This window comes from Gossypium hirsutum, chromosome D01 (assembly GCF_007990345.1).
Source record: "Gossypium hirsutum isolate 1008001.06 chromosome D01, Gossypium_hirsutum_v2.1, whole genome shotgun sequence".
In the NCBI taxonomy this organism is placed as follows: Eukaryota; Viridiplantae; Streptophyta; class Magnoliopsida; order Malvales; family Malvaceae; genus Gossypium; species Gossypium hirsutum.
In genome coordinates, this window is record NC_053437.1 from 46,071,196 (window position 1) to 46,143,284 (window position 72,089).

The window sequence follows — 72,089 nt, forward strand, 5'->3', positions numbered from 1 at the left end:
TTGGGGACGACATTTCTTTAAAGAGAGGTCAATTGTAACACCATAAAATTTGGGGTTAGAAGTTTTGAGATTGGTAGGTAGGGTCAGTGGCTAGATCAAACAATTGGGTTTGTTGTTGTGTTTTATGTTAGGATGGGTCTACTGGTCTGGTGGTTGGTTGTTTGTTAGCGTACCTTTGGGTACTGGGTTCGAGTTCTCAGGTGTGTTTTGAGGGACTATTTTTTATTTTTTTTATTTGGTTTGTAAAATCTAAATATTTAGTTATTCTTTTATTTTTATTTATGTCAATTATTTTATTTTGAAAGAGGCCAAAATTTTCTCTCGTTTTTCTCTTCCATTTTCTTTTGTCAATTTCTTCTCCCCCTCTTCCTCATGTGAGATTTTTCCATTTTTTTAGTTCCAATTTTTTTTGGGAGATTTTACTATTTCCTTCAATACGGCCTCGAAACGGTGGGTAATTGAGTTCCAGATCGAGGGTGTAGTGCTTTAATCATGAAATAAAGTATGGGTTCGAAACTTTTCAACTTTATTTGTGAATTGCTTAATTTGGTGCCAAAATATGGTGGGATTTGGCAAATTTGTGTGTGTTTCAGTAATGGTGCAGTCGTACATTGTTTTGATGTTAGAATGCATCAAATTCGATTTATTACAGTATGTTTCTGAATTATTGGAGGTTATGGAGTGTTTGGGGATGAAATTCATGATTTGCAGGCTATTTCGAGGTGGTTTCATGACCACACGGGTGGCAACACGGGCGTGTACCGCACACGGGTGGTCCACACGGTCGTGTGTATTTGGGAATTAGGGTGTTTGGGAAAATTTTTGTGCCACACGGCCTGGCGACACGACCATGTAGCTAATTTGGGGATTTTAGTCGATTTTCACATGGGCGTGTGTTTTGGACACACGGTCGTGTCTCATGGGCACACGGGCATATGAGACTTTCACACGGCTATGTCTGCCCTACACCTTATTTAAGCACAAGTGGATGGAGAGTTACACGAGCTGTCCACACGGCTATGTGTGCCTCCTTTCACACGAGCATGTGCCTCCTTCATATGTGCGTGTTGACCCCACACGACCTAGGCACTTCCACACAACCGTTTGACTATGTTACCTAGTAGCTAGGTGTCGTGATCTCTGATTCTGAATTTGGTCATTTGACTCTGTGCATTTCTTATTCTGTCTTAATTAAGTATAGATGATTGCAAGTTGTGTGTATTGTTTCTATAAGTCAGTTAATAATCTGTTTGCATACAGGCATTCACATAAAATTTCTGATTCTGTATTCTGTTTCTGTATGTCTTTCTTCAAATGGTGTACATTTTTGCATTTGCATTAAAATTTTGGGTTTGGTTGCGAAGAGAAGGAAGTCTGATCCATTTTGTTTTGGCAGTTTAACTGCAACTCATCAATATTACGGTTTACCACACTGTACTACACATATGTCAGCTCTGCTGCATATTATCATCTGAGTGGCCTAGTCCACATACGTAGTGTGTCGGGTTGGATAGGCCTTTCGAAGTCCTATGTGGTGTGCATGGTTGGTTAAGCTTCTTATAGCTCATTTGTGGTGTGGACGGGGGACGGAGAGGCATTTGGTTGGATGGGTGGGATTATTTTCTGACTTGTTACATACCATTTGCATCTATTTACATGTTGTTTGTCTGAACATTGAGGTGCATGTATTGGTACGTATCCACTAAAGTACTTAGTCTTGTGTGATTAAGTATTGGGTGTGATTGGAATTTTGTATCCATATTTTGTATTTCTGATCGGTTGTTTGGATAATGTTTTGAGAACATTCTAGTTTGTTTCTTCATCTTTTGCTTCTTACATTTTCTCTTAGTTTTCCCTTAGTTTTCTCTTTCAGGTACTCTCATAATCTGAAGCTTGACTCGGTATACCGGAGGTTTCGAAGTGACATGTTTTAAAATGAGCTAAATGGTTCTTTTCTCAACTCTTATTTTGTTAAGCCATTTTTTATTGTAAACAATTATAAAAACTGTGGTATGAGTTTTGTTTTGGGTTTTTGAAAATTTTATTTTGGACTAAATTTCAGAGATTGCGGATTTGTGTTCTCGAATATTTTAAACATAACCTAAATTATTCGTTTGAATTTTTAAATGATTGAACATTTTATTCGAATTTGCCACAGTGTGTTTGGTAAAGTTTTTCTACGACTGGTTTGATGATCAATGTGACCTCCGAGATCTGGTCTAAACTTTTAGGCTGAGTTTTGGGGCGTTAAAATACAATTACTAATCAACACTTATAAAAAAATTCGAAACCCATAACTATTGAAATAATCCTTTATATAAGATATTCTAAAGTTCACACATTTTTTGGGCTATATTCAAATAAAAAAACCCCTAAAACAACATCGTTTTTGGTACAAAATTTTCTTATAGTGCCTTTGCCTCCCATCCCATGTGCAAAAGAATCAATAAACCAATTAAAAATCTCACACAAAATAACCCTTCTCCTTCTACCTTTTACGAATTCCAAGCGTGATCTTAAGAAGAAAACTTACTACTATTTAATATTACACAAGGTTATTTGTATAGTTTACTTTTCTAAGTATAATTATTTCTAAAGTTTATTTACAGTTTATTAAAATAAAAAAATATCTATTTAAATTTTGCAAACTCAAATTATAAATATATTTTTTGGGTAATACTAACAAATCTCAAAGAAAAAAAAAGGGAATAGTCTAAATATAGACCAAAATCCTACATAATTTAACGAATTTACATTGAAATAACGAGTCACATTTAAATCTAAACCATCTTAGAAACATTATGGCACTCTTTCTTCGGTTCCTATGTCAATTTTAAACCTTCCAAGTATTAATATAAATTTAAACAAAAAAAGGTCCATAAACATCAATTAGTGGAAAGCCAAGCAACATTGTACTTTACTCGAAAAGCCGCCAAAGGTTAAACTTTTTTGTAACACCCATATCTGTCACTGGAATAGGGTTACGGAGCATTACTAGAGTTTACAAATCAAATGAACAGAAATTTCAAACATTTCATAACATATGAATAAACATATTGAAACCAAGTCAAAACATACATATTGTCCCTTATACGAGCCCTCCAAGCCTTAAAAACACATTAGAAACAAGTTAGGACTAAATCGAAAACTTAAAGAATTTTTCAGGAAACAAGAAAAATTTCCAACACTACAGAGGTTACACAACCAAGAGACACGCCCGTGTCTTCAAATGGACACACGGCCATGTCCCAGCCCGTGTCTTTGCCCATGTAACTCACTGACTTGGTCACACGGCCAAGCCACATGCTCGTGTGCTAGGCTGTGTACCCTCCGAAATAACCTCACGCGCCCGTGTGCCAGGTCGTGTGCTAGGTCATGTAACAGCCTAAATTGCAACGCTTTGAAAGCTATAAGGAACACACGGCAGTTCACCTGGCCGTGTGTTACGCACGGCTGAGACACATGCTCGTGTCTCTGTCTGTGTGGACGAAAATATGCCATTTTTCTCACCCAATTTGGCATGTACCTACAACTACAAATGTACATATACACAAGCCATAAATAAGGCACAAAAACCATGCATATTCTAGCCTTATAAAAAATGGTATGATCACATACAACCAATATGCCCTTAGGCACCTCAAATGACAATAAATAAACATGTATAATCATGTACTCAATTTGACTAAAATACTCAACTAGCTTATAAGCACATTTGCCTCAATACATGCCATATAGTTCACTTACCAAAACTTCTCACTTGGTACCAAATATGCCATTCTAGACTAGTACCAAATATGCCATATAAGTCATACATACAAAAGTACCAATTCACCACAAAATTCATCAAACCACAAAACACATTTAACCATCCTTTTACCTTCCATTAATCAAACACAAAATAAGTCACATATCAACCATTACAAGGCAACTTATATACATATCAAAATATACCAAAACGTAAGTCAACTCAATTGACCATATTCACAACAAAACATATAGGCCAACATTAGTCATAATACCTATACATGCCATTATAACCAAAATTAAACAACTACATGTACCAAAAGAGCCGATGGATAGTGTGATATAGCTCCGACAAGCTTCCAACCCGAATGAGCTTCCGATTCACTATAAAACACGAAAAATAACGCAAAGTAAGCATTTAAGCTTAGTAAGTCCATGTAACGTATAATTTAACTTACCATTTAGTCATATAATAGGTAAGTAAACAAAGCATATCCCAACACAATTTAGCCAAAAGCCTAAACACATATGCACCAACCATGTTAGCCATGTAAATACATATATAAACCAATAATCATGGATGAGCTCAGCAATTAATCAAGTTTCATGTACATGTATCACCCATTCCATATAACTATATATCATGTACTATCATTTTCGTGTATTTCGTGTGTATACCTGTAAAAGTTCTTATTGAACTCACATCATTTCATATCAGAACATTACCCGTTAAACCATTTAAAATATCGTTGGATACTAGGATAGCTCACACATAGTGTGCTAGCTCATATAACTGTAATATGTCAATTCATATACCTGTATGCTCATACGAGCTGTGAATCGGTATGCTTACTCAAGCTATAGATCAATATGCTCTCACGAGCTATAAATCGGTATGCTCTTACGAGCTGTGGGTAGAACATAGCTACATGATGCTTCTCACACAAGCTGTGGAGTATTCGCAACACATGCAGGACCTCAACCGTCGATAGAACGTTCAGGACCAGAATCCAAATCATGTAAACCCTAATGACATATCATTTGTATCCTACGGATTCCTAAGGTTCAAACGGGGCTCGGTAATCGTTGTACGTTGTTGGATATGCAATCAGAAATTATGTATAACAATTCATAGCACATATATATTTCAATTAAAAACATATAAACACGATTTAATTACACGAACTTACCTCGATAAATATTTGTAGATACGGATGCTACTAATCCAAGACTTTCTCTTTGCCCTGATCTAAAGGCATACAAGGTCTATCTTGATCTATACAGATAAATTTAACTCAATTTAATATATATTTCATTCAATCTAGTCCAAAACATATTTTTGGAAAATTATCATTTTGCCCCTATACTTTTAATTTCTTGCAATTTAGTCCTTAGGCTCGAAAATTAAAATTCATACAATTTTACCCCTCCCCAAGCCTAGCTGAATATCTTATAGACTTATAGCAACCCACATATTTCATTAATTCACAATTTATACCATGAATTTATCATATTTTTCAATTTAACTCCTAATTGATAATTTTATCAAAAATTCCTTTACAAAAGTCGTTTATCTAATAACAACCATCTATTTTCTATCATCAAACTTCAAAACTCATGTATATTCATCAATGGTAAAACCCAAATAGTTTAACAGTTTCACAAATTAGTCCCCGGGCTAGCTAGACCGAAAACATAGAAATCATCAAAAACGGGACAAAAATGCATACCTAATTGGGCAATCAAAGTGGCCGAATGTAGCTTCAACAAAAATGGTTTTCTTTTCTCTTCACAATCAGTTGAAGAAAGTAAAAGATGATACTTTTTATTTTATTATATTTAATTTTAACAAAATTTCGACTTCAATTTTTATGCGGTACTACTTTCATGCTGTAGACAATAAAATAATAATAAAATAAATTGTTCGAATTCAGATTTGTGGTCCCAAAACTACTATTCTGATTTGACTGAAAACGAGCTGTTACACTTTCAGTGGTCGATCGTGACCTCGCTTAACACCAAGAGGTGGAGGGATAGTGGTCTTCGTATGCCTTTTAGTGCCATGAAGGTTTTGGGCCTAGAGGGTACAAAAGGATCCTTGGGCAAACAACCAAACCTTGGGCTTAGGTGGACGCCCACGTCCACGCTTGGGTGGAGCATTGGGATCAACTCTCAAGTAATTATTCTTTAACATCCCAATTTGATCGTTTTGTTTTATCTTGTTGAGGTGGTGGGAAAGGAGAGTGGTGTGAGCCGCTAGAGATCAAGGTGAGTTGCCTCGATGTGCTTCCCGATTTCTTACTTATTTGACCCTAGTTTTTCGTTCAGTGCATTTATTGCTTCCAAAATCATCAACAAAGCCAAATCAAAACCAAGAATAAGCTTACAAGAAATGACCGAACAAAACTTTAGGGTAAAAATCTCAAGTTCTTGAGGGTAGTAGTAGTCTAGAATATAAGATCGTGGAGCATGAGGACGGCCTTGTGTATCATTAGTAACTTCATTCGCCATTAAAATTTTAAGCACTTTTCTTTTCTTTACTTCTTCTTGAGTGGAAAAGAGAGAATTGTTGTTGTGAAAGGGGGCCAGGTTTTAAAAGGAGAGCCTTCGGGGTGGAAGGAAAAGAAAATGGGAGGAACAAGTGTAGGAGCTATGATCCAACGGCTAGGGATGGCTACATCTAACGAATTTAATTTATTTCATATGAGATCACGAGGTTCAGCGACATAGAAGGAAGCTGAACCAAGATGGAAGGTTGGTAAACACTGGAATTTCGGATTTCTTTTAGAATACATCCAATGATTGTTATTTATTACATATGAGAATATCAAGATTGATGACGTGGAAGGAAGTTGAAGGATTACATATGAATTTCTATTCAAACTCACGGTTTTTTTAAGAAAAAGGTTTTTTTAGTATATATTTCGTGTGTTTATTAAAACGAGAGAGAAAAGGATACATAGCCGGGATCTCAAAGAAATACGTTACTTGGAAGAGGAAATATAGAAATGACAGTACACAATCATAGACCCCCCAATTGTCTCGTACTCTCTCGTCCTTACATTTTATGTCTAATTGTTTTCATGGATTAGAGTAGAGATCATATTCCTTTGAATGCCTTTAACATACTGAGTTTAGTTTTGTTTGATGGAATTTTTGTTTTTTGAATTTTTGGTTTGATTTGTTATTTTTATATTAATTTTTAGTTTTAGTTTTAATTTTAATAAAATTGATTTTGTTTTATGACTTTTGGACATAATTTAATAAAGTTTCAATAAATATTTTTAAAAAAAATTTAAATATTCAAATAAAAAAATCAATAACTCTTATATTGTTGTAAATCCATTGATAAATGGATGTCCATAACCCTCCCAAATTTATCCTATTGTAACCCCTAAAAGATGAATGCCCATAACACCTAAATTCATTACCTTGTAACCCTTAAATTATATAGGGTACCTTAATGTTGGTCCTTAATGCTTTGTAATTTATTATTTTTGAAGCCCTATAAATAGATGGTGTGTACAAGCTTATTGGATGTCAATATGAAAGTTGAATCATTCTTTCATCTTTTGTTCTTCTCTTTTGTTCATTTTATATTTCTTTTAAGTTTTATAACATATTCTCAACACAAGCCTCTACAAGTTCATGGTGGAGTTCACGTCATTGCAATTATATATAATTTGTCCATAAAGCTCCCGTTGAACTATATACAATATACATATTTTCATCATTTTTTAATTTATTTATCATATTTTTATAGAAAGAGAAATATTCAAAGCATACAAATAATTTTTTTCCTTTTTTAAATTATTTTGGTTTATTCATAATTTTTTTAAAGGTTACTAAAAGAATTTTCATTATTTTAATTTGTTTTAAGTTGTTATTTTGACTATTTCCCTCTATGTCAATATTTGGCATACATATTATTATTCAGCAAATTTGGTATAAATAATTGAATTGTTTTATTATTGAGAATGTTTATTATCATGACCTTGTTCAAAGTGATAGTTCCTTTTATCGACGATCAAAGTTACCCTTTATAATTTCCAAGATCTTAGATGGCAAGATACAAAGTTTTTAAAGAAATTTCTTTTATTTAATGTTTCATATTTGAGTATCTTTTTTATCTAATTCATGAACAATTATAATTGTTTTGATTAACTTATTTTATTTTTATGATCTTAGATGGATGGTGAAAGATTTAATATTAGTATGGATTTTGATTTGGTGCTTTAGACATTGAGGTGTCTTAGTATCATATAAGTTTTTTTGAAATAAAAGTTTTCTATCGATGAATTTTGAATTTTCTTAATTTTTGATAAAATCATTAAGACTCGTCGTTGAACAAGAAAGTTGCTATTAAAACTTTCGTAGAAGAAAAGAAATTGAGGTAAATTTCACTTATCACATTACATGCTTATATGTACCTGTATTTTTGTTAATAAAAATTTGTTTTTCTTAATATATGCTATTTGATAATTGCTTGATAATTTTATCTCAATGGTGATAGATTAATTTTAATGTTTTAAATTGATAGATTTTTAAATCACGATTCATAATATTATCAATCATTTTTATTAATCAAGGCCTAAGGTTCATCATAATATGTGACCTTGTATTGGTTCTTAGTCATTGTTAGACTAGTTTCTTTATGTGTTTATTTGATGGTTTCAATTTATATATATATATATATAAGTTTTCTAAATTCTAGACATCATATATATATATATATTTTGGACTTTGATATTGTTTAAAATTCTCTTAATCAATAATGATTAAAGTTATTACATATATTAATTAAATCAAGATTCTTTCACATCAAACAATCAAATATTATTTCACATAAAACATGATTGTTTAAAGTCATTTTAATGTCAAAATTCATTTTTGGGTTGATTCTAATATAGAATTTCAAGTATAGTTTTTGTCATTTTTAATTCTTGAATTTTTTTGGTCGAAAACATTTTATAAACTTAAAAATGAGAATTATTATATTAATTTGGCCATTGACATTTCTATGGAGCTTGATTGTATTAACTGATTGTTGTTTGTTAAGAATCATAAAGAGAGGGTGTTGTAGTTTGATTTTGTAAATGTCTTGTATTTTTTTCTAGTTAATTAAAGATGCAAAAATCTTGTGAAAATGGTTTTTAAAGTGTTCAGAATTGATCTCATACCTTCTATAGCTAAACTAAATAATGAGTTATTTGTTCCATTGGTTCTGCTCCCATTCTCGAAGTGAATGCAACAATAGATAACAATTATAAAAATAGAACATATTGTCAATATTGACAAATAGATAAATAAGAATATGGATGATTAGAAATGTTGCTACATGTTCATTCTTAGAACATAATGATCAATGATTTATACTAATTAATCATTCTTTGAAGCGGATGATATGTATCTAATCTTATTGGTAAAGAATATGATATACGCTTACATTATTGCCGAAATTATTTTTTGCACATTCCTTGAAGTGAATGTCTGCAATAAATATAACAAATTTTATGATCACTTTTGATCATTAAAATCAATTTGGACATTTAAAATTTTTGGCATATTCCCTGAAGTAAATATTGCAAATAATTGTTTGCAAATTATATTTCTTTTATTAAGTTAATGACATTACGGACTTCACATTGATGTAGACATTTCCAAAAGTAAATGTCACAATATTGTTTATAAGTAGATACAAAGTAAAATGAATGACAATAAAATTATCAATTGTCAAAATTTATATTGATATTATTAGTACAATTGAAAAGCATGTTAAAGTAAACCAGAAGTTTACTGATACAAATACATGTACTACTTGGCGTGACCAGTTAGACCATCTTGGATCATATATAATGCCAAAATTAATTGAGAATTCATATGAACATTCATTAAAGAACCAGAAGTTTCTTTAATTTAAAGAATTCTCATGTGTTGCTTGTTATCAATGATAATTGATTATTACAAACTCACTGGCTAAAGTTGAGATTTAATATCTTACATTTTTTAAATGAATATGGGTCTATTCATCCATCATGTGGATGATTTTGATATTATATTATTTTGGTAGATGCATCTACAAAATAATCACATGTGTTATCAACTCGCAACCTATCATTTGCGAGATTGTTTGTTTAAATAATTAATTTCAGATTATGCAATTAAAACAATTCATCTTGCTAATGCTGGTGAGTTTACATCCCAAATTTTCAATAATTACTATATGTCAATTGGGATTAAAGTTGATCCTGTAGCTCATGTTCACACATAAAATGATTAGCTAAATCATTTATCAAATGCCCCCAAATAATAGCTAAACCAATACTTATGATAACAAAGTTGTTGAGAAATGTGCCCATATTGTAGTAAACATGTAACTATTTTCTATTTATTTAGACGATAAATAAATAAATAAAGTTAATTTCACATTTTACTATTATGTCTTTTGTATTTCCGTCTTTTATATTTTGCATGCATAACAAAATTGTGATAAGAAAATATTAGCTCATTGATTGTCTAACTTCAAACTGAAGATAAGTGGTATTGAAAGAACATTTATAATGTGAGAAATACAACTTACTTCAATATATAATCTAAATAAGCTCGTAATCCCTTAAAAGAATCGAAATGAACATTTCATTCAAATACTGAGAAGGATTACTATGTTGTCTACAATTCCAATTGGGGAGATGACTTGTCTTGGCTATCGGAGTAGTTGACTCCACGGTAGAGACATAGATGTATTCATTGGTAGAATGATATATTGAACTGGAACCAAGATGAATTAATTTTGAATCCGTTTGTGAATTAATTCACTTGTGATGTTTATGGTGTGATTTACCTAAATCCTGAGTTAGTCACTAACCATGCGTATGCAACTCATATGCTTCGATATAAATGGAGGCTTATACTCTAAAGATGATCGAACTCATAACCAATATGTTGGGTACATGACTTGTCTATGGCATGGCTTTACTAGCAAAATTGGAATTCGTAACTCAATTAAAGAGTTAACGATATCCTCTCATTGGCATTATGTGGATTGATAAATATGGATGTGGTCACGAGTTGCTAGTTCTCGAATGAGCAATTTATCATAGTCACTTGTTGACAGTGATCATATTAATCATTAAGAAGACACAATGGTGACAATGAGATAAAATAGGATTGTATTAAGTGAATGGATTTAACTTAAAGGAATCAAAGATATCATATGAGAGTAACACACACATGACAAGGTCATTGGACAAAGTAGTTGAATGAATTGCTCTCGTAAAGAGTATACAATAAGAAGTTTTCAATCATGGTACTTCTTGTAGATTGACTCCATTATTAAGTAATTGTGAATTATCGGAACAATGCTTTTGGACATAAGTGCAATTACTAGAGCCTAATTGTATATGTCCGATTGGTCCCTCCGTTAGCTCAACAAAAGCTCAATTGGACTGCATTTGAATCAGAAGAAAATTCTACAACTTTGGAAATAATTTAATTGAGTCAATTTATTCGATGTGGAATTAAATTAGGTGGTCGTGAGAATTGCTCAACTAGAGAATTCGATTAAATAATTTTCTTGAAAAATTAATTTGGAAAATATAAGTGATTTTTGGAAAAATTAATTTTGATCAAGTAAATTAAATTAATCAAGTTAATTAAAATTAATATCATATTTTTGGAAATTAATTTTCAAGTTAGACAATTGGCCCAATGAGTAATTGAAATTGAAAATTTGACCTGAGATCCTAAAGTGGACCTGGGAGCCCAAAAATTGGTCGAACTGGACCAACGGTCCAATCAGTGGCTAGACCGAATCGGTTGGGTCATCATTGACCAGAACCGACAGTAGTCGAACCGGCTCGAGGTGTTGTAAGGGTATCGCACCTGCATCACTAAATACGCGCAATGCCGGCGGCTGCAATGACAGAGTCTTGGTGGCCAGCGGCGGTTTGTTTTCGGTGGTTGAACAGTGGAAGGGTTACACTCCTATTTAGGGTCTACCAGAGAATTTGATTTCAGATTAACTATTCTAAAAATAATATTATTTTATAGTTTAATATTAAATTAAATTTAATATTTATCTTAATAGTATTTTATTAATTTAATATTAAAGTGATTATCTTAATATTAAATTTAAATTAATGTTTATATTATAGATAAACATTCTATTATTTTAATAAGATTTAATTTTAAATTTAATCTAATATTTATATTGATAAATACTACATTAATTTAATATTAAAGTGATTAAGTTTAATCATAGTTGAACTCTCTAAACACTCCCTATATAAAGAGAGCATTGGGTAATTATTTTACACACACACTTATATTTAAGAAAAATTTGTAGAGAGAAAATTATCTGAAGAGATTATTTTAGAAAATTTCTAGATATATTTTTCTAATTTACAACTTGACCCAAAAGTTTAGAAAAATTATAAAATTACCCCACTAGTAATTTTTATGAAAAGAAAATCTTAATTGAAGCGAGCCCACACTCAGTAGACGTGAGCTTGAGGATAATGGAGAAGACTACTCGGTCGAAGCGCTCATCCTAGATGAATCAAAAAGGTACAATTTTGATTCAGTATTTATTACTTTAGATATCACAACCAAAATATTGTTTTGGAAAAAAAATTTAAAACTCTAGTATTTCCCTCAATTTATTTTCCGCTGTGTTTTCCAAACTCGTTTTTTCCCACAATTGCTATCATGAGCCAGATTGTGTTCTATCTATAAGTATAAACAAATCATCAAAATAAATTTCTCTTCTTCTTGAATGATTTGATTACATAGAAGGTGACATTCTTTATACCTTATGCATATTTTGAGTTATATATGGGAATGGATGCGATATTATATATTTGTTATATAATTATTCTTTATTGTTGAGGTTTTGGTTCTTAGGAAATAGACTGTAGACTATCATCTCCATGTAGGGCTATTTTTTTAAAATTCATGGAATTCTTGTGAGCTGAAAGGACATAGGACTTAAATGTAATTTTTCCAAAAAAGAGTCCATGGTGAGGAAAAGATGCGATGGCGGTTGAAGACCCAATGAATGCCTTAAGGAGAAAAATTATGTAATTTTATTTTCTAGAAATAGAACCACGGAAACCTTGACTGACAATTTTATTTTAATTACCTATCTCATTATATATTTGTTTTATAATTGTTTATAACATTTATATTATGTAATGTACAATTTTGATATATATATGAGATGATCCACAGTTAATCGATTAAAAAATAAGAAGTGTTGTAATGAGAAAATACATGTGTTGTATTGTTCTATTCACTTCTTTAGGTTATTCGATAACTGTGAGAAATGTGGTAAAGAGAAGGTGCATGTGTAGGATTGGCTCTGGCTAGTAAAGGTTTGGTTTTTAAGCGGTCAAATTTGACTCACCTCCCTTTCCTAGGACCCTACCTGGTGCATGGTTTATGTAACAGCCCATTTTTTAGTGGTGTAAAAAATAGTGGTTTCGGGGCCACAAATCTGACAAGTGAGTCCGTAAATAGTACTATTTAATATTTACGAGTCCAATATAGCATTATAATAAATTTTTATTTGATAAGTTATGTAACTTGAATGAATAGTTAGGTTCAAGTGGTATGTCTCTAAAGTCAAGTGGTTTTAAAAAATGAGGTATCAAGACCTAATTTCTATAAACCAAGCCCATAAATATTTTATTAAATATTTATGGAGTGTTATTAGGGTTATATTTAAATTTGGTTAAGAAATTTTAATATTTGGATAGTTTATTAAGTAAAAAAGGACTAAATCGTAATGTTGCAAAAGTTAATCAATATTGTTTTTTATTAATTAAAATGCATAATTAATAGTTGTTTGAGGGTCTAAAGGATAGTTAGACCACTTTTATATAGTTGGACGATTAGTGCCTAAAATTTTAAAGGTTTTATATGTTACAATATTATTAAGTTAATAATAAAATAAGTTAAAATAAGAAAGCAACATATTTCCACTTCCATTCTTCTTCTTCATCAACCGAAATTGCCATTTTTTAAGCTCCAAGTTTTGATCAAGCTATTCATCTTGCATATTAACAAACAGCTTGAACGGATACAAATGGCGAAAAAGTCAAAGTAGCAAAATAGTGGTCAGTTCATGTTAGAAGTTGTTTATGAGTTCAGGTAAGTTCGTAACTTGGTTAAATCAATTAGTTGTTGTTTCAGTTGTTTAGTATCTAATTGTTTATATATGAATTGAGTTCGTTGGGCAGAAGGAAATGATTAAGACCATAGTTGAAAGACACTATGTCACTATACCGGAAATAAATAAAACCATAGTTGAAAGACACTATGGCACCATACCAAAAACTAGTAAGACCATAGCTGAAAGATGTTATGACATCACGATTCTATCGAGTAAGACCATAGCTGAAAGACACTATGACATCACGAATCAAACGAATAAGACCATAGTTGAAAGACACTATGGCAACACGACGAAAAATGAATAAGACCGTGGTTGAAAGACATTATGGCATCAAGTCGAGAATAAATAAGACCATGGTTGAAAGACACCATGGCATCCTCCAATTATTTGCTATTTAGGGAACACATTTTAGGTGAGGTATGTATCATAAATATCAATACGAATTGAAAGTATAACTAGTATAGTTTGATAATGAATATTAATGCTTTGGTGTGATTATATGCTTCATATGTCTATAAATATGTTAACCCGTGATGTTGTGGTGTATTGTATCAAGCTTTGTGCCTAGCAGGCTTTATGCCAGTGTATTATATCAGGCTTTATGCATAGTAGGCTTCGTGTCGGTGTGTCATATCAGGCTTTGAGCCTAGTAGGCTTCGTGTCGGTGTATTGTACCAAGTAAGTTGTACTGAAAATATTATTTCCATTATCCAATGCTATTCTATTTGGTTCAATGAGCAACTAAGGGTTAAAATGAAAAGGTATGTATATAAATGAACTATGTTATTAATAATACATAATGGGGAATGTAATTTAAGTATTTGGATTGAAAAGATAACATTTGAATTATGTGAATGAATGACTTATATAGTGAAATTCTTTCCATGATATGAATAAGTAAATAAATTTTAAATGGGTATATGAAAATATGAAATGAATCATGAATTTAGATAATGAAATGGACAATACTTATATGCATAACGTAAACAGAATGAGGTTACATGATATATGTACAAGTGTTGGATGGTGAAATTGAAATGTTGATATGTTTTATGCCATGTCTTGGTTGATATTATAAGTGCATTATTTCACCAACTAACTTTATGAATTTGTGTGTATAGGAAACGATGTTTGGCCTATAATTAAATTAAACTATCTTTGGTTGTTTTATTTAATATATACAATAAGTGTAATTTCCTAATATGAGCTTACTAAGCACTAGTTGCTTACGTATGTGTTTTATCTTTTTTTTAGATCATCGGGAAGCTCAAACGGTTGAAATCAAAGTCGGAGCAAGACCACACTATTCATCGATCCATTTTGGTAACTTTTGAATATATATTGAAATGGTTATAAATGGCATATATAGGGTTATATGTTAAATTGGTATGCTTTGGGTTGTGTCAAGCTTGTGTATGCCCTAATATCTTTTGTTAATGGTTGTGCATGGTCTTCGAAATTAGGAAAGATATGGTTAATTGATATATGTGTTTTGGCATGTATAGGCCTTGTTTGTTACTATGGCAATTTTATAATGTTATAAGTTGTGCCAAATTTGAATATGTTTAATGCCTTTTTGTTTTGGCTTGTAAATGTATATGGTATAAGTGTATGGGGTTTGATGTTAATGAGGCCATTTGGTATGTTTGGATTTGCTGGTACCATTTGTATATATGTAGTTTGGTTTGGCTGGTTTGTGTTTAGGCACTTTTGAATGTGGTCATTTGGTTATACCTAGCTAATTTGGTAAATTGTGGCGGTATGGATTTAAAAAGGAATTGATCATGATGTATCTATGTTATATAGTTAAAATGTGATATTGAAGTCTTATTCATGAATGGTCTTGTTGAATGAATTGTGGTGCATTTGAATGACACATTGGTTAGAAGATATAAGATGATTGAAATGGTATGTTTGTGTGTGTTTAGGTGTGTTAGGTTATGTGAATGTGTGGGAGGAAGGTATGTCTTGGTGTACAAGCATAGGCCTTAAGTTGTCTTGTTTTAGGGGCTACATTTGGAGCATACGGCCTGAGACACGAGCTATCACACGGTCGTGTGCCACACATTGTCTCCCCACACGGCCATGTGTCATCTCATTTTCAAGTACAAGTTTGACACAGTTTGACACACATGGCCTGGGTTATGTCACACGGCCTGGCTACACAGCTGTGTGACCCCTGTTTTTGAAATTTTCAAGTTTGGCCTAAAATTTCTGATTTGTTTCGAATAAGTCCCTAATTGTTAGTAAACTCTTTTTAGAGCCCTTTAGGCTCGATTTAAGGCCCGTAAAATTATTTATGCTATATTTAAGTTATGTTATCAAATGTTAATATATAAATTGCATGTTGATATCTTTTTTGATGTTAAAGGTTCTGTATTGCACAGTAATGCTCTATAACCCTAATTCGATGATGGAGACAAGTTAGGGGTGTTACAGTTCACATTCTCTTCTTCAGTTTTTCCCTTAAAAGAAAAACTATGGAGAATCAAAGCTGTTTATTTTTATAATTGATTGATTCTTGTGAATGAATGTGAATATTATAAAATTGTCATAGCAAGCCATGCATTTATCACAAGCATGTCATTTAGATTAGATAAGAATGCCACTAGGACTATTATATGATCATTCTTGAAATTTAGGATAAAAAAACCTTACATGTTTTTAAAATATTGAGCGAAAGAAGGTCCTTGTACAAGACCTACGGCCTCCATTGATGGTCCCTAAGTGATAGCATAATAAAGTTTTGAGCCAGTTCCTACCCTGGCCGCACCCCAAGGTAAACTTTGTCATGTGAGCTCATTAGATGGGATTTCATTTTCATGAAAATAGTCATCCATGACTTTCAAAGAGATTGTCCCAAGATGACTCACAAATGAGAGCATGTTCATGGTGGATGTTGAGTCAATGGTTACACACTCATTATCATCTCTTATTAAATAGTTTCCCAAGAAACGATACTTAAGCTAGAGATGATGGTCAAATGTTAATTGTTCGTTAGTTCGTATAGAGTCTTGAGAATTAATATTCACGAACTGATTGGATGTAATCTATGTTCTTACTAGTTAATCATGTGACCCCAAGGTGATATGGTTGATGGGTGTGAGAATGATTATAGCAACAAAAAATTATTTTTTCAAGGTTTTAGTACAAGATGCATGCATCATATTGCATTCTTGGTATGTTGCTAAAATGAGAAATATTTGTTTAATATAAATATAGTAATTAGTGAATCTTTATTTTTTTCAGTTCAAATTTGCCTCCTTTAATATAAATATAGTAATTAGTGAATCTTTTTTTTAGTTCAAATATGCCTCCTACACCTCTTATTAGCATTCTTACTGAGAATAAATATAATGGGGGTAACTTTCGAGAATGGAAACAAAACTTGCTAATAGTTCTCAACTGTGAGAAACACAATTTCGTTCTTGACAAAACGTGCTTTCCTGAAGCTCAGTCCAAAGCAAGAAATCGCTGGAGAGATTTTGACTCAATTGCTCGATGTTATATGTTAGTGAACATGAGTAGTGTGTTGCAAAAGTAACATGAGAATTTTCGTACTGCCAAAGAGATCATGACAAATTTGGAAGATTTGCTCGAAGGCCATATCGCATTGGCTCGACAATCTGCTATTACAAATTTGATGAATATTCAATAAAAACCCGGTACTCTGGTCAAAGAACATATGCTTAAACTTATTAGATTTTTTACAGAAGTTGAGGAAAATAGGTTTGAACTAGACATGAACACTCAGATTGAAATAATGTTCAAATCCTTAACCAAGGAGTTTGTTGGTTTTAGGGCTATTTAAAACTTGGAGAACAAGGCGTTTACCTTGACTCAGCTCATGAAGGAATTACAATCCTATGAGTTGATGCTGAATGGTGGTAAGTGGGTTCTTGAGAAACCTGAAGCAAACTTAGTTGTAGGCCTCTTGTCCTCTAAGGGGGAGTAGAAAACTAAGGGAAAAAAGAAACCGACTAAGTCTTCGGTTCTACCTCATGTGGTTAGGAAGAAGGCTAAGGAGTCAAAAGATCCTAAAAGATCAAATGTTCTTTCTGCAACAAGAAAGGGCCTTTCAAATCAAAATGCAATGAGTATTTGGATTACCTAGCCAAAAAGGGCAAAGGTATGGAACTCTTTATAGTTAAATCTTGCTTAGTGGAAGAATCAATAGACAATTCGGTTATTGATTCTGGAGCCACTAACCATATGTGTGTTTCTTTATAAGGGTTCAACGAAATGAGAAGTCTATGTGACAAGAGCCTCTCACTGTATACTGGAGATAGGAGCTATGTTTTAGCCGAAGCAATGGGAGAAGTGATTTTAAACTTTGATAATTTTAAGAAAATTATTTTATAGAGCATGTTTTATGTACTTCATTTTAAGAGGAATTTAATTTCTGTAGCATGTTTATTTTATGAAGGTTATACTGTGACATTCAATAAATGGATTTCTATTCACCGAAATCATTCTTTAATCTGTAATGGATAGATGGAAAACAATCTCTACTTTATCAAACCAAATAACTACCCGATGTTTCTAGTCTGCAATAATTCGATGTAGTAGATTCAACTAGTTTTCACATTTAAGGAGATTGAATACAGGCATTTTCGTTATGTTTTTAGTTCAATTTCTTTAGTTTTCTTTACATTCAATAAAATGTGCACATCGAGTCTTTTATTAACCTTAAGGGTCGAATAAGGCCTAAGGGAGAGCTAATGTACTTTGTGAGTGTGCATGAGACCATTAAAGGGCATTTCATGTCAATAATAGACGCTATGTTGCGACATGGGGGATCCAATGTCGCAACATAGAGAGCAAAATAGAAAAAGTGAGAAACTGGCTTCAATGTCGCAACACGGGCTAAGGGTGTGGCGACATACCCTTGAAGATGGCTACAGAGGAACATGTTGGTTACTAAGGCGCGACACAGGTCCTGGTGTGTCGCGACATCAACTCTATGACCGGAATAAAACATAAAGTAAGGGCATTTTGGTTTTTAGAATCAAACTTTAAGCTCAGGAACATTAGCTAACCTAGGGTTAAGGACGACAGCCACCTGAAGGCTATAAAAAGGCCTTTTTAGTACATGTAAAAGACACCTTAGTTTAACCTAGTTTTCTTTCGTTAAATTTAGTTTTGTTTCCTTTCTTAGGTTTTCCTAGTTTTAGTTATTTTCTTTCTTCAAAAGATTTGATTGTAAAGGAGATCAACTTCTATAGATTCATGCTTATTATCAATATCAATCAAGCTTTTCTTAATCTCTCTATTTCAATCCATTTCCCAATGGTTAATTCTTCCATTTATTTCGTGTTGTTTATGAAAGACATGAGGAACTAATCCTTCTATGGGGGATTAGTGAGTGGAAGTATAAGCTATTAACTGTTTTGTAGGGTTACGCATTGGATCGATTGTTTGGGAAAGGAAGAACGTGAAACAAACCCTAGGCCTGACAACCTCAGGAAGTCATCAAGGTTGGAATTAACCCAAAATTGGTATTGCCCATTCGTGAACACTGTTAACCAAACCAGTCTGGATTGTGAGGTCAGAAGATAAGTAGTTCTTACTGACTCATTATGTTAGTGGAAGATCGGAAGATTCTACTAGGGCAGTGACTAGTTGATTGATAAAGAACCCGAGATGACAGTTGATTGACATTGCTGAAGCAAGCTAATCACCCATCTTTAGATTTGATTCACTTTATTTCTTTCTATCTCTTGCAATTTTACTCTTTTTATATTATTTTATTTCCTTAGTTTAAGAAACCCTAAACTTATCTCTTCTTTTAGTGTTGTACTATAACTGACTTAAAGTATTAATTAGATCTTTAATTGTTTAGGTTAAGATTGATTTAGTACTTCCCTCGCTTGGGTATAATCCTCAAAGTACCTACCTACTTCGTTGTAAAATCTATATTACAACTTGACCCGTATACTTGCGGATACTGCCTCGTAATTCTTCATTCTATTGTAGTATTCACAATCTCAACGTTAGTACATCCGAAGGCGAACTGATTGTTGGCACCGTTGCCAGGTAGGCAACGTCACTAGATTGATTTTAATTTTCACATTCCAAAAGAATAATTAGGAAATTTTTTATCTATAGATACGAATTTATTTTGTTTTAATATTACTAATCTTTTCTTTCAGAGTTTGGTGTATGACTCGCAGTAGAGGCACGCATATTGTAGCAACCACAGATCCAAAAAGAATAATCCAAAGGAATCGCTGACAGCAACAGCAACAGCAGCAAATGCAAGATCCACCACTACCAGCTACACTTAACGTATCACGTTATAATCCATTGTTCTGTGGCACTGACAATAACGCCCTAGGAGACCCACCAGCACCACAGTTACCCGCCAACGTGCATATAGCTTGAAATGAGAGAACTTTATGAGACTATGCCTTACCAAGTTTAGATATGGTTTAGGAAAGAATAGCGAGGCCGACAATTACAACTAATAATTTTGAAATCAAACCAGTAATGATACAAATGATCCAAACTAATCTGCATTTTAGGGGCACTATGAAGAAGGATCCTAATCAACATTTGAAATGGTTTCTTCAACTCTGTGATACTTTTAAGTATAATGGGGTCACTGATGATGCTATTCATCTTAGGTTGTTCCTCTTTTCTCTAATCGGTAATGTCTTTTCTTGGTTAAACTCACAGCCACCAGGATCCATCATGAATTGGGACGAACTTGCTGAAAAATTCTTACAGAAGTTTTTCCCGATTACTAAAGCAATCCAATTAGGAAGAGAGATTCTTGTCTTTAGAAAAATGGAAACAGAAAGCTTTTATGAGGTGTGGGAACACATGAGATTGCAAATATTTTATAATGGGTTGGATTACACAGAGCTGCAGGAGGAGCCCTTATGAATAGGACGTACAAGGATGCGTATGAAATTATTGAAAATATGACCTTAAACTCCTATCAGTGGCCAACTGAACGATTCACATATGGCCAGAAACCCACTACGGTCAAAGCTATTCATGAGGATAATAAATATCAACAACTAGTGGATAGACTCAACTGTACTGAATCAGCTTCTACACTGTCTATGCATAGAGGAGACAAGCCACTCTTCCATTATATCAATAATCCTGCTGAGGATATAAATTACATTGGGAATATGGGTGGAAACCCTTATTCAAATACATACAATCTTGGCAAGAGAGATCACCCAAACTTGAGATGGGGAGGAAACCAAGGATGAGGTAATAATTCAAGTCAAGTTAAAAAAACTAATTACCAACCTCCTTACTTGTAGAAACCCCAAGGTAGAGCCAACCCAAGTGACAATACGGTATGTGGTCAACATCTTGATAGAATTGAGGGAGAGATGCAGTCAATGAGAACAGATGTCAAGCAGGTACAGTTTGAGTGCACCTGCTTAACAAGAACATTGACTAAGATCGAGGATCAAATGAGCTAATTGAGGAGCACGATGGGTGCTATTAAAAGACAAATTGGCTCAGGCATTCCCAGTAACACGAAAGATAATCCACAGAGGGAAGGTCAAGAGCATGTAAAAGCTATAGCACTTTGATCAGATAAGGTAATGAGTATCCCAGAAATAACTATCCTAGAGGTAACTATGGATAATATTAATGAACCTCAAGATAATTCCTTAGAAGTGGAAGACGGACCTGAACCAGATAAGAAGAATGCACCAGCGACTGAGATGGGAAAAGAGACACCGAAATATGCCGAAATCACAAAAGTCCCATTTCTATCAAGATTAGAATAAAGAAAAAAGTGGACGAGGATGAATTTGTAAGTTCTTTGAATTTTTTTAAAACCTTAAATCTTAACATACCCTTGATCGAGTCAATTGAGAAGGTTCCCAAGTACGCCAAGTTTTTAAAGTAAATGATGGTAATGCGTAAGAAAATCAGGGTAGGAGGCCATGTTAATTTAAGTGTTTCCTGTAGTGTAATTATTTCCAGATAAGTACTGTGAAAAATGAAAGACTCGGGCTTTTTTACCATTCCCATAGAAATATGGAGTATTCACTTTAATAGATCCCTATGCGACTTAGGAACTAGTATTAATTTAATGCCGTTATCAATTTTTGAAAAGGTTAGGTTAGGGAATCTTAAAGCAACTCAATTGGCTGACAGGTTTTCAGTACACCCAAATGGGGTATTAGAAGATGTGCTAGTCAAGGTGCGAAGCTTTATTATTCTTGCAGATTTTGTAGTACTTGACTTTGACGAAGATCGTGAGATACCAATCTTTCTAGGAAGACCTTTCCTATCCACTTCTAGATTCACCATTGATTTAGAAAAAAATGAGTTCACAATAAAAATTAATGGTGAGACTGAAACCTTCAAATGTGCTATCAGCCGAACGAGGAAATTAGGGGAGCATTACAAAAATTTATATATTTCTGACGTTCCCAAATCAAGGGAAATGTTTCCTTTTATGAAGACAGAAAGAATAAACAGGTTCAAGGAACAAGGCAAATGAGCAAAGGTAGAATGGCACGACGAATGGCGGACCAACATTAATAGAATAAAAAAATCATCCACGGGTGAATTCACAATACTGCTGGATAAATTTGGCAGTATAACTTAAAATTTGTTAATTGCTACATGATATTTGTAAGTTACTGTATACTTAACTAACCACATAGTTTAGATTTTAACTTTTATTTTATGTAGGTTTATCGTTAGATTGAAACATCCTTAAGATGGAGTTTTGGACCGAAACAGAGTCGTCGTCGCGACGTAGTAGACAGTCCCTAAGAATCTCAACTGGCGGATGTGTCGCGACATGAAACCCCTGTTTTGCGACATTACTACAATTTTCTGTAGGGTTGACTTGACCCATTGCACAACCCGACAGCTTAAACACTAATTTTACCCAATTTTTAAACCATTAAAACCCTATTTTAAAACTTAAACTCCTATTTACTCTTAATTAAAACACTCCTTAAACCCTTACCCTCTCAAACTCTCTCAAATCTATCAACATCCCCAAAACCCTTATTTCCCAAATTTCCTTTCACAAACTTGGTGCAACAAGGAATGAGGACATCACAGGCAAGCAAGGAATTCAAACGAACTTCAACTATATATTCCAGGTTAAGGGTTCCTAAACTCAAACTTTTCACTATTCCATTGAATTATTTATTTAGCAAGTCATTAGGATTGAAACATTATGCCTCCTAGAAAAGTTAAGCGAACAATGGAAATGGAGCCACTGATGGTTCAAAATCCATCTACTTTTTGAAATCAAAATGTTGAAAAGAATTTTAATGAATTTCAAGGAAAAAAATTTATTCAAGAGAGGGGATTTGATCTATCGATGGTTTTATGTAAAGAAATATGGCCTTTTGTCAGATATCATTGATGGGAGTGTTTTTGGATGATCCCAAAAGGTAATACAGTGGTCCTTGTTATTCAATATTTCTACGCATCTTTTCAGGCCCACGAGTCTAAAAATACTGAAGGACATATATGGGATACAATACTTGTGCGAAGGAAAGAGGTGAGAGTAACCCCTCAAATAATTTGTGAATTTTATAATGTTTCATATTATGAAAATGATTTCATCGATGTAACTGACTTAGAATATTTTAGAGACATAGAGATGGATAATATTATAAATTTTTTAACTGAAGGAAAGGGTGAATGGAAGTATCGCGCAGGTACTAATATCCTAGTATCATTTCATCAAGCCATTATGTTTCCTGAGGCTAAGATGTGGATTCAATTCATTTTCACACGAACTATACCTGCTTTAAATATTTCTAACGTTAATACCTTTAGAGTAGTTTTACTCTATGCTATTTTGCAAAAAAAAAGGTGTGTGCTGGTAAATGGATCCATTAGAACATGGGAAGATGCATTAGTAGCCAGAAGGTGGGAGTGTTCTTTCCCCATCTAGAGACGGCTTTATGCAAAAAGACTAATGTACCTATGACATCAATTGAATAGTCATTGAACCTATCACGAAGCATTATCGGAGACACGTTGTTCCAACAATACATCGAGCTGCAGGCCAAACAGATCAAAGATGGGAACAAATGATAGCAAGAAACAACAGTTACACCCACCTCTTCACAAAGGATGGCACGAGCTCAACAAGACGTTGGTGAGAACAGTCGTCCAAAGTTAGATTGGATGATTCAGTGGATGCAAGAATCGGGTCCAATTTTTCAAGAGTTTGCTAGGCAAAATAACATACAAGCCCCCAATTATACACATGATATGTTCAGTCTGACGAATATGGAACAAGACGAAAAAGCACAAGAAAGCGAAGAGGAAGGAGAAGAAGAAGAGGATGAGGAGATGGATGATGAGGATAATTGAATGATTTTTTAAAAAGATTTGTATTAATTTTTGGATGATTGAAATTTAAACTTTGTAGGAGTAAGATTAATAAGTAGATTTTCTTTTAGTTTTGTCGCATTTTGTTTAATTTTTCTATGTAGGAACCCTCCATGAAGGAGACACAAACAAATTCAAACTTTCAACGATCAAAGGAGGAAGCACCTATCAATGGAGTTCAAGCAACCACGATCAATCGAGTAATTTCCTTCCTTATCTATTATTCAGCAACACAATGAGGACAATGTGTCAACTAAAGTCTAGGGGGCTAACATAGAAAATTTTGTTTCAAATTTTTACATTTTCTTTTGATTTTTCTTTTCTTTTGTGTGCTTGAGCTTATAGAAATACAAGTGATTGGTTAGGAGCATGTACATAGGTTGCTTGTGTTTATGAATAAATTTAGCATGATGATAGGAGATTTTAATTTTTTTTATTAGTAAACTACTAAAGTTCTATATGTTATACTGTAAATAGTTATTAAACGATCATATGTACCAAGTGATATAAAAAATACAAGGAAACAAACATACTAGTATGAATGATAAATGGTTGAATTTCTGTTTGTTTGGTTGATTAAATTAATGCATGTTGAGATATTTAGGGATGACCTAAGGCATTGTTTGGAACACATCCATAGCCAAAAAAGTTGTCCTATCTATACTTCACATTTAGTACCAATTTTGAGCCTTTTGACACTTCTTGATGAACAGCGGTACAAAACCCGAGCCTGAAAATGTTAATTTGTATATGCCTTTTTCTTTGGTCCTATACTGTACGATTATAGACATCTGGCCATACGTATTGAGGGTTAAGTAGATACATCATAGCAAAGTTTGTAAAACTAGAGTGAAATAGAAAATATTAGTGTGATATAAGAATTATAAGTTAGTGTAATGTGTGAAACAAAAAGAAAAATTCAAAAAGGAGAATTGGTATGAGTAGAAAAGATCTTAAACTATAAAAAAAAAACATTCATGAGTGAGATGTATTGAAAAAGAGAAAAGTCACAAAGTCACAAAAAAACTCGTTCATTAGTGCAAAAAAAATCGTTAGGTTATCCACAGTTACTATGTCATGCTATGATTTCCTATATATGGAGAAACAAAGAAGGTGGGAGAAAGAGAAATAAGGCGGTAAGCGGGTAAGGGTCACTAAAAGGAGAAGATTAAGGACCAATGCGATGTGTCAAACTATTTTTATGTTTGTAACCTTTTGATGTTTACTGTTTTTGAATTCCATACCTGTCCTAGGCCTTAAAAGGTTACAAGCCAAAAAACATTATGTGACCTAAATATCCTTATACATGAATGGACATTATACTGAACATTCACATAGACGACTATTTGTATTCTGCTTGGATAATTAAAGTAGTTGTATGATTTATTAATGGATTCCTATAGGTGAAAACATTAATACTTGTATATTTTGTAACATACTGAACTTAAATGCTTCTGACCAAAAGTGGTAAGTTAACTACTCATCATGTTGAAATTGTTGGTAAACGTCAAATGCCTAAGTCATATGCTCCAAAATCAATACTTGTACCATACTGGCTCAAGGGTTGTCATTTTTCATTTTGTAATCTTTTTTTATGTTGCTTAAGGACAAGCAATGACTTAAGTGTGGGGGAGTTTGATCTACCGTAATTCGGTGTAGTAGATTAAACTAGTTTTCACATTTAAGGAGCTTGAATACAAGCATTTTCATTATGTTTTTATTTTAATTTCTTTAGTTTTGTTTACATTCAATAAAATGTACACATCAAGTCTTTTATTAACCTTAAGGGCCGAATGAGGCCTAAGGGAGAGCTAACGTACTTTGTGAGTGTGCAGGAGACCATTAAAGGGCATTTCGGGTCAATGCTGGACGCTATGTTACAACATAGGGGATCCAATGTCGCAACATAGAAAGAAAAATAGAGAAAGTGAGAAGTTACCTTCAATGTCGTGACACAGGCTGAGGGTGTTGCGATATACCCTTGAAGATGGCTATAAAGGAACATGTTGGTTGCTATGTCCCGACACAGTTCTTAGTGTGTCGCGACATTAACTCTATAACAAGAATAAAACATAAAGTATAGGCATTTTGGTTTGCACAATCAAACTTTAAGCTTGGGAACGTCAACTAACCTAATGTTAAGAACGACGACCACCTGAAGGCTATAAATAGCCTCTTTAGCACATTTAAAAGACATCTTAGTTTAACCTAGTTTTCTTCCACTAAATTTAGTTTTTTTTTCCTTTCTTAGGTTTTCCTAGTTTTAGTTATTTGCTTTCTTCAAGAGATCTAATTGTAAAGGAGATCAACTTCTATGGATTCATGCTTATTATCAACATCAATCAAGCTTTTCTTAAACTCACTATTTCAATCAATTTTCCTATGGTCAATTCTTCCATTTATTCCATGTTATTTTTGAAAGCCATGAGAAACTAATCCTTCTATGGGGGATTAACTAGTGGAAGCATAAGCTATTAACTGTTTTGTAGGGTTACTCAATGGATCAATTGTTTGGGAAAGGAAGAACATGAAACAAACCCTAGTCCTGACAACCCTAGGAAGTCATCAAGGTAAGAATTAACTCAAAATTGGTATCGCCCATTCGTGAACACTTTTACCCAAAACAGTCTAGATTGTGAGGTTGGAAGATAAGTAGTTCTTACTGACTCGTTATGTTAGTGGAAGATCAGAAGATCCTACTTGACGAAGAACCTGGGATGACAGGTGATTGAGATTTCTGAAGCAAGCTAATCATCCATCTTCAGATTTGATTCACTTTATTTCTTTCTATCTCTTGTAATTTTACTTTTTTATGTTATTTTATTTCCTTAGTTTAAGAAACCCTAAAATTGTCTCTCTTTTTTTACTTTCATACTATAACTGACTTAAATTATTAATTAGATCTTTAATTGTTTAGGTTAAGATTGATTTGGTACTCGCCTCCCTTGGGTACGATCCTTAGAGTACTCACCTACTTCGTTGTAAAATCTATATTACAACTTAACCCGTATACTTGCGGATACCACCTCTTAATTCTTCATTCTATTATATTATTCACACTCTGGTCGTTAGTATATCTGGAGGCGGTCAGCTTCAAACTGAAATAGTGAATTAAAAGCTTAAATATTCTCACTCTAATGAGATCTACCTATGACACTTAAAACTTTGTCATATTAACTAAGAAAGAATCACTAGACTCATGAAAAATGGTCCTTTAAGTATGCTTAAGGAAGTTAGTTTTCCATAATGTGAATCTTGTTTAAAAGGTAAAATGATTAAGAGGTCTTTTAATGGGAAAGGTACAAGGGCCAACCAACCTTTAGAACTTGTCCACACTGATGTATGTGGTCCCATGAGCATCATTGCTTAAGGAAGTTATGATTATTACGTGGCTTTTATCAACGACTATTCTTGATATGAATATGTGTATCGAATGCACCGTAACCTTTTATAAATTTTGAGAGTTTCGTGCGGAAGTGGAATAGTAATTAGGTTTATCTATAAAGAATATTCGATCTGGTCGAGGTGTGGAATACTTATCCAACGAGTTCTTAGGATACCTCATAGAGAATGATATTTTATCTCAATTGATTGTACCGAGCACTTCACAGCAGAATGGCATAGCAGAGAGAAGGAATAGAACCTTGCTTGACATGGTTCGTTCAATGTTAAGCTATTCACAACTCCTTACTTCCTTCTAGGGATATACAATACATACAGCTTGTTATATTCTGAATGATGTGTCAACCAAGTCCGCTTGTAAGACACCTTATGAACTGTGGCATGGAAAGAAGCCCACTCTAAATCACTTTAAAATATATGGTTGTCCAATAAACATTCTAGATAAGAATGCAAAGAAGTTGGATGCATGAACAGAACTGTACATGTTTATAGGATATCCGAAAGGAACAAAAGGAGGATTAGTCTACAGTCCGAAAGATAATATGATTAAAGTTTCTACTAATTCTATTTTCTTTTAGGAAAGCTACATGGATAATTTTAAACCTCGGAGTAAAGTGGTACTTAAGGAAATTTTGGGCATGGTAGAATAATCACCAAGTTCAATTCTCAAGAAAGTTTTAAAACGACCTTCAAACGACCAAGAACATAGGGGAATCCGTCGTAGTGGGAGAGTTTTTAAGAAATCAGACTTCTTCGTCTATGGTGGTAGTATTTATAATACAGAAGCCAATAATGAGGACGATAATCCACTCACTTGTAAAGAGGTTGTGCAGGATGTTGATTCCAAGCTCCGAAAATAGGTCATGAATGTTGAAATGGATTCTATGAAATTCAATACGGTGTGGGAACTTGTAGATTTACCAATTGGAATTAAACCCATAGGGTGTAAGTGGATTTACAAGAGGAAGAGAAATACAGAAGGGAAAGTGGAAACACACAAAGCTAGACTTGTAGGCAAAGACTACACACAGAAAGAAGACATCAATTACGATGAGACCTCTCTGGTAACCATGCTTAAGTCTATTCGCATACTCTTCTCCATTGCTCTGCTCTCGATTATGAGATCTGGCAAATGGATGTCAAGACAGCATTCTTGAATAACTATCGTGATGAGACCATTTACATGACTCAACCCACTGGCTATATTGTCAAAGAAAAGGAGTAGAAAGTTTGCAAACTGCTAAGATCCATTTATGGACTTAAGCAAGCGTCCCACTTATGGGATAAAAGATTTGATCAAAAAATCAAGACTTTTGGATTTTAGTAAAACACTGATGAACCTTGTGTTTATAATCGAATAAAGGACAAAATGGTGGTCTTCATTGTTTTGTATGTCGATAATATTCTACTTATCAAAAATGATGTAGGATAATTGTCATCGATTAAACTATGGTTAGCTCAACAGTTAGCATAAAGGACTTGGGTGCAACTAGTTATATTCTTGGAATTCGAATCCTTAGGGATCGAAAGAATAAAACCATTGCTCTATCTCGAGCTTCATACATCGATAAGGTACTAAAACATTTTCATCTTTCTTTAGATGACTGTCTTAAGACATCGGAAGAAAGAGAACATATGAGTAAGTTTCCATATGCTTCGGTAGTTAGAAGCCTTATGTATGCTATGTTTTGCACATATCCAGATATTTTTTTCGTAGTAGGAATGGTTAGTCGATATCAATTGAATCTAGGTCTCAAGCATTGGCAAGCTATAAAGCATATATTAAGTTATCTTAAAAGAACTAGTGATTATATCCTTGTGTATTCTGGGGAGAACCTTACTCCTATTGGATACATAGATTTAGATTTCCAAACTTGTAAAGATTCAAGGAAATCGACGTCAGGAAATGTATTCATTTTAGGTTATGGAGCCATAGTATGGAGAAGTATAAAACAAACTTGCACTACTGACTTTACTATAGAGGCCAAGTATGTGGCTACTTCTGAGGCAATGAAAGAAGAAATATGTCTTTGAAAGTTTTTAACCATTCTGTAGATGTAATAGCTATAACACTATATTGTGATAACAGTGCTGTAATAGCTAATAGTAAGGAAATGAGGAGTCACAAAAGTACGAAACACATTGATCGAAAGTATCACTTGATATGAGAGGTAGTAGCCAAAGGGATTGTAGATGTAATGAAAGTACCTTCTGAAAATAACCTTGTGGATTGTTTACTACGACTATTGTAACTAGGATTTTTATCAAACACATCGAGGATATGGGAATGTGAAACATGACATATATACTTCACTAGGGCAAGTGGGAGATTGTTGGGAAATGTGTCCATATTTTAGTAAACATGTAACTATTTTCCATTTATTTGAACGATGAATAAATAAATAAAGTTAGTTTCACATTTCACTATTATGTCTTTTTTATTTCTGTCTTTTATATTTTACATGCATAGCAAAATTGTAACAAGAAAATATTAGCTCATTGATTGTCTAACTTCAAACTGAAGATAAGTGGCATTGTAAGAACATTTATATTGCGAGAAAGACACCTTACTTTAGTAGATAATCTAACTAAGCTTGTAATCCATAAAAGAATCAAAACGAGCATTTGATTCAAATACTAAGAAGAATTACTATGTCGTCTACAATTCCAATTGGGGAGATGACTAGTCTTGGCTATCGAAGTAGTTGATTCCATGGATAGAGACATAGATGTATTCATTGCCAGAATGATACATTAGACTGGACCCAAGATGAATTAATTCTGAATTTGTTTGTGAATTAATTCACTTGTGACGTTCATGGTGTGAATTACCTAAATCCTGAGTTAGTTACTGACCATGCATATGCAGCTCATGTGCTTTGATATAAGTGAAGGCTTATACTTTAAAGATGATCGAACCTATAGTTGGTATATTGGGTACATGACTTGTGTATGGCATGTCTTTACTAGAAATAGTGGAATTCATAGCTCAATTAAAGAGTTAATGATATTCTTTTATTGGCATTGTGTGGATTGATAAATATGGAACGTAGCTACGAGTTTATTGTTCTCGAACGAGCAATTTGTCACGGTCATTTGTTGACAGTGATCATATTAACCATTAAAAAGACACAATCGTGACAATGAGATAAAATATGATTGTATTGAGTAAACGGATTTAACTCAAAGGAATCAAATATATCATATAAGGATAACACACACATGATGAGGTCATTGGACAAAGCAATTGGATGAATTCCTTTCGTAAAGAGTATACAATAAGGATTTTTCAATCATGGTACTTCTTGTGGACTGACTCCATGATTAAGTAATTGTGAATTATCAAAATGATGCATGTGGACATAATTGCAATTACTAGAGCCTAATTGTATATGTTTGGTTGGTCCCTCTACTAGCTCAACAAAAGCTCAATTGGATTCCATTTGAATTAGAAGAAAATTCTATGACTTTGGAAATAATTTAATTAAGTTTATTTATTCGATGTGGAATTAAATTAAATGGTCGTGAGAATTGTTCAACTAGAGAATTTGATTAAAGAATTTTTCTTGAAAAATTAACTTGGAAAATCTAAGGGATTTTTGGAAAAATTAATTTTGATCAAGTAAAATTAAATTAATCAAATTAATTAAAATTATTATAATATTTTTGGAAATTAAATTTCAAGTCAGACAATTGGTCCAATGGGTAACTAAACTTGAAAATTGGACCTGAAATAGTAAATTGGACCCGGGAGCCCAAAAACTGATACCAAGTCCCAAAAAATGGTCGACCCAGGCCTAGTATGTGAAACCGACCCGACGGTCCAATCGGTGGCTAAACCGGACCAGTCGGGTTGTCACTGACTTGAATCGAACTGACAACAATCGAACCAGCTTGGGGTGCCCTAAGGGTGTCACACCTGCATCACCAGACACGACGATGTTGACGGCTGCGATGGTGACATCCCGGTGGCCGGAGGCGGTTGGTCTTCGGTAGTTGAGTAGTGGAAAAGTTACACTCCTACTGGGACTCTAACAGAGAATTTTATTTCAGATTAACTATTCCAAAAATAATATTATTTTAATAGTTTAATATTAAATTAAATTTAATACTTATCTTAATAGTATTTTATTAATTGAATATTAAAGTGATTATCTTAATATTAAATTTAATCTAATATTTATCTTTATAAATATTATATTAATTTAATATTAAAGTGATTAAGTTTAATCATAGTTGAACTCTCTAAACTCTCTCTATATAAAGAGAGCATTAGTCATTATTTTACACACACACTTGAATTCAAGAGAAAGTTGTAGACTGAAAATTCTCTGAAGAGATTATTTCAAAAAATTTCTAGAGATATTTTTCTTATTTACAACTTGACTCAAAATTTTAGAGAAATTACAAAATTACCCCTCTGGTAATTTTTATGAAATATTTTTTTATTCGAAGCGAACCCACACTCAGCATGTGAAAATAAAATGAGAAAAATGAAGTCGTAAGATATAAAACACAACTTATAGCATAAAGATTTTCTTAAATGCCCGACATTAATTAGTAAGAGACATACTCTCATGTGGTGTACGTAATCACGTTTAGATATCTTATTAGTCTAACATATTGATGTTTTTATAACCTATTTGTATGGCTCACATAATAGTAAAATTTATATAAAAATCCCTAAAGGATTTAAAATAATAGGAGGATATAGAGTTACCTGAAAAAAATGCTCGATAAAAAAAATGATCCAATTTGTCCATGTGTCTATAAAAATGTTTGTATTAGATTTTGTGATCATTTTTATTTATGTTGGTGATCTAAATATTATTGGAACTCCTGAGGAGCTTCAAAATGCAGTAAATTGTTTAAAGAAATCATTTGAGATGAAATATCTTGGAAAAATAATTTTTTTGTCTTGGCTTGTGGATCAAGTATTTAAAAGATGAAATTCATGTCTATCAATCAACTTATATGAAAAAGATATTAAAGAAATTTTACGTGGATAAAAAACATCCATTGAGTATCCCGATGGTTGTATGATCATTAAATGTGAATAAATATCAATTGTCATTGCGAGAATAATGAAAAGTTTCTTGGTCCTGAAGTACCATATCTAAGTGTCATAGAGGCATCAATATATCTTGAAAACAATATAAGACCTGATATAGCTTTCGCTATAAACCTATTAGTAATATTTAATTCTTCTCCAACATGTAGACATTGCAATGGAATTAAACATATATTCGGATATCTCAGAAGGACCAATGATATGAAATTATTTTATTCAAATGATTCAAAATCTCTATTAGTTAGCTATGATGATGCTGAATATTTATTGAACCCACATAAAGGTTGATCTCAAACAGGAAATTTATTTACATGTGGAGGTACTATCATATCATCATGTTCAATAAAATAGACATTAACTGCCATCTCTTCAAATCATACAAAAATAATTGCAATGCATGAGGCAAGTTGAGAATCTCTTTAGCTAAGGTTATTGACCCAACATATCCAGAAGATATGTAATTTGTGTTTATAGGAAAAGATGTCAATTATCTTATACGAAGATAATACAACATGTATAGATCAATTGAAGGGTGGTTACATCAAAGACATTTCCAACCACAGTGTTTGAAAAAGGGTGGTTACATCAAAGGCATTGCCAACCACAACGTTTGAAAGACTAGTATATAAGACTGAATGCTTCGACTCAAAGATGTAATGTGATGTTGCCATTAGGGGGAGTCTAAAACACGTTGTACTCTTTTCCTTTGACCAGACTTTTGTCCCATACAGGTTTTCCTGGTAAAGGCTTTTAATAAAGCAGCTTATAATAGGAGATTGTGCACTATTTTTCCTTCATTAGGTTTTCATCCCACATGTTTTTTCTAATAGGGTTTTAACGAGACACATTTTTATTTATAGACATCCAAGGGGGAGTGTTGTAAATTCATTGATAAATAGATGTCCATAACCCCCTCCAAATTCGTTATCTTATAACCCCAAAACCATTTATAGGGTACCTTGATATTGGTCTTTAATGTTTTGTAATCTATGATTTTTGAAGCCCTATAAATAGATTGGAAAGTTGAATTATTCTTTCATCTTCTGTTCTTCTCTCTTGTTCATTCTATATTTCTTTTTAAGTTTTATAACATATATAATATTTTATAACAAATACATTTTATATACTATTTCTAAAATATTTTTATTATTGTGAATATAAAAAATTATTTTTACATTATAATAAAATTAAATTTAATTATAAATTAAATTAAAATTAAAATTTGATTATATTCTGTTCTTGTAATTTTTTTTTAACTTGTCAAGCACTAAATTATAATTAATTTCGATCTCTCAAGAACATTTTGCTAAACTAAAACATCCAGACCAAATGTAATCACCATCCATAAATATTGAAAATGAATGAACACTTCTTCAAAAGAACTAATAATAGATCAACAAGTAATGAATTAGATCTTAAGTTTTCTTTTTGCAAAAAAAGAAAAAAGAAAGGTATTTTTATTATCTTTTCTAAAAGTCACTTATTTAGAAAAAGAAAGAATAAATTTTGTGTAATAAACTTTAAAAGAATCATAGTTCTTGTATGTTATGCTTTTTTTTCTCAGAAAAAAAAATTACTTAACAGACATGTGCATGGTTTGAACTTCTAAAATATTAAACTTGAGAAAAAAAAACACCTAGTAACAAAACTATACACCCTTACTTTTGCCAACTAATCCTCCATTAACATGTACCTACAAAAATTATTAACCCATCTATAATATACAAAGAATAAATAGAGCCCAAAATCTGCAGCAAAACTTTTAACTCTGAATTGGGCGCTTCCCATGCCGATCTGATTTCAAGGGGCTTGCAAGAGCTGATGTAGAAGCAGATGCAGAAGCAGTATAAGTATTAAAGGATGATTCAGATGAATGGGAATCCGAAACACCCGATGTTCCAGCAGTGGATGAGAACCCAGGAGGCCTGTGGGATCTTCGGTGTCGAGCACCCAGAGCTCCGGGTCTTGTTGGCTCTTCTAGACTGCCAGGTCTCTTTGACAGCAAAATAACTACACGTCGCATGTCAGGTCGTAATTGCGGATCGCCTTGCGTGCACAGTAACCCTATCTGGATGCACATAGCTACTTGTTCAGGGACTGCTGACGAGGCTAAGACAGGGTCCATGAACTCCAAGCTTTTGCCTTTCTTGTAAAGCTTATATGCCTGCGATCACAAGAACCCACAGATGCCAGTTACTAATCCATTCTCTCTAAACTTTGACTTTGACTTTTCATTTTTCATAGAGTTAATGTTTGAATCTTCTTGGAAATTAAAGCTTGTCTTTATGTGTATTGGTGAGAACAAGATGGATGATGATTCCTATTTCAAACATGAGGCGGGGTCTTTATATACCTAACTTAAAATGAGTCATGAAGATGATGTAAAGGTTAAATATGCACAATCCGGTTTCCACTAGGAGATCCTTAAAAGTCCACATGACAGCAGACATACACGTTGCAAAAGACCAAATGAGAGATTGGGAAAAGACAACTCTGGTGCACGTGTGATCTTACAAGACACAAACACACAAGAATAGACAACCATGAACATTAAAAAGCTATCTCATTTGAAAGAATAATCTGATCGTAATATTTTTCTTACCCATTCAAGCAGACTATGAGCATCCACATCTAAGTTGAAGGATGAGTTTCTCTGGCCACTTATCAGCTCCAGAACCACAACCCCAAAGCTGAACACATCTGCCTTCACTGAAAGACGTCCGTTCATCACATACTCCGGTGCCATATATCCACTGTTACAAAAATTTCATAGATAAAACTCTGTTAAATCAACACTCTGGGACAAAGGAACAGGCATCATGAAATTCCCACAATAACTTGTCATATTATTGATTAAAGAGGATGCTAGATAACATACTTTGTGCCAGCTACACGGGTGTTGACATGTGTTTGATCCTCGGGGAAGAGGCGAGCCATGCCAAAATCAGCAATTTTGGGGACCCATTTATCATCAAGTAATATGTTACCTGCTTTGATATCCCGGTGAATGATGCGATTGTGCGAGTCTTCATGAAGGTAGAGCAAACCCCGTGCAACACCTGAAATTATTTCATACCTCCGCTTCCAATCAAGCTCCGTTTTTCTATTTGATTCTGCACGAAAAAGATCACCATAAAAGCCAATTGATTAATTCTATTTCCAACCATGAAAAATCGGTGAAACATCTATCATGTTATTTGTTTATGATCTTTTATTACAATCAACTTAGTTGTTAAAAACTGGTTCCACCAAGAGCCCCCTAGTTTGTGCTATAATTGGCCATCAGATTACCTTCAGTATTAATCCAAATTCATATTGTACAATCGGTCAAATCTAATGAAACAGCTTCGGAGGAAATTAACAAAACCCATTTTAGATTTTAGATAGAATGAAAAATTCTACAAATCTTGGTAGGCATTTATTTGTCTACACTAAGTGCATAACATCTGGAGGTTAGAAACCAACACCGCGAAATCAAGATTTGTACTTTGAGGCTAGAGAAACAATAGACTGTGCTAGAAATAAATAATTTTATATATACGAAATAATAAAACAATAATAGATCCAGCATATGTGCTGAAAAAAGAGAGGTGGGGAAATTAAAGCAGCACCTCAAGGTTAAATCCTTGATGAAATCCACCCACATTTTTTTTCAAATAACTTCACAGGACCTCTTACAAATCAGCCTAATATTCCTTCTCATCATCTTTCCGCTAATATACGAACTGCATTTTTCCAGACATGGATCCTTTTACTAGTTAACGATAAATAATGTGGTAATTAATTGACAGTTTCAACCACACAATCTTGAAATTGAGTTTCACGTAAGAGAGTCTAGAACTAGAAGAAGTATTTTTGATCTCAATATCTAAGATCATATATAAATGCTTTTGCATGTCCATAATGGGTTTAAATTTCAATCATAGTGGACTTAACAATTACAATCAGGCGCAGTCTAGATGTTACGAATAAGTTAAAATTTCAGACTCCAGCTTAGAGTTCTCAAATTCAAGTACAAAAATGGGAGGGGTGGTTTTAATGGCATGGGAGAGGATTGATTCATAGTGGTGTAGCCCAAGATCTTCTTTAAAGACAAAGGAATCACTCAATTATACTCCATTCTAGTCATTATAATCTGCCATGAAGCATAGTGTGCAAATGGTAGAAGCAAAGAAGTTAGTGCAACTTACTGAAAAGAAGCTTGTCTAGACTCTCATTAGTGACGTACTCATATACCAAAAGCTTTTCTGCTCCATGTACACAGTAACCAAGAAGATTAACAACATTGCGATGCTGAACACGAGCTAGCAACCTAGCCTCATTCTCGAACTCCTTTTTACCCTGTCTTGAGCTATGAGATAGCTTCTTCACTGCAACTTCTCTTCCATCATCTAGTTTCCCCTATAAATTAAGCAAAAGTCCTTAAGTTAGAGAAATTCCTTACTGTCTAGGGTTGATGAACAAGAGAAATCATCACTTTGAAACCAGAAAACAAGAGCAACATGATTGTAAAGCTTGCTGAAAGATCTGATAACTAGAAAACCAAGGCAGGCTTATTGAATCGATTGAACTAACAAAAACATTCTAGTTTCGAGTGCAACATCAATTAACAAATTGATATGCTTTGCCTCTTTTTCTTGGCATCTAAAGGGGGAAAACGGCTAAATGGTTTGACAGGGTTAAGGGAACAGATGGTTCGATTTTGATCAAAGCTAATAGTCAGAGATGGGGTCCTAAAGTAGTCTTGGCCTTTTAGGACAAGGCATTTTCGTTATTTGCTGTTCATTATATTGTTCAGCTGCAAAAGTTGAAACTTCGAATACCTAGGAAAGTAGAATCTTTCTTTTTCCTTCAAAAAGAATCTGCGGCAATCCTTTATGTCATATCAATTACATTTTTTATGGAAACAAAAGAACCATTCAATAAATCAAAAGATCAATAAAGTTCAAATTTCTAGGCAACCAAACAAGAGTTTGAGCAGGACGATCTTACCCTGTAGACAGGTCCAAAACCTCCTTCACCCAGCTTCTGATGTGGGTGGAAATCTTTGGTAGCAGCAACTAAAATCTCGAAAGGGAAATGCTTTTGCTCTTGTTGAGCTATTTTCTCCAAGTCATCTCTACTCCGCCTGTCTGATCAAAGATCACCGAAAAATTAATCATCAAAACATGTAGAAAAGCATCAAATTATTTTTCTTTCTTCTAAACTTTTCCGCATAAAAAATGGGTTTTTCATTTTACCTTTGCTTGAGATAAACTTAAAAGGTTTGATTAGATTTAGAAAGAAATCCTTGGATTTGGTCATGGAAAGTCAGAAACCTGGTAGAAACTAGATCATGAAATGAAAGAACTTTCTGAACTGAAATAGAAATAAAAAAGAAGAAAGAAATTCTAGGGAAAGATTGGAGCTTGAACAATTGGGAGAGAAAGAGGAAGGCAGAAGATTAGCTCGGGAACTTGAATGTTAAATTTGGCGTACTATATTTTCTAGCTTTTGTTGAAGGAGGAAACAGAGAAATGTATACGGAAACGTAACGTGTTGACTAGCTGGTTGACACTAGACTATTTCTCTCCTCTTTCTTCTGTATTCAATTCATCTGCCCTTTTCTTACCTTCTATAAGCATTGCTTTCACTTGTAATTTGCCACTACTACAAATCAATCACAATATACCTGCCGCTATTGTTCCCGCCGGTAAACATCATTTCGCCCCATTTTTTAAAGATAAGAAAATGAGTCTCTCCCCAAATTTAATTTGCTTCCCCTGAGGTTAAACCCTTAGGTTATATAAATTTGTTCGGAATGGATTTCTGCTTCTTTCCTTTTGGTGAGTCAACTCGTTCTCTATCATCTTCTTCGATTTCCAATTCACTATTCAGCAGCCCGTCCGAGTCGCTGCACTGTTCTTGCATGAATTATTTACTGTCATTATTATTATTATTTGAAAGATTTAGGGTCGGGTTTTTACATGAATAATAAAAAAAAATAATTACAGAAACAGGGCATGTAGTAAATTATTTATCTAAATTTATGTGAATACTATTAGCCTTAAAAATAACTCATTATTATTCAATTTCAAGTGAAAATATATATATAATTTTAAGTGGTGCTACCAGCAACACAAAAAAAGTATACTTTCTTTTTGTATTTCTTCAATATTTATTCGATATTTAAAAAGAAATTCGTATGTTTTTTTTTCGTTTGTTTGTTTAACAATATAATGGCACCACTTAAAATAAATAGTTTTGTTTCACCTAATATGATTGGGTGATGATAATTGCTTTGAGGGTTGATCCTAAATTTATTATAAAAACAATATTTACTGTTTTTGTAATTTTTTTTGTATTATCAATGTAAAGAATTCACCATTCTTATATTCAAACAAGACTCAAAGAATATATTATGGATGAAAACTAATTAAAATAAAATCAAACAGGACTTATATAAGATGAAGATCAAGATAAATATCAGCAGTGAATTCCCATTGAATTTGAAATTTCAAAATTTGGAATTGGAAAGTGAATTTTTTTCAAATTCATATAGATTTTGGATATTTTGATTACCTCTAATGTAATTAAGAATAACTTAGTAATGAGGCGAAATAAGTGTTTAAATTCAAAAATTGTCTGTGAGGTGAATTGTAACGAGAATACAAATAAATTTTATAAGAATAAATTTACAAAACAAATATTAAAATTATACATGAATTTTGACTTAATTTGTAATGTTGTTATACATAAATTTTGATTAGATTCAAACTTCCTAAATCACTAACCATTTTATTGTTATATGTTGCCTACACATAATTTTTTTTAATATAATGATTAGAACTACCCAAAACTCTTCCTCATCTGTAACTAAGGGAATAAATTACACTTCAACATACTCGAACTCCCGTCCTCTTGCACCAACAACAAGGTTGATGTCAACCGAACTAAAACTCAATCGAAACACAAATAATTGTTTTTATTCAATGTAAAAATAAATGTTGGGCATAAACTCTTGTAAACAACGAACAAAAAAAAAATAACGAAGAAATTGAAGAAATTGAACATGAATATTTTACGTGGAAAAATCCCTCCAAAGAAAATAAAAAACCATAGGCAAAGATAATTTCACTAAATTGGCAAAGATGAAGAATACAAAGATGGAAATAAAGACTAAACCCTGAATCCCGAAAATGAACCTCAAAACTTAAACACAAAATTCCCTGTAAACTTGTAAAAGCTAATATCTAAAAGTGTTATGGGTTAAATCTTTCTAAGGTAGAAAAGTGTCTATTTTATAGGCTAAATTTTGTGTACAAATTTGACTAAAACATCCCTAAAGTAATCAAAGTTTAACCGGAAGAAGAAAATTGAGAAGCTTTGGGAACACGTCGTCACGTTGTGACGTGGTTGCTGCCTCGTCAGGACGCCTTTCATCACGTGTTGAGATGTGGTGAATCTTCTTGTTGTGACGTGAACTCTATTTCGGGGAAAAATGCAAGGCACACTCCACAATAAATTGATGTATTTATTTATTAGAATATGTATAATTGAATCAAAATTAAAAATTCACGTGTATAATTGCACCAAATCAAATTTAAAAAATATCAAATTGCACATTGAATAAAGTTGATGTACAATTTTGAGTTTTATCCGTCAAACTTATAACATATTTGAAATTTTAATATATAAATAAAAATGTTAAAATATTGATGTACACGCCCAATTTTTGACCAGCCCAATAAGAGTCCAATTACAAAACAAAATAAAATAACAAACTACTTACCCAAATCCTTAATGGCCCAACATGGCCCAAAGTAATCTAAAACCCTAAACGGCCCAATAGAGCCCAAAAACTAAACAGCACCAGGGAATCCTAGGGTTCCCTCCTTTCCTATGCGTCGTTGCTGCCCATGTGACTCCAGCGCACTCGTCTCCCGAGGCATCCCCTACTTGCACCAAAACGGCAAATCCTTGCCTCCGTTGACCGCAGCGTCTGCAAAAGAAAGCCGAAAGGAATACCTACAAGAAAGACGAAAACAGCAGCCAAGAATAGTAGAGGCAGTGTAAAAACAGTGAAAAATAAAAGAAAAATATTTTGTATTTAGTCTTTATAAGCCAGAAACCAAACGATGTAAAAAGGGGGGGATTTTTGAAATACAAAAAGAAATTTTTAGAAAGGGAATCTCGTCTCTGTTATCGTTTTTGGTTTTATTTATTTTCTGTTTCTTTTTCATATAAAAAAATAAATAAAAGGGAGGAGATCATTTTATGAAAGAAAGAACACAGAGAAATTGAATAAGAAATAAGGTGATTTCCGATTTACTTTTTTTTTGTTCTTCTTCGATTCTTTTCGTTTTTACATATACTTGCAAAATAAAATAAAAGAGGAAGGAGAGGGAAGTCTTACCTTCTCAAAACACGTCGTCGGACCTTGCTCACTTCGTCGGAATCGAAGTTGAAGAGGGGTTGCTCTTTTGCGGCAGAGAGAAAGGCTGCTTTGGCCTTTTAGTTTTGTTGGAAAAATGGGAAAACCCTGTTGATTAGGGTACTTCTGCTTGATAAGAAACGACGTCGTTTGAAGCCCATTGCAGTGGCCTTAAAACGACGTCGTATAAGGCTCAGACCCGATGACCCGATCCGATTGCAGCTTGACCAGCGTGTTTTGGTACGGGGAGGGTTATTTACGCGCCAGGTCGTTCTTGTTTTGCACCATGATTCAATCCGGTCCTTTCTTTTCTATTTATGTCAAGATTTGCTACTAAATTTCTGTTATATTCTAAATCGGTCCTTTGTTTTATTATTTTTATTAGTTTACTATTGGTTTTATTTTAGTGTTACTATTATTATTATTATTTAACATTATTATTATTATTTTTTTTAATCTATATAACCTTTTATATACATAATTATATTTTATGATATATTATTACTTTAAGTTTTTATTTAACATATATTATCATTTAATTTTATAATGTATCATTTAATTATTTTATTATTAATATAATATAATACGTATACTTTAATGGTTACTTTGTAGTATATTCTTAGGATTCACTTATATATATTTTATGCTTTAAAGATTTATACAACAATATTTTTATATAATTCATCTATATATATAATTTATTAAATTATTTTTATTTTATGTATGTATCATTTATTTTTATATTATTAACTTTAAGTTATCTGTTAAATATATTTATATGTTTTTAAACCAATTTCATTTTCTACACATATATAATTTATATTTCATAATTTATTGTTGATTTCCTATTTATTTCTCTATTATATGCTGTTTAGTTTAAATTATTGATGTTACTCCAAAGTTAGTTTATCTTTAAATTGACTTATTTTAAAATTTCTCTTCTATGTATTATATTTAACTCATTGAAATTATTTTACATGGCTATTTTTAAATTCTATTTCACGACACACTTTGTTTATTTTAACTTTATTATTATTATTGTGTATATATACTCCATTTATATTATTATTAAGTTCTTCATCTAATAGGTATTACTTTGCATATCACTATTTTGATTTTTCTCCTTGCGAAACTTTTAATTTGAAATTCATGTGTATATCATTCTTTTCAATTTTAGATATTTCAAGTTTTCAAGTATATTATTCATTTTAATTCCTTATTCATATACATATAATTTATTATTGAGGATTTCAAGTAAATATTTTTTCATGTTTTTGTTTTTGTTTGGTGTTTCCCTAATTAACTTTTAATTCATTTACCTTGCTAATATGAATGTTAATATTTGCTTAATGTGGAATATGATTGCTTTTTTTCTTATTGTATATATAACTTATTCGTATGTATTGATTCTTTGTAAAATAGCATTTCCCGATGTGCAACGTTATTTCATCATTTTTTTTTATTTCATTCAAAAGATCACAAGTGTCAAAGTTATTTCATACAAAAGTTTTCAAAATAACAAAATACTCGGTATTTGGGATCTTCGAGTGGATTGAGCCCTAACGTATTGGGTTCTAATTTTCTTCGTTGAATCTAAATAATCGAGAATATTCTTCAATAAAAAATACATAAATAAAAAGCTCATTCTCGAGAATTCGATACGTTGTGTCCTAACGCATTGGATATGACATGTAGTTTTCGCGAGATGAAGATTTTTTCTAAAAAATATAATAAATCAAAATAAAGGCAATATTTTGTATTTAAGAATTTTGTGAAATTAAACCCTAACTTACTGGATTTTTATTTTTCATTTGACCCAAATAATCAGATATCCTTCTCAAAATACATTGGTTTTAAAAAGTTAAAAGATAAACTTGATTTTGAAGATTAAGAATGTTGCGCCCTAACTCACTAGGTGTGACATTTTATTTGTTTGAAATAAGAGTGTCTTATCATTTAATTCAATTTATTCAAAGTTAAAAGGATCGTATTTTAAAACCTTCTCAAAAATTTGATACTAAGACATTAAACAATCAATTCGGTACCAATATTGGGCGTTACGAGGGTGCTAACTCTTCCTCATGCGTAACCGACTCTCGAACCTGTTTTCTCAAATTTCGCAGACCAAAATCGTTTTTAAGGTGAGCCGATCACATCTCAATAAAATATCGATGACGACTCCCATATTCGTTTTTGTTTTCAAAATCCAAGTTGACCCCATTTTATGAAAAAATAGTGTCAACAATTGATATATTATTATTGCATGTTTTAATTAATGAATACAAGTTTAGCAAATGAATAAAATTAAAACCTTTAAATTAAAATAATAAAAAAATAAAGTAGATGATTTAAAAGCTTTGAAGTGAAGTGATTAGGAGAATAGAATAAAGATAATATGAGATGACAGTTTTAAAAAATAAAAGAAAATATTTATTTTTAATAGGGTTTTAAGGAATGTAAGCAACTGTACATCATTAAATTTTGAAAATTTCCAATCATTGACAATATGAAGCCTGAAAATATAGATGAACCAACAAACCATTGCAGAAACATTCAAATGGGTGATTGGAATTGCTACGCAAAGCAATTTTCATCTTATGGAGAAAATTTTGCTTTATCTCAAAAATATTATAGTAATTCATAGCTTTGTTTATTAAAAATTAATAAATCGCATAATTAAAAATGAATTTATTTTATACTAAATACATAAATAAGTGAAATGCTATATAAATCAACAAATTGAGAAACAACAAAGAAAGCGGAAGTTACGTTGCAATCAGTGAATGTTGTTTTAGGATTTTGAGAAATAATATAATAAAATGGAAAGGCAGAGAAGAGGATGAATTGTCTTAGGATAACTTTGAAATTTGAATCATAGAGAGGGAATTGGTCCACCATTTTCCCACCTGCCAATTACAGCTACTTTCTTTCCTTATTTTCTTCTTAACTAAATATTATTAATAATAAAAGAAGGTCTTCTTCATTTCGTGATTCTTTATATTTCCTTGTGTTGTTCATAAAAAAAAATTATTTAGAAGAAAAAAAAAGTCAACCTGTATTATATTAATTTCTTAGATGAATTAAATTTAAATTACTAAATTATTAGTAAATTTACGTTTTGATTACTTGACTTTAAAGAGTTATAAATCACTAAACTATTCTAAAATTTCTATCTAAGTCATTGTGTTGATAAAATCGCTATTATATAGTTTTTTTCTGGTCGCATCGCATGTACCAATCAAAAACTCTCATTCCCCTTTTCTTTTATTGTTTAGTTTTCTTTCATGAAACAAATTTGAATGACATGAATTTATGAACCAAAATCCGAACATTTTCTTCTACAATCTTCAAAATTGATAGTCTAATCGATTTGGATCTTATGTATGTTTTCTAGTCATCGATGGGTGCTAATTCACCGTATTGATTGTTGAATTGTCTGGAGCTCACTAGCCAAGTTTTTTTTTTTACAAAAAAAACTTAATAGTTCGATGACTTAAATAAAAGCTTTTAAATAATTCAATGACTTAAATGAAAACTTTAGAATAGTTCAATAATCGTTTGATAACTTATTGAAGTTGAGTGACCAAAACATTAATTTACTAATATTGTTACTTTTTAAGATAAATTACACCATTTTTATTCCAATTAGTACGGTCTATTCAAGCTAGGTTATTGTTTTAGGCTAAATTATAAAGTAAACAAAAATAAAGGTTAAAATATGCTTTAAATCCTTGTACTTTCTATACAATTGAAATCTGGCCCTCATACTTTTATTTTTCAAGAATTTGATCCCTTTACTTTATGGATTTAAAATTTTAGATTTAGTTGTTAACAAATCCAAAATTTTTTGAGAAAAAGATATCAAACATTTTATTAAATCAAATGATAAATAATTGGGCTAGGCATAGATTATTTTATGTTAAATAATGGTTATGGTCCCACCACTATCTTCAATTATCTTGACCATAGTTTTTCTTGGGTTAGAAAGATGTTTTATTTTTTAAAGAAATTAAGACAATGTTTTAAACGAAATAGTTAAGGATGTTTGTTATGTAACACCCCATATCTGGCCTAAACGTTAAAACCAAGTCTGGAAGTTCCATCAAACGTCTAAGGGTAAAACCAACATTTAAGAACTTTAACATTTGTCCTATAGAAAACATTTAGTCAACTAAATCGACATGGAAATCCAGGCTTACAAACCGTAGTTGGAAATAAAACATAGGTTAATTCAGATTTAAACCAACAGTATAATATTAAAATAAAAAGAAATGACCGAGCTCTTGACACGATGAGCCTCTTAAGTCGATGGTTTACCTGCAATTCAGTCAACAAATGGAATGAGTTTATAACTCAATGTGTGTAACCAATATATAGGCAAGAAAACAATATAGAAATAATAGTATTTGCCCAAATTCTGATACAGAATTAGAAATAGATAATATTTAGTAATGTCGTAACGATTCAAATAAGATGCATAATAAATCAAATACATATGTAGAATATATCAGAATCAGATACAGTTTCCTACCTCCATCCGCTACACACATCTCCGACCATTCCAGTACACCATATAATGTATTAATTACCCATCCAGCCCTACACACTAATTAGTGTTGGTATGACACGTTACAGGGTGATTATAGACTAGCTGTCAACTCAGTATGTGATAAATAGCCAAAATCAGATACAAAATTATGGCTTAGTCACTCAGTTCGATAGATTATTAAACTGCCAACACTTCCTTTTTTATATTGTTCCCACCCAATATAGATACAGGTTATAGATATCAGATATCAAAGGTGTATATACAGTTATCCGACACAATTGAAAATTAGATAATACAAATCATTATCATTTAATAGTTATCGCATCAATCATACGTACAAATAATCGATTATTCAGCCTCAGAATATTGGACATCAAGTTATACAGTCTAATTCAGATCATATGTACCCTACGGAAGGCCTACGTTTGATTCGAACGACACTTACAACCATAGAGAAAATTTCAATATTTTGGCCCACATGCTCATGTAGATTCACACAGTCTGGGTGCCTGGCTCGTGTGACTCAAAATAGTGAGTTACACGATCTAGCACACAGCCCTGTGACTCACAACCCCTCACACAGCCTGGACACATGCTTGTGTCCCTGGCCCATATGACCTTAAATCCAAAACTGTGAATTACACGGTCTGGACTCACTTTCGTGTCCCTAGCCTGTGTGACCCCAAAATACAACAGTGAGTTACACGACCTAGACACACACCCGTGTCCCTAGCTCGTGTGCCTCAAATTCAGAAATAGTGAGTTACACAGTCTACCACACGGCCTGACACGTGGCCGTGTGGCTCACACGACATACCACACAGCCTGACACATGGGCGTATAGCGTCAGGAGCCATGTTTTCCAGCACTCAAAACTTACAGAATCTCAGGTTTTCGTTACACACTTGGAACGTTTTTTACCTATAAGCAATCGAGATGAATTCGAGGCCTAAAAACGACAATCCAATGACCAATTACATAATTATTCTCTAACAAATCGCTAGAATTAACAATCAAAACAAAGTTATGTCGAAAAGCTTCGAAACAATGCCAACCCGAAATTCACACACTCACATTGCACGAAAAAGCAAAAACAGAACTAGCGCGTTAGAGGAGTGCTTCTAGTAAGATCTTTGCCTAGAAAAATAAGTCAATCGCACACTTAAATAGAGAATATGAGCAAAATGAGTAGAAAATCAATTTCGACAAAATGAACAATAATAGTTGAAAAACTCACTAAAATAAAAAAGAATAACGACAAAACTTACACAATAACCTTCTAATCGACACAACGAGCAACGTAGAACTTCTAATTTGACCTAGTAACAATTTACGAAGGCAATAAAAAAAAGAAAAAGAAAAGAAAGATGAGGGAGAAGAAGAACAATAAGAAAATGTGGAGAAGAATATTTCTTAGGACTTAACTAAAATGAGGAGAAGAAGAACAAAATATGGTAAGGTCCAATGAACCTTGGACTTAACTTGCCCTTACGTCTGAACCGAAGGACCTTTTTCTATGGATAAACTTTCAGAAACACCTGATCACCTACAGAATACTCAATATCTCGCATTTTCAAATTTGCATACGATTTTTGTCGATTGGAAGCTACCTTGAGATGATCTTAGAACAATCTAACCATATCATTGGTCCCCAATACTAACTCAGGATCCAAAACTCGATGTTCACCTAACTCAGTCCAACACAGAGGAGTACAAAACTTACGGCCATACAAGGCCTCATAAGGTGCCATCTGAATGCTAGCCTGGAAGCTGTTATTCTACGCTAACTCAGCCAGTGGTAGGTACTCCTCCCAACTACCCCGGAAGTCATTTATACAACTCCACAGCATATCCTCTAGAATCTGAATAACTCATTCAGACTATCCATCGGTCTGAGGATGATATACAGTACTGAAATCCAATCGGTTACCCGTGAAGCTTCTTCCAAAATTGAGAAGTAAAACATGGATTTCTGTTAGAAATGATTGAAACTGGGACTCCGTGCAATCTCACGATTTTGAAGACATACAAAGCCAATTTCTAAAATGAATAATCAGTCTTTACGAGAGGAAAGTGAGCAAATTTAGTTAATCAAACAATAATGAACCAAATCGAATCCTTCTTAATGGGTGTTATAGGCAATCCACTAACGAAGTCCATAGTCATACTGATACAAAATGAATGGAGGAAGTGAAAGAAGGATCGAATTCATGTTGTTTTGACTAGAAAATGAAAGATTTGGATCTAACCTAAAAAAAAGAAATAAAAAATTTAGTAATAAAGAAGTCAAAAACAGTAAAAGAATAAATTTAAGAACAAATAACAAATAAAAATAATAATATAAAAATAAATAAATAAACAATTTAAAGTGGAAGATGGATTGAATAAATCGATGGTTATGATGGATAGAAGGATAAATGTCCAATTGAACCCTTTGAGATATGAATCTCAACAAACTTAATTAATGACTCTAATCAACCCTTCAAGAAATAATCCTTGGCAAATTGAAGGGTGAAGAACGGATTCTCACGGCTCTTTGAAGAAAATCGAGAATAAAATTACTTCTACAAACCACAAGAAAGAAATCTTGCACAAGGAACAAACTCCTAGAGTTGAAAACTTTATTAATGAAAACAATTGTCTGCTTAATGAACAATGAAGAAGCCTTTATATAGGTTAGTTAAGTACATCCAAATAAAACTCTCAAGTATACTAAAACTCTAATTAATCTAAATAAGAAGTAGTTTTAAACAAAATTTTCTTGTTAATATAAAACTCCTAAATAACTTAAAATACTTAATAATTATAAAATTATAATAAAAAATAATAAAATAATAAGAGATAGTAAACACAATATTGGGCTCATGTATGATAAAAATTAAGCCTACGACCTGAACCCAATATGAAACGCCTAAGCTTGTAAGATTGATTAGGGTAATTGTAATGAAACGCCTAAGCTTGTTAACATTCTCCACATTGGCTTGTCATCATAGTTTGAGAGTTTAGGCCCACAAAAAAAAATAATCCATTCTAATTCATGCTTGCTAAAAAATCCATCGTCTTGAAGCTTCATCTCTTTTTCTCAATTTTTTTTATGATAAAGTCTTGAATGAATAAGTTGAGGTTTACCTTTAGCTACTGGGATTTGGATCTCGTGATTGGGCCTTAAAGGAAACTAATCCCATCTCTATTATGACCTTTGAATTGGACCAAGCTACTCGTATCATTCCCCCTTCCTCAAAAGGATTCGTCCTTGGATCTACAATATCAAAAGGAGAAAAGTCAGCAACATTAAAAGTGGCACTAAATGTAACACCCCAAACCCGGCCTAAACGTTATAGCTAAATTTGACGTGTCACATAGAAGTGTTCTTTAAAATCGAAGTCTGATGAAGGAAATCGTTCAAGAGAAAACCAATTTGTTCTTTACTTTTTGGAATTATTTAGTACGTTGTAAAAACCACCATGCAGTTTAAACGGTTTGTCATTGGAGGTTTTTAAAATTAGCGAAAGCTACTTCTTTAGAGGTCATTTTTTAGTTCAAAATTCGTGTTCATTGTAAAAACCTATTTGTACCCGTTAAGCAGTTCGAAATAAGTAAATTAAACCCAATTAAAAGAAAATTAAAATACCAGAGGCCTTATTACATGAAAACAACCCAAAGTAAAAATTTAAAGAAAATTGGTCTAGAATAAAAATACTAATAGATGTGTGGCCACCTCCGAGTCCCACGCAGCTCCAAATCATCTAAGGTTGGGGATTACCTGCACAGATAGAAGAAAAGGGTGACTTACGAGAACTCAGTGTGTAATCCCCTATCATGCAGTAACAGTTTGGGCCTGAGCCCTTTTCATTATCAGTGTGGGCCTTAGCCCAATCCAGAAATAGTGTGGACCTAAGCCCGTATTAGTATCAGTATGGTGCAAATATGCAAACCCATTGCAATCCAGCCAAACATATCACCCGTACCAACCTTACACACCATGTGGGAACAAAGTCGACCCACCCAACCCACACACCAATATTGCAGCATAGTTACCAGTAATAATATCGCAGCAGAGCTGCCAGTACTGTATATGTGGCAAAGCCACCAGTAACAGTAATTGTGGCAGAGCCACTAGTAACAGTACTTCCTCCATAACAGAAACCTAACCCATGCAGTATGTCATGTCAAGAATCATACGTACATGCAATATGTCATACTCAGTATCAGTTAAATAAATATCATAAAGCCATATCAATCATTTCATCTACTAGGGGTCTCATTGTGGAAGATCAAATTCCTTAAGCAAACTTAAGGTGTCATCTTTCACAAGTCTTTTGAATCTTTCTTGGTTAATATGACGACGCCTCATTAGAGTGAGAAGTTTTAAGTCTTTTATTCAAAATTTCGGTTTCAAGTTGTGTGTACATCTTTGGTTTGCTAAAATAGAGATTATTTGACATCCATTTGTTACAAAAAGTTTATGATTTCTAAATATTGCAATACTATTATCAAAAGTCACAATCGAGCCGTCTTTATATAAACATACAACATAAATCAAGTTTCTTTTGAAACTTCTTTTAAAATAATCTTCCTTAAATTATCAAAATAAAGATGTACATCTCTCATTCCTTCAGCTACCACACTTGTCCCATTTCCAGTCCGCAATGATAGGCTATTATCTCTAAGATCTTTCATCTCCTCGAACCTCTATAGAGAAACACATACATAATTAATGGATTTAGAATCAATGACCCAGTAGTCTATTGAATCTTCCATTAAGAAAGCTTCTATCATAAGAGTTTCAAACATTTTTCTTTAGTGGCTAGTTAATCATTCCACTCTTTGCAGTTTTCCTTGAAGTATTATTTCTTGCTACAGATTAGACTTGGATAAGTCTTTAGGCTTATTGGTTCTCTTCATTTTCTCTTAAGGTGGCCTAGAGAACTTAGTCTTGTTTCTTTTAGCTTGTTTTCCCTTCTCTGTAGAGGAAGAAGCAACAACTAAGTTTGCTTCTACTTTTTGGAATGGTTGACCCACCAGTTAACATCAACTCATAGGATTTTAATTTCTTCGTGAGTTGTGTAAACGTCAGAATCTTAAACCCAAGGTTATATGAGGCTTGAAAGCCTACAAAGTCCTTGGACAAGCTTTTGAACACCATTCCTATTTGCATGTTTTGGTCTAGATTGGTCTCATTATTTGTAGCCTTGAAAAAGTATCACTTAAGAGTAATCATATGGTCTTTAACTAGAGTGCCAAGTTTCTATCGAGCATTCATCAAGCTAGTTATAGCTGAATGTCAAGTTAAGGAAACTTGGCCTCCGAACATGTCCTCTAGTTTGTCTAGAATCGCTTTGGTAGTCTTACAGCTCTCTAGTTGCTTATAAAGGGTATTGCTCACTCTTGCCAGCACGTAGCAACAAGCTATCTCATCAAACTCCTCCCAGTGTTTTCTAACCTTTACTTGAGTGATCTGAGGACATTTATTATCAAGGACTATTTTTAGTTTTTCACAGCTCAAGACAATCATTAGGTTCATTTTCTATTTCTTATAGTTATATCTGTTCAATTTGTTCTCAGTGAGTATATTTTATAAGGGAGTAGGTGTCATTTTCAAACTAAATATAAAATATTCATTTATTATTATCTTTGTATTAAGAAAATATTTTGAAAAATTTTTGCAACTTACGATATGCATTAAGATGATGCACGTGTCTTACATTAAACCTTGAAACATTTGTAAGTCATTGCAACGAGAATTCTTACACACATTGAATTGAGTTATTGTGGGGTAATCTTGATCAACTAGTAAGAACATGGATTTCCATCCAATTAGTACATGAACCTAATTCCTTAGGATTTCACACATACTAATAATCGTTTAATATTTGGCCATTTTTTTAACTTAAGTAGTGCTTCATGGGAAGTTACTTATCTAGAAGATCTTGTGTGTATCACCATCAACTCAATACCTATCACTTAATGTACCATAAATGAATCATCGTGGGACAATTTCACCGAGTGACATCTTGTGACTACTTATCCTCTATGAAGAAAAACTTCTGTTATACAACATGATAATACCTACAACAGGGTCGACCAACTATCATATGATTACGAGATAATTTTTCTTACTTATAGGAAATCTTCTCAATGAGACCTTATTCAGGGGCCTTCTCCACTCAATCTTTTAAAACCACGCCAGGTTTTTAATGTTCGAGTTCAATCAGGAATGATTAATAAATCCATGAAAAATACATGTAGCATTCTTTGCCTAAACTATATGGCATGCTTATCATACATATGCATGAACATGTCTGATAAGTGCTTTAACCTCATCCTAATGTATTTTTGGGTGATTATTCAATGTTAATTGTGAATTTTTATGCTCTAAACCCTTTAAATTCATGTTTTAATGTTGAATAGAGCATTTAGGAGTAAAAGGAGTGAAAACTAGAGCGTCAGAGCAAGCTGCAGGAGCCATACAGGCTAGACCATTTCACACTACCAAACCACATAACTGTGTAAATCATATGAGCATGTGGTAGGCTATGTCAATTTTATAGGATTATGCACCGAACAGCGAAAAATCATGATTTTTAAGTTTTTCGGGCATTCTAAAACGTATATATTTTGAACGCAAGATTTGATTATATTCATGTTTCGGTGTATGGCAGGAGTTTGGAGTGGAGATGGTATTGGAAGGAGATATCGACATATGAACCAAGTAAATCGAGGTTCAGTATTTGTTACGAACTCTCATGTTATACTTTCTATTTGGCGTGATTTGGGTGGATCAACTCTTACGAGCTTCTGTTGGCGTATTCGAGAGGACTAGCTCTTATGAGCTTCTATTGACGATGTAATCTTATCGTAAGTCGTTCTTTGAATGGAAAATCTTGGTAAGGTAATTTGTTTAATGAATTTGAAAGATATGTAATTTATTTCGTATTGATCTGAATGTGGATGTATTTATCGATTGAAGTTGTGAATGACAGGGAGTTCTCTTGGATGATTATTATTGTTTGAATTATTATAGTTAGTTTGGTAAGATTTATCATTTAACTCGTCAAACTTACTAAGCTTCATTAATCTTACTTGTGTTGTTTAATGTCATTTTAGATTCTCGGAAGGTTGGATGATCAGATCGGCACTCAAGTCACACTATGCAGCTTACCTCAGTAGTTTTTGAAATGTTTAATTTAGATTATATGGTATGTATAGGCTCTTGTGCGATTTTGGTTAATGTTTGGCTTATGTAAATATTATGAATGATATTTTGTACAAATAACCAACTTACATATTATATGAGAAAGAGGTATAGTTGTTATGCTAGTATGTATGGTATATATAATTGAATTGTTGTGATTGTGGTACCTTTGATACGTATTTTGATTAGGTATTGCTTGAGTGAATTGATGAATTGAATCAATGTTTATTTTGTTGTAAAATTGCATATACTTGTGGTACCAATGAGGGTACATTAGTTAGGCACTTATTAGGTTGGTTTTGATGTGTTTTTGGCTTGAATAATGTCATTTTGAATTAGTATTTTGGTTGGTATTTAAGCTTCTTAAGGTCCAAGCAACTTGAATGATAAACTTGTGTTTTAGGGTTGATTTTGGGCCATACAACCTGAGATACGGGCATGTGTCTTAGCCGTGTGTGACACACAGCCATGTGACACGGTCGTGTATCCCCTATAGGTTTAATGCATACAAGTCAGGCAGTTACACGGCCTGGCACACGATCGTGTGGCTTGGCCGTGTGACCTAAGTCAGTGAGTTACATGGGCATGGACACGGGTTGGGACATGGTCGTGTGTCCCTATTTTGAATGTCCATATGGCTTGAGACATGGGCGTGTGTCTCAGCCGTGTGAGTCACAGGCTTGGCCACACGGCCGTGTGACCCTTGCAGTTTAAGTTTTTTAACTTTTTCCTAAAATTTCCAAATGTTTCTGATTTAGTCCTAGATTGATTCTATAGTATTTTTAGGGTCTCGAGGGCTCGATTAAGGGACATTATGAATGTATTTGAATGAAATTTGATTATGTTAGTATTAATGTATGATTTGAATGGTTTACTATTCTGTTTGTTTGGTGATGCTCCGTAACCCTATCTCAGCGACGGATATGGGTTAGGGGTGTTACAACCCTATTTACATGCCACTTATAACTAGGCCAAAGGGAATAATTAGTTACCGATTAAGTTGCCGGCTGTGTGATCTCCAAAAGCAATTGAATTGACAGCTAATATCCGATGATTTAGAAGAAGAAAAAAACGAGGTAAACTTGTGTAAATCTTAGTAAGTTCGTATTGAACGTAAACTTTAACTTATTGTAAAGGACTTAACTTAAGCCTTTCTCAAAAAAAAATCAAAATCAAGGTCATGAGTTCATTTAATTGCCTATACACATCACAAGTCTCACAAGATTAGTCAATTCACATATATAAAAACGTGTAACTTCTTCATGTCATAAAACATATACAAGTAAACACATTTGATATACCATTCATCCATTATCTATTCATTTAACATTTTCATTTCAAGTATTCATTTCAAATGTCCCTTTTTACATATCTATATCCATAAAAATATTTTGTATAGACATTTCATGTAACTATTTTCGTATAACCAATTCATAAAATAATTATTTATATCTGTTTCCATAACAACTGATTTATATAACCATTTCGTATATTTATTTCTATATAACTAATTCTTATAACCATTTCGTATATCTAGTTCCGTATAACCGATTCATATATCTATTTTTCACATGACAGATTCATATAAGCATTCCATTTACTTTTTTTGATGAACCATAATGAAATAGCGTTAGATACATGGGAACAGTACTAACAAAAGTTGTGACTGTAAACGCTCATACGAGCTGTGAAATGGGCCTACGATGTTAGGCTATACGATGATCTTAAACGAGCTGTGGAAAACCTGCGACAAATGTAGGACCTCAGCTATCAGTAGGACATCCTAGACTAGCACTCGAAACGGTAATGACCCTAATGACATGCCATTTGTATCCTAAGCATTCACAAGGTTCATACGGGTCACATTTATCACCTTTTCATAAGAATTTCATGCAACTTTACTATTTTAACAAATTAGTCCATAAAATTTAAATTTTGTAATAGTCATAACCCCTCTCCATTGTAGGATTAGGGTCACGAGCATTACTAACACGCCATACAATTAATCAGTCATAATTACACATATATATACTAGCCATTAACAATATAATATATAGGGGCAGGTCACAAAAATTCAGATCATATTATACTAGAATATTATACAATCGAATAATGATTCATGCTATACAACGCTAAACTTGGTCTTCAACTGTCTACACTCTTATCACTATTTTTACATTGCTAAACTTAATCTTCCACTGTCTACACTATTATCACTATTTATCCCTTCTTGAATGTTAAAATTTGGATACATATAAGACTATTCCAATTACTAGCATCAGAGTATTGGTACATACTCCGTCTACGATTATCTTTTTGATTTATCTTCAATGATGTTAGTGGAATTTACTTAATTTAGGTTTGCTAATCCACCCCAATTCAGAGTAAAAGTTACTCTTACAACCCCTATTACGAGTCTATGAGACCTTAAAAGTAGTTTAAAAATAGGCAGGGGCTAATTTGAAATAATTTCAGAAGTTTTGGAAATAATTACAAAAAAATTGATTGCAGGGGTCACACTGTAACGCCCCAAAATTTTAATTTTGGGTTTTGTGAATGTGTGACACAAAATATCTGTCTGATTTAGTGGTTATGTGTTCTGGTTGTATTTGGGAGGTCCCAAGTTCAAGCCAGGACTTGGGCAAATTTTGGTATTTTTACCTTATCTTTGGTCAGTAGGCTTTTAAGTCAAAGTTGACAAATAATTAATAGAATCGGCCTGCTGGTCTGGTGGATAAGTTGAGTGTTGGTGTGAAGGAGGTCTTATGTTTGAATCTTGGCGTGGGTATCTTTTTTGCTCGTGCGTCTAGGAGAGTTTGAGATGGACTAAAAATCTGAGTAGTGGATTTAGTGGGGAGTTTGATGGAGAGAAATAAGGGATTGGAATGGTTATCAAATATTCTCTTCATCTTTTTTTTCTTTCCCCAAAATCCCTCCACCCTTTTATTGTTTTTCTCTTCATTACTGTCGAATTTCTGCTCTCTTTCATACTTCATCTTCTTGATTTTTCTTTTCCCACTCTGCCACGTGTTGCTCCCTATTTATTTGTGATTGTTCGGTAAGTTTTAGATAAGTGATTTGTCTCCATTTGTTAACTTTCTTCTGAAGTGCTTTGTTTATGCCAATTAGGGAGGATTCAAGGGGTCATAATCACCAATCGGAGTCTTAGTTTGTGTGGGAATTACTATTCACTGGTTGAAGGTAAGGTTTAATCGGTTATGGGTTAAAACCTCGATACAAGTTCAATTTGGGATCACGTTATGTGAGATTAAATTTGTGTTATTTTTTCAATTATAGGCTTTGGAGTTCTCAAGGACTGTTTTAGCATCAAACAAAACCAAGTGTGTACTCGAAACGCAGAAAATGGGATTCGGCGAAAAGTTGAAATTTCTTACTTTTTGGACAACAGTAGTAGGCTGACTTTGAAAAATCACCATAAATTGTGGAATTCAAATTAGAGGATGAAAAATATAGAGTTAAAGCTTATTGAGTCTAGTTTCTCATAGAAGAAACGGTGTAAGTAATGGAATTGTAAATCGTGAGATATAATAAGTTTTGTGAGACAATGTCAGAATGAATTTGGGTTCCCCTATTCTAACTTTCGAAAATCACAAAATTGACTTGAAACCTAGGTACATGCCACTTATCAAAATAAAAAAGAAACTATACAAACAATGTTAAGTCGAAGATCATTGGCTGGATGTTGAATCAGAACTCAGATCTTCAAGATTTACCTCACCTGCGCACAAAATAAATAAACAGTACATCGAGCGATAAAGTTCAGTGGTACTTTCATATTTCAAGTCATAAACCAAATCATTCCATTTTCACATTGAGCGAGAAACCGTACCATTTTCATCATCATTTCATTTCATAAATCATATATCACTATTTCATTATACTCAATTCATCACTTGAATCAGTATCAATTATATCATGCTTATTTTATATTTTATTTGATTCGGTCCAAATTCTCAATATTCAATATCAATCATAGCAATTCAATTTAAATGACCATTATCAACACACCTCAATACCACATTATGCAAAATATCATGAATATGCAATAAATAGATTAATCTTGAATCATAGAAATACAAAATGGGATTGCGCATCACTCATTGACGACTCATGCTTTTCATTTCCCTCTCGACATCTCGGTGCCATATTTAGTTGAAATAATGGCTGAAATTTGAATGTTTTCTTTCTTTTCTACTTCAATAGAGGTACAACCTTAGGGAAGAAGATGATAACAATCTATTCATCCCCACTAACTTTTATATATACTTTAGTTGAGGAATAATGAAACTAATTAATCATGTTTTTTTTAATTAATTAAGTTTATTAATTATTTATTAATTATAAAATTGGTTTATTTACCATTTTAATCTTTCGGATAATTGCTATTTAGGTTCCCAACACTTTTCCTAATTAAAACTCTATAGCGATCAGACTTTTACAATTTAATCTCTAAGCCTTAATTAACTACTTTTTTTGGCTAAATTTCTTAACCGAACCTCAATATATTTTTATATTAAATTCGTAAATATTCCTATTTAATATTTACGGATTCAATTTACAAAAATGGGGACTCAAAATCGCATTTTTCAATACCACTAAAATATGGGTTGTTACAAGGATTGGTGAATTCAAATTGCATTAACAAATCTTAAGTGTTTATTTCTCTCATTAGTTTACTTCTTGCCTTGACTTGTTTAAATTGTTCTGTCTACAGTTTTGTTTAAACACCTATTTTAGCATCAAATTGTAAAAACAACAAACTGAGACTCTTATAGAAGCTTATACTAATGCAATTGGACTGGGAGTATAACTAGTAGGAGACTCACCTTGTGATATTGTACATATGTTGGTGGTAACTTAGTAATTTGGCGTAGTAAAAAGTAGAGTATAGTTGTGAGGGGTAGTGCAAAAGTTGAGTTTAGGGTTGTTGCTCATAGCATTTGTGACGTAATGTAGATCAAGAGAATACAACAAGAGTTGAGAGCTTTAGAGTTCCACCTAGGAAGTTGTATTGTGATAATAAGGCTGCAATTTTTATATAAATAACACCCAATTCTTCATAATCATACGAAGCATGATGAAGTGGATAAGCATTTTATTAAAGAGAAAATAGAATGTGGTTTGGTGTGCATGACTTATGTTCCGATCGTAGACCAAGTAGTTAATTTGCTCACAAATGGATTACTGAAAAACACATTTTGACTTTTTAGTAACCAAGCTAGATATGAAAGATATTTTTAAACTAGCTTGAGTGGGAGAGTAAAAGGAATTGAAACTGTTTGGGAAAGGATCCATGAATAGTTGTATATTGTATGGTTAGCTAGGTACCGAATTTGTCAATATTTTTTCTCCTAAGAATTAGTGATATTGTTTCCTAATTTATGTAGGTTATAACTTTATAAAAGTTTACTCAATAAATTGAATCAATATTCCCTAATATTCATTTTTTTCAAGTCATATAAAATGACATTAATAAAATTTTATATGTTGGGGGATCGACCCGATTAAGCAATGAACAAGTAAAAATAGTGAAAGAAATTGAGAAATTGAGTACAAAAATTTAACGTGGAAAAACCCCTTTAAAGAGGATAAAAAACCATGGGCAAAAATAATTTTACTATAATGGAATAAGAGTGAAAAGTACAAAAGATGAAGATAAAAACTAAATCTCGAAAACCCGAAAACAAGGAACCCTCAAAACGTAAACACAAAATTCTCTAAATGTGTTATGAGTTCTAATCTCTAATTGGTGTATTTTCTAAGGTTGTAAAAGAACCTATTTATACGCTAAATTCATAGATCAAATAATAAAAAAATAATCTAGACTAATCAAAGTTTGATTGAAACAAATAAATAGAGTTTAACTAGAAGATTATCTCTCAAATTTGATTGAAATAGGAGTCAAACTTAACAAATCTCCACCTTGGCTCATATTTCCACAACACCATCTTCGCCAAAGCCCGCCATGGGCCTACCTTAAACTATGCAGTGAATTAATTGAGTTGAATCTGTGCTTAGAAACTGGAAGACTTCTAGCCTTCAACTTGTACACTGCCAAATCAATACTAACCTGATTTTCATGAACACAGTGCCCTAACTTCTCAAAACCTACATCTAAAAGAGAACCTCTCTTCAACGAAACGGTTATACCTTTTTCCCTTTTATGACCAAGTTGTCTCCGCTCCAAACAAGTTGACTTTGACTCTGTAATGGACGAGAGACGTCTAATTTCACCGGTCACTATAGAACCTTCCAAAATTTATAGACTACTGATTCTTTTACCTTTTAACAAAACGAGAGCTCTACGAGATACTTTAATGCCGCTCAAATCGATGTTGATTCTGTATATTTCAAGTCTAAAATACTTAAAGAGATGAGATTCTTTCGTAAATCAAGTACATACTTGACATCTAAGAGTGTCCTAATTGTCCCATTGTGCATCCTAATTTTAACAATACCAATACCAATTACCTTACTGGATGAATCATTTCCCATGCGCACAACTCGACCTTCAACCAAATTGTATGTGGAGAACCATTCTCTATAGGGACACATGTGAAAAGAACATCCCGAATATAGGATCCACTCGGACATAAGCTCAGAGTTATCACTCATTGACAATAACAAGAAATCATCACCACTTTCATCAGCCAAATTAGCACTAGCTACATCTTCCCCGTTACTCTCAGCAACTCTTTTATTTTGCAGTTTATAACAATCTTCTTTGATGTGACCTAACCTTTTACAATAGCTCAATTTCAAACTTTTTTGTTGCCATATCTAAATGGGCTGATCTATGAAAATTGAACTAGCTTTGATACTACTTGTTGGGGATCGAACCAATGAAGCAATGAACAAGTAAAAATAACGGAAGAAATTGAGAAATTGAACACACAAATGTAAAGTGGAAAAACCCCTCCAAAGAGGATAAAAAACCATGGGCAAAGATAATTTTACTATAATGGCAAAAGAACGAACAGTACAAAAGATGGAGATAAAAACTAAATCTCGAAAACCCAAAAACAAATAACCCTCAAAACATAAACACAAAATTCTTTAAATGTGTTATGAGTTCTAATATCTAATTGGTGTATTTTCTGAGGTTGTAAAAGAGCCTATTTATAGGCTAAATTTATAGGCCAAATAATAAAAAAATAATCTAGACTAATCAGAGTTTGATTGAAATAAATAAACAGAGTTTAACTAGAAGATTATTTCTCAAATTTGACTGAAATAGGAGTTGTACTTAACATTATACATCAAATATCCTTGATGGTAATTATAAAATATTCATCAATACATTTGAAGTAATGTAAATAATTAAAAACAAAAAGATTATCATATATTATTTTTTATTAATAAAATTATAATTTGACATATTTTTAATAATTCCATAAAATGAAATAATTTAAAACTTTTATTATGTATAGCTTTTATGCTCCCGCTAAACTTAGGAGTTCTTCACAACTTTCTATGCAGAAAAAGAAGAAGCTTTTTAACTGGTGTTTGTGTGTGTTTGGACTTAACCATTGAGGTGAGATAGGTAGCGCTGGCAAATGGACATGTTTGTGCGGGCTCGGATCAGGCATACTTTGGAGTCAAATTTTCTCTGGCTTAGGTTTTCTTGGGCTCGGATATGTTACGAGTTCGATCTCTTTCGAACTTGGATTTTTCTAGATTCGAGCTCAAATTGAGTCAAGTGGGCTCTAATGGATTCAAATAATTTTAATTTTAAAAGGTATAAATATTTTAGTTACAAATTTAATAATTCATTTTACTTTTATGCGATGAAAAAATAATTCAAATTTTCCTTATAAAAACATAAAATATATATAATAAAATTATTTTATATAAAATAATTAAAGTGCTTATTGTATGTAAAATTTATTATTCTATAATATTATATGAATTAATGAAAATATCTTTTATTGTTCATTATTATATTATATTGACAATTGAATAACTTTTATAATTCTTATTATATTTATAAAATTGACACTCATATTCTAAAATATTTATTCCAAAATTCAAATATATTATACTAAGCCCAAACCCAAATAATATACTCATTATTACACAAACTCAAAATAAACTAATCATATCCCAAATTTCAAGTCCAAAATAAAAAGAAATTAAACCCAATACTTAAATACAATTTATAAAAGATAAAGCACAATTCAAAATCTAATTTAATAAGAAATATTTTGTTAATATTGAAACGACCCGGTTTCAGATGGTGTTGGAAAATATGATTTTGGAACCCCATTTTTGTAAACTGAGTCCGTAAATATTAAATGAAGATATTTACAGAGTTAGTATGTTGGACTTAGTATGTTGATGAATTGAAATTTAGTTGAGCAATTTAGTCGAAATGTAGTTAATTAAGGCCCAAATACTAAATTGTAAAAGTTTAATCGCTATAAATTTTTAATTAGGAAAAGACTTGGGGGCTTAAATAGCAACTACCCCAAGGACTAAAATGGCTAATAGGCCAATTCAAAATGCATGATATTGGGATGTGATGTTAAATGTCATTAACTTAAGTTAATTAAAGATTAAGGTTTAATTAATTATAATTAAGTAAAATTAATCAAAGTATATAAGTATAATAAGTGGGAATATGAAAAAAGTTATCATTTTGTTCCCAAGGCCACCATCCATCTTAGAAGCCATTGAAGAAAAACTTAAAAACCTAGTTTGAGCATTTGGTCAACTTTATAAGGAAGTCCTTAGCCATTTTTCTTTGATTTTTTATAGATTTTGTTTTATCATGGGAGCTTGATTAAGCTAACCCATGTATCAATTTGTTCAACTTTTTATATATTGATCATTCATGATTGAAACCGAAATTAAAATAAAACTTGCATATTTTTAAAATATTGAGTGAGAGAAGATCCCTAACTAAGACCTACGACCTCCATTAATGGTCTCCTGTGATTGAATGAAATGGACCTGCCCCAAGGTAGACGTTGTCATGTGGATTTCACTAAAGAGACTTCTTGAAAGTAAGCAGAACTTTCTTATAATCATATGATAATTGAACCGACCTCTGTGGTAGGTCTTATTATACGATATATCAAGACACTTTGTTTTCAAAGAGTACAACTAGTCACAACATGCTACTTGGTGAGATTATCCTAAGATAACTCATCTATGGTGCATGATACGACAAGTGTTGATTTGATGGTTATACACTCAAGATCTTCTAGTTAAGTAACTTCCCACGAAGCTCTAATTAAGTTAGAATGATGGCCAAACATTACACAATTATTAGTACCTGTGAATGCCTAGAGAATTGGGTTGATGTACTAATTGGATGAAAATCCATGATCTCACTAGTTGATCAGGATCACCCGATTGATTCAATGAGTGTAGAAATTATCATTGCAACAACCTACAAATGTTTTTCAAGGTTTAATGTAAGACACATGCATCATTTTAATGCATATCGTAAAATTGCAAAACATTTTTAAATATTCGATTAATAAAAAGATATTAATGAATGAATGAATGTTTTATTTTCAATTCGAAAATAACACTTACTCCCTTAGTAAACAAACTTACTAAAAAAACTGAACGAAAATAACTATAATGAATGCAAAAAGAACCTGATGATTGTCCTGAGCTGTGAGAAACTCAAAACAATTCTTAATAATAAGTGCCCTCCAGCCATTCAAGTTGAGGCTAGAAAATGCTGGGAGGAGTATGATGATAGAGCTTGTTGCTATATGTTGGCAAGCGCGACTAACACCCTTTATAAGTAACTAGAGAGCTTTAAGAATGTCAAAGTGATTCTAGACAAACTAGAAGACATTGTTAAAGGCCAAGTTCCCTTGGCTCGACAATCGACTATTATTAGTTTGATGAATGCCCAACAAAAGCCCGACACTCTATTCAAAGACCATATGATCACTCTTATGGGATACTTTACCGAGGCTACAGATAATGAGGTTAATTAGGACTAGAACACCTATATTGGGATGGTGTTCAAGAGCTTGTCCAAGGATTTTGCTAGCTTTTGGGTCGCATATAACTTTGGGAACAAGACACTGACGTTTACACAACTCATAAAAGAGTTTCAATCATATGAGTTGATGTTGAATGGAGGTTAGTCAGTCTAGAGAGCAGAAGCAAAAATAGCTATCACTTCATGTTCAAAAGGGAAGGAAAATTGTGTTAAGAAAGGCAAGGTTAAGGTCTTTCTGCCATTACAATTAGAAAGGAAGAGAACTAGAAAGCGTAAAGACCTAACTAAGTGTAAATGCTTTTTTTACAATAAGAATGGGCATTTAAAGGTGAATTGTAAAGAGATGAAGGAATACATGGCCATTAAAGGAAAAGGTACAAAAATATTTATGATAAAATATAGTTTAGTGGAGGATTCAATAGACCACTAGGTCATTGATTCGGGAGCCACTAATCACATATATGTTTCTCTACAAGGGTTCAAGGAGAGGAAAGTTCTTCTAGATAAAAGTCTATTACTGCAGATTGAAAATAGGGCAACTATGACACGTTAAGCAATGAAAGATGTAAATTTTTATTTTGATAATTTTATGAAGATTATTTTGAAAGACGTTTTCTATGTACCAAGTTTCAAAAGAAACTTAATTTCTGTTGCACTTTTATTTCAAGACGGCTTGAGTGTGTTTTTTAATAATAGTATGGCAATATTTAGAAATTACAAACTTATCTATAATGGATGGATGTCAAATAAGCTCTATTTTATCAAACCAAAGATGTGTAAATTTCTTAAGACTAAAATTTTGAATAAAATCCTTAAAACTTCTCACTCTAATGAGGCATACCTTTGGCATTTGAGACTTGGTTATATTAACCAAGAAAGGATAACTGGACTTGTGAAAGCTGACACTTTAAGTTCGCTTAAAGAAGTTGACCTTCCACAATGTGAATCTTACTTAGAAGGTAAGATGATCAAGTGATCTTTTAATGTAAAAGAAACGAGGACCGTAAAACCCCTAGAACTTGTGCACAGTAACGTATGTGGCCACAAAAACATCAGTGCAAGAGGTGGTTGATGTAGTCGTAAACTAACTAAAATTTCGACAAACGCAAGTGCACCTATCAATTAATAGTATAACTATGGTGAGCACAAATATTTTTCCCACGAAGACTAAAAGTACTAGTAATTACTGTCTTTCTATTATTTAATTGAAAAGTCGGAGTGATTGATTAAAACTAAAATTAACTAAATTAATTAACTAAAGAACATGACGAAGAAAAAATTAAGAAAATAAACAGTTGTCAACCAGTGTAACACCCCGAACCCGAGACCGTCACCAGAGTCGAACACGAGGTGTTAACAGACTTTAAAAATTTTCCAGACACTGCCAATCTGCGTAATAGTCGCTTTAAAAATCATATCTTGAGTTCAGAAACTTGGAATCCAGTTCTGTAAATTTTCCCTGAAACTAGACTCATATGCCCATCTACATATTTTTTTCTAGAATTTTTGGTTGGGCCAATTAGTACAGTTTATTAGTCAAAGTATCCCATGTTACAGGGATCGACTACACTGACCTTTGCGCATTACGACTTGAATATCTCCCTGTACAGGGCTTCAATACTGATACCGTTTGTTTCTATAGAAACTAGACTCAGAGAGGAATCTATACATATATGGCTTGACTCATAATTGTCTCTGGTTAATTTATAATGAATTTCCAAAGTAGGAACAGGAAATCCAGAAACCGTTCTGGACCTGTCTCACAAGAACCTGAATATCTCTTAACATACTGTCCGTATGATTGTTTCGTTACTTTCCTATGAAAATAGATTCATCAAGGTTCGTTTACATAATTTATTCACTATTTAATTCCATTTGTACTATTTTTAGTGAATTTCCAAATCTACATCACTGCTGCTGTCAGCATCTGCCTTTAAGGTAGACTTTACCTATTTCATAGTTTCCATGATTCAACTAGCCCTTTTTGCATAAGTAGCACAATTTATGATAGTGATTAACCATTCCCATGGCCAATCCTTGTCAAGCCTATCCACACCTCTCAATAACCATATCCATACCAAATGATTATAACATTACACTCAAACATATATAAGCCATTTTCGCATGGCTATCCAAAATTATACAAGTCCAAAGGGTCCATGACCCACAACAAACGGGTAGTCCTATACATGCCATTTCGAAGTTCAACCAAAATTGTACCAAAAGGGGGGGGGCTTTGATAGTGTGGGCGACTTCGACTTCAAAATCCCGAGTCCGATAGCTGGAGAACCAAAATCTATAAAATAGAGGATCAAAGAAACGGAGTAAGCAATTTATGCTTAGTAAGTTTTGAGCAAGGAATTCCAGCACAGCAAAAGTATAGCATTCATATAGCTAAACAAATAATTTCATATGCACAAATTTTCGATATCATACTTGCTTCACATTACCAACCCTTATGTACATACACAAAAGATCAACTTAGCCAAAGGCCGGTAGCTCGTTTATCAACTGAGCGAATACTTATTTGTAAGGGCTCAACTAAATTCAAGCACATACGAAACATACCTCAATGTTGGGATGTTTCTAGAGTATTTACTGAAATTTTGACAGCAAGATCATTCATTCCCAAATCACGTACCTTCGGAATTTAACCGGATATAGCTACTCGTTCAAATGCCTTCGGGACATAGCCCGGTTATAGTAACTCGCACAATTGCCTTCGGGACTTAACCCGGATTTAGTAACTCGCGCAAATGCCTTCGGGCTTAGCCCGGAATTAGTATCTCGCACAAATGCCTTCGGATCTTAGTCCGGATATGGTCACTTAGCACAAAGCCTTCGGGACTTAGCCCGAACATCATTCAAATAACCATGCACATTTAACAATAAATCATGGCACATTCGTATTTCGTTCTCGTTAGCAAAACTCAAACACAAGACATTTATCATTCTTGCAATTTCGGCTCAATAGCCACACAAAGAGCATGATTTTAATTTGCTTAAAACATGATCTAATCAAATCATAATTTAAGCTCTTTTACTCAAGAACTTACCTCGGGTGTTGTCGAACGATTCCGATAGCTATTCGACCACTTTTTCCTTCCCTTTATCGGATTTAGTTCCCCTTTGCTCTTGAGCTTAATTAAACAAATAAATTGATTTAATCATTTGAGCATCGAAAAGAGGAACACAAGGCACTTAGCCCATATTTATAAATTAGACATTAAAGTCACATATGTACGGAATCATGAATCAAACTCAACGTTTTAGCTAATTTTCCCCCTTGGCCGAATTTTCTAAGCCAAGACAAAAGCATCAATATGCTTGCCTCTAACCGAATACATGCAACACCAATCTTCTTCTTATGGCCGAATATGCATGTCTATGTTGAGGCCGATTATATACTTAATACCACACATAAATGACATACATTTTACTAACTAATGCATTCCATATTATACTCAATACGCATCCATCATTTAATCCATAACCGAAGCACCATCATATGCAATCATATATATATATGTGCAAGAGCCGAATCCCAAATTTTGATTATAACCAAATTTAAACATATATCCAAAACATAAATCTTACCTACCATGCAATAAGCATAAATCACACTCATGGGTATACCATGGCCGATACTTCCAACAACACCAAATAAAAATATACTTCATGGATCTAAGGTAGAACCAAGAAAGAAACTCATAATCATCAAGATGTAAGTAACTACCATTTTTCATCTAGATTTAGCATGAAACACAACCATCACCCTTATTAATCTCCATAGCCGAAAACCTTACTTATTCCAAAAATTCAAATCTCAACTTGGTCACGAAAATAACTTGGTATCTCACCGACACAACATCAACACCAAGCAAGAATGATGCATCCATGGCCGAGTGTCATTTCCATCACATAGCAAGATTTAGACCATGGGCTAGGTAGAACTCAAGCTAACAACTAAAACATGCATGCATCTCATGGAACATCATCAAACATACCTTAGCCTAGTTACATGCATGGCCGAACCCCTTCAACCTTTCTTCTTCCTTCCTCCTTAAATTTTTTTGGCCAAAGATGAACCAAAGGATGAGCACTTTTTTTTTTGTTTTTCTTTGTAGTTTCGGCAAAATGGGGGGGGGGGAACAACCACACATTTTTTTTCATCATATTCCCTTTCATTATTTTATGCCCATGCTCCTTATTTTATTTTTTTCCACCCATGATGCACCAACACAACATGTCTATGACATGTCTTGCCCATCACACTTGGTCTACCATGCTTGTCATGGCCGGCCACTACTAATTAGGGAGGGGGAATTTGACATGCAAGTCCCCCTTTTTATTTCATGCACTAATAGGTCCTTATGCTTCGACCTATCACATTTCAAAAATGTCGCACATAAGTCCTATTGACTAAATTCACATGCAATCGACTAAATCGAAGCTTGAAATTTTCACACATTCATAATTACATATTCTAGACAATAAATATCACATTCAAACATTTCGGTGACTCGGTTTAGCGGTCCCGAAACCACTTCCCGACTAGGGTCAATTTTGGGCTGTCACAACCAGAAAGCGAGAAAATACCCAGGCAAGTATCCACCTAGATTTCATCTGTCATTATCAATTTAAATTACACAATTTCTTCACTTAGTATCTTGATCCGTAGAAATCCCTAAATTATGCTAATATCTCTCTTCAAGACTAAGAGCAACTGACTCTAGGTTTATTAATTAAAAGTTTTTTCTAATTTAAACCCCTATTATCGCATTAACTTGATCTATGGACCCCCTATTAGATTTGAATCTAATCTAATATATTTATGTCATCCTATTCTAGGATTGCATGCAATGCCACTGAATTTTACTAGATCTACTCTTAAACAGGGTCTATTCCTCCACTAATTTAAACTCATCAAACATGGATTAATAGTCTAGAAATATTAAATCAAGAATTAAGCACACATAATTAAGAAAAAGATCCGATTATTTTTTACTTAAAAATAGAAATCAAATAACAAAATCCATCATAGGGTTCATCTCTGTAGGTATTTGGAAAATTAGTTCATGATAGCAAATAAAAACATCTCAAAGATATTATAACCACAAGAAATAAAGAAACTTATAATAAACTTCAAAAAAATCAAAAGAAGATTTTCAATCTTGATGGAAATTTGCTTCAGAGTTGGCTTCAATGGTGTTTTTCGAGTTGTTTTCTTGATATTCTTTGACGACCCTTTCCCCTTTTCTTATATTTGGCATATATAGGTCTTAGAATGCCCGAAAAACCTAAAACTTGCATTTTTTTATGTTTTCGAAGTGCTATTCTTGATTTCCACACAGTTTGACACATGCCCATGTGGCAGCTCGTGCTCCAACCCGTTTGGCCCTTGTACATTCTTTGATATTTCAATTTTCACTCCTTTTTCTCCTAAATGCTCTCTTAAGTATAAAAATATGAATTTAAAGGATTAGCAGCACAAAATTCACCATTTAACATCAAATAATCATCCAAAAACACATTAAGAACATGATTAAAACATGTTGCTTTTACTATTTATCAAATATCCCCACTCTTAAACGTTTGCTTGTCATCAAGAAAAATCCTCAACCCACATTTAAGTTAACTTTCTTAATTTTTCATTTTCATCAATAATGTTTCAAAATAATTCTCAAACAATCATGCGTTAGAAATTCAATTGAAAGGACACTAAAGACTCAAACAGTCCAAGATGAAATTTTTAATGCATGAAAACATAGGTGTCTCCCCTTATCTAAATAATTACCTTAAATTCGAAATCAACAAGAATTTCCATCCTCAAAAAAGATCACTCAAAGCAATCAAAGTGTTTAAGGTTCAAATATTGTGCACTCAACAATCGAACAAGAAATGCTATTACCATAGGCTTGCTTGAAAATCAAATCTCCACCATTATAAAATGAGATGACACACTGTCGTGTGTGAAATGATATGTTATTTGTGCAAGTATAAACATCAAATCAAGTAATAAAGTGATGAGTGAGTATCGTTCCCATGAGGATTGGATTGAGGCACTAAATTGGTCAAGTTATTATAATAAAATGCGATTAATGCTATGGTAAGACTATGGTAAGTATGCAGTGGCAATTAATAGGAATAATGATGTATAAAATATGTGGAACTAATGAATACTTGGAACTGTAATGGGAATTATGAGAATAACTTCATGAATAATATGCAACGAATAAATAAACGGCTAAGAATGCTATGGCAAAGCTACTTCGGAAAAGATAAGGGTTATACGATGTTGAGTGAGAAGGTCGGGTTTACTAAGAATCTACTTTTCCTGTCAGCAATGCCTTAGCAAAATCATACTTAATCTACTATTCAGAAGAGTTCTTAAGTGGCATACTTCTTTCGAGAGAAAAAACCTCAAGTTACCTTGCCTGTATCTATAGGCTTTTAATATGGTACCATGCACTATTACCTTCTGCATGATCATTGCTCTATGTCTAAAGTCTACTACAAGTATCGGTCGAATACTTGTTCATATCATTCAGCCATGGTCCAACTAATCCAACCTTTTTAGAATTAAATTAGTTTAAGGATATGTTGCACAGTCGACTATGTCTAGGGATTGCTCACATACATTGTAAAGAATAAAAACACTTAATATTTAAATGCAACTCAAGTTCCATTGCAATGCTAAAAATACTAATGAAATGTCCTAAAATGCAACTAGATGTAAGTACAGACAATTAACTAGGTCCAAAGGCATAAAATATAACTCTTTTCAAGATTTATCACAACCCCCAAACCTGAGTTATTGCTTGTCCTCAAGCAAACGCACCAGACTAACTCATACTACCAGCCTATTCGAAGAACAACCAGTACATCAGTTGTCAACAATCTTCCTTTTTCCTAAAACGTGTTCGAGTGTCAAAGGCTTGCTCAACATAAGTAATGCAAATTTTTTTCCCTAAACACAGAATCTCCTAAGTACTCATGTATTTTCTCCTTTTGGCCTATAGCAATCATCTTCTAATTTACTTAGTTCATTTATTACCTAAACGTAAGTTACTTGCTTCAAGCCTACTCAGAATATATTAATAATTTTTATGGTTTTTTCCCTTTATTTTTTTAAAACATATTATTATTATTAGGGGATTTAGCATGTCACGAAATTCTTTGACTTGACAATCACAGTGGAGCATACACCGAATTGTCGAGTACTGATAAATGATAAAACTAACATATTTTAATCTCGTTCTTAATGCTTTTTTGGATGAATATTTATGCAAATTGGTGACTTTGATGCTCCTAATCCTTTGAATTCATATGCTTATACTTAGGTGAGCATTTGGGAGCTAAAGGAGTGAAAATCGGACAAAAAGAGCATATTTCAGGAGCCATACAGGTTGCGCTTTCCCACACGAGATGGGCACACGGCCATGTCCTAGGCCATGTCAATTTCACAACTCGCTTCCCAAACACACAGAAAAACAAAATATTTTTAGGCTTTCTGAGAATTCTAAAGTCTATAAATACCAATTAGAAGAAGAGATATGAGGGCCAACAGAGATAATTGAAGAAAACAACTCTAAGAACACCATTAGAGCCAACTCTAAAGTAGATTCTCGTCAAGATCGAAGACCTCCTTTTAATTTATTTTGAAGTCTAGGTGAAGTCTAGGTGGATTCTTTCCTGGATATTGTCTCTCTCATTGGTTATTATTCGATCATTTTCCTAATTTATTCTGTCTTGAGTTCTTTGTTAAATTAGTTAGTATTTTTAGTTTAAAACCTATTACTCCAAATTGTGGGCTAAATAATAGAAAAATGGTAATTACAAATACTTTTAGTCCTTGTGGATCGATATCTCTACTCACCATAGTTAAACTATTTATCGTTATGTGCACTTGCCTTAGTCGTTTTTTTAGTTAGTTGCGTGGACACACATCAAGTTTTTGGCGCCGTTACCAGGGACTAAAATATTAGGAATACTTTATTTTTATTAATTTAGCCATTTTTATTTTATTTTATACTTTTGTTTTAATTTAATTTTTATATTCTAATTTTTGCTTCTGGCAGGTTCTTTTGGTTTATGACTAGAAGAAACCCGTCAGGACCATTACTTTTCAACATCAAAATTGAAAGTATAGCTCGTAGAAATCGTAGAGAAGCAAGGTTGAGTCAAAAAATTATAGTAGACGAACAAGAGGACATCATTATTATTGAGGAGATGGGTGATAATAAAAATATTCAGCTACCTCCTATAGCTGCTACAACTCCTATTCCTCGTATTGTGTACAATTATGCCAGGCCGACTTTGACTAGGACTGAATCGAGTATTGTGCGACCCACCATTGTTGCAAATAGTTTCAAATTGAGTTTGAGCACTATTTAGATGGTACAATAGTATGTTTAGTTCGATGGTTTACAAGATGAAGACCCCAAAACTCATTTGGCCAATTTCTTGGAAACTTGCGACACTTTCAAGATGAATGGCACCACTGATAACGCCATTTGTTTACGGTTGTTCCCATTCTCGTTAAGGAACAAAGCAAAACAATGGTTAAACTCTTTACTTGAGGTTCCATCACTACATGCGCTCAAATGACCGAGAAATTTCTATTGAAGTACTTCCCACCGGCTAAAATAGCCAAGTAGAGGAATAATATCTATTTCTTTGTTCAGATTGATTTAGAGACTTTATATGATGCATGGGAGAGATATAAAGATATATTGAAACGGTGTCGTCACCATGGGTTACCTTTATGGCTACAAGTTCAAACCTTCTACAACAGTTTGAACCCTTCAACTAGACAGTTGATTAACGCAATAGTCGGTGGTACACTGAAAAATAAAACACCCGAAGCAGTTTATGAATTTATTGAGGAGATGACACTGAATAATTATCAGTGGCAAGTCATGAGGACAAAGCCGATGAAAGCCACTAGTGTCTTTAATTTAGATGCAATCACTATGTTATCAAACTAGGTAGAATTATTAAATAAGAAAATTGATGGTTTATATCTTTCTACGCAGGTACATCCGGTGATACAATGCGATACAAATGGAGGTGGAATGAATAATCCAAAATGTTTACCCTTCGGCCTTAGCATAGAGAATAAGCAAGTCAATTATATGGGTAATAACTCTAGGCCTCAAAATAACCCTTATAGTAACCAGTATAATGCAGGTCGGAGAAAC

The 72,089-nt window shown here is 32.9% G+C and overlaps 2 protein-coding genes and 1 non-coding gene across 5 annotated transcripts; all 3 read right to left on the reverse strand.

Annotated features, from left to right (window-relative positions):
* Positions 1 to 34,234: 34,234 nt before the first annotated feature.
* Positions 34,235 to 38,651, reverse strand: LOC107921991 (putative receptor-like protein kinase At4g00960). Of its 3 annotated transcripts, XM_016851798.2 has the most exons (7): positions 38,353 to 38,651; positions 37,982 to 38,059; positions 37,734 to 37,873; positions 36,932 to 37,142; positions 35,620 to 35,854; positions 35,344 to 35,494; positions 34,235 to 34,905 (listed from the first exon to the last, which is right to left on the reverse strand). In XM_016851798.2, the coding sequence occupies exons 2-7, from the start codon at positions 38,043 to 38,045 to the stop codon at positions 34,504 to 34,506; spliced, it is 1,203 nt and encodes a 400-aa protein (XP_016707287.1). In that variant the 5' UTR covers positions 38,046 to 38,059; positions 38,353 to 38,651; the 3' UTR covers positions 34,235 to 34,503. The 3 variants fall into 3 exon arrangements, with proteins under 3 accessions (XP_016707287.1, XP_016707288.1, XP_016707286.1); XM_016851799.2 differs by lacking the exon at positions 37,982 to 38,059; XM_016851797.2 differs by having other exon boundaries at positions 37,982 to 38,651.
* A 1,355-nt stretch (positions 38,652 to 40,006) lies between these two features.
* LOC121213588 (uncharacterized) lies at positions 40,007 to 41,442 on the reverse strand. Its single transcript, XM_041086383.1, has 3 exons — positions 41,415 to 41,442; positions 41,137 to 41,324; positions 40,007 to 40,748 (listed from the first exon to the last, which is right to left on the reverse strand). Exons 1-3 carry the CDS (start codon positions 41,440 to 41,442, stop codon positions 40,557 to 40,559), a joined length of 408 nt encoding a protein of 135 aa, XP_040942317.1. The 3' UTR covers positions 40,007 to 40,556.
* Positions 41,443 to 71,540: 30,098 nt separating this feature from the next.
* Positions 71,541 to 71,647, reverse strand: LOC121214252 (small nucleolar RNA R71). Its single transcript, XR_005909837.1, has one exon. It is a non-coding gene; the product is annotated as a small nucleolar RNA R71 (small nucleolar RNA).
* Between the last annotated feature and the right edge of the window lie 442 nt (positions 71,648 to 72,089).

Excerpts from the sequence above, each read along its gene's own strand:
- LOC121213588 (XM_041086383.1), bottom strand. The coding sequence starts at position 41,442 with ATGGTGCAAAACAAGAACGACCTGGCGC. Across the intron at positions 41,325-41,414 it reads AAACAAGAACGACCTGGCGC|GCCACTGCAATGGGCTTCAA; the intron begins GTAAATAACCCT and ends CGTCGTTTTAAG. Across the intron at positions 40,749-41,136 it reads CGACGACGTGTTTTGAGAAG|GTATTCCTTTCGGCTTTCTT; the intron begins GTAAGACTTCCC and ends TCTTTCTTGTAG.
- LOC107921991 (XM_016851798.2), bottom strand. The coding sequence starts at position 38,045 with ATGACCAAATCCAAGGATTTCTTTCTAAATCTAATCAAACCTTTTAAG. Across the intron at positions 35,855-36,931 it reads TCTAGACAAGCTTCTTTTCA|AATCAAATAGAAAAACGGAG; the intron begins GTAAGTTGCACT and ends TTTTTCGTGCAG. Across the intron at positions 35,495-35,619 it reads ACCCGTGTAGCTGGCACAAA|TGGATATATGGCACCGGAGT; the intron begins GTATGTTATCTA and ends TTTTTGTAACAG.